General features: G+C 38.8%; 2 protein-coding genes and 2 pseudogenes across 2 annotated transcripts; 3 read left to right on the top strand and 1 right to left on the bottom strand.

The window, feature by feature from the left end:
• The first annotated feature begins 2,501 nt into the window (after positions 1-2,501).
• On the top strand, positions 2,502-18,996 carry LOC130831911 (DLA class II histocompatibility antigen, DR-1 beta chain-like; annotated as a pseudogene).
• LOC130831910 (BTB/POZ domain-containing protein KCTD3-like) lies at positions 8,607-12,222 on the bottom strand. The gene has a single exon (XM_057700376.1). The coding sequence runs from the start codon at positions 12,114-12,116 to the stop codon at positions 9,663-9,665; it is 2,454 nt and encodes an 817-aa protein (XP_057556359.1). The 5' UTR covers positions 12,117-12,222; the 3' UTR covers positions 8,607-9,662.
• A 6,766-nt stretch (positions 18,997-25,762) lies between the features above and the next one.
• LOC130831815 (DLA class II histocompatibility antigen, DR-1 beta chain-like) lies at positions 25,763-36,597 on the top strand. Its single transcript, XM_057700220.1, has 7 exons — positions 25,763-25,785; positions 27,852-27,922; positions 31,977-32,246; positions 33,802-34,083; positions 35,541-35,651; positions 36,216-36,239; positions 36,534-36,597. The coding sequence occupies exons 2-7, from the start codon at positions 27,856-27,858 to the stop codon at positions 36,545-36,547; spliced, it is 768 nt and encodes a 255-aa protein (XP_057556203.1). The 5' UTR covers positions 25,763-25,785; positions 27,852-27,855; the 3' UTR covers positions 36,548-36,597.
• Positions 36,598-49,903: 13,306 nt separating this feature from the next.
• LOC130831851 (HLA class II histocompatibility antigen, DR beta 3 chain-like) overlaps positions 49,904-54,050 on the top strand; it is an 8,661-nt pseudogene continuing 4,514 nt past the window's right edge.

The raw sequence follows: 54,050 nt of genomic DNA, 5'->3' as shown, positions 1-54,050 counted from the left end.
TTTTTAAAGGTTATACTCAATTTGTAGTTGTTATAAAATATTGGCTCTATTCCCTCTGTTGTACAATATATCTTTGTAGCTTATTTATTTTATATATAATAGTTTGTACTTCTTAACTCCCTTCCTCTATTTTGCCCCTCCACATTTCCCTCACCCCACTGGTAACCACCAGTTTGTTCTCTATATCTGTGAGTCTGTTTCTTTTTTGTTATATTTATTAGTTTGTTTAATTTTTTAGATTCTCCATATAAGAGATATCACACAGTATTTGTCTTTTTCTCCCTAACTTCAGTTAGCATAAAACCCTCCAAGTCCATCCATATTGTTGCAAATGGAAACATTTTATTATTTTTTATGGCTGAGTAGTATTCCATTGGATATATATACCACATCTTTTTTATCCATTCACCTGTTGATGGACACTTAACTAGACTCTATATCTTGGCAATTGTACATAATGCTGCTATGAACATTGGGGTACATGAATCTTTAGTATTTTCTTTTCTTTCTTTTCTTTTACTTTTTTAAATATATACCCAGGATTGGAGTTACTGGGTTATATGGTAGTTCTATTTTTAGTTTTTTGAGAAATCTCCATGCTGTTTCCACAGTAGCTGCACCAACTTACATTCCCACCAACAGTGTATTCCCTTTTCTCCACATCCTCTTCAACATTTGTTACTTGTGTTCTTTTTGATGATAGCCATTCCTACAGGTGTGGGGTGATATCTCATTGTGGTCTTAATTTGCATTTCTAATGATCAGTGTGATGTTGACCATCTTTTCAAGTGCCTGCTGGCCATCTGTTTGGAAAAATGTCTATTCAGATTTTGTGTCCATTTTTAAATTGGGTTGTTTGGGTTTTCTTTTTTGTTGCTGTTATTTTGTTTTGTTAGATATTGAGTTGTATGAGCCATTTAATATTTTTTGGATATTAATTCCTTGTCAGCTATGTTATCTGCAAATATTTTCTCCTGTTCAGTCTTTTCATTTTTGTTAATGGTTTCCTTTACTATGCAAAAGCTTTTATATTAAATTAGGTCCAATTTGTTTATTTTTACTTTTATTTCCTTTGCTTTAGGAGACGGATCCAAAAAATACTGCTACAATTTATGTCAAAGAGTGTTCTGCCTATATTTTCTTCTAGGACTGATACATGTTTCCAGTCTTACATTTGGGTCTTAATCCATTTTGAGTTTATTTCTGTATATGGTGTTAGAGAATGTTCTAATTTCATTCTTTTACATGTAGCTGCCCAGTTTTTCTAGCACCACTTATTGAAGAGATTGTCTTTTCTCCAATGTACAGTCTTGCCTCCTTTCATAGTGTTCTTTCTTGAACACTCCATAACAAATTTAATAGCAATGTCTTCTTATATCTTTCCTTAGGATAAAGCAAGAGAAGGAGCTATATTAAGGGGACATATTCCCAATAAAATGAGGAAATCATAATGAGAACTGGGAGTAAAAGATTGAACGCATTTTCACACAAAATATTAATTATTCTAAAGCAAAGGTCAGTTGTGCCAAAGACTGACTTTCAGTCCTTTATCCATCTCTCGGCCCCCTGCGTATTTTGACTTGGACAGTTGGCCTTCCCACAGTGTTAGATTAAGTGCTCTACAAGGGTACCTTCAAGACCCTCCATTCCACACAAATTGTCTCATCTAAGCCCCTTTCTCTTGGTGTTTTCGGGAGATGCCACTAAAGTCAGTGACAGCATCAGGAGACATATCTGAAAAAACCTTTTCACTCACAATAAATTATTGACTAACTTTAAGTTTTCTTTAGTTTATTGAGACCTCTCACGTTGTCACAGGGTACAAACTACTCTCCAATCAACAGCTATGATTCTGTCACATCATCAGTTACCAGGGGATGCTGTTCCTTGAGGAGTCCACAGAATCACAGTATTTTTCAGTATTGAAATACCTGAAAGATCCTGGTGCCTTCATTTCAACTGTCGAGGTTAAGTAATTTTCCCGAGTCTACAAAGCTAAGTTATGGTGCAATAAGATCAGGTTAAAGGTCTCCTAACTTGCAATCATTTTCTATCCACCACCGCAACTTCTAAACACACTCACACATACATTTGTCAAAATAGCTTTTTCTCCAAATGGAGAGAAATAATCCTAAAAAGCTCAAACTTGTGTATACTTCAACTGACTGGCATGGAGCTGGCTCACAATAGGGGCCCAATTACAATGTTTCATATGTAACTGGATCAAACCTCTAAAGCACTAAATTAAAACAGTCCTTTTAGTGGAGGAAATTCTTAAGTTTCAGAAGAAGACCTTCATATTGAATCTCTGGTCAGCAACTGATGATGCTTCCCATCGCTGATGCTGATTGGTTTTCCAACACTGAGATCACCCAATCCAGGAACAAAGAAATGTGCCCTTGGTTGGTATCACTGGGGATGTGGATGGAGGAGGGTTCAAGTCTTCACTGAGTGAGACTTGCCTGCCCCCCCTCACACCCTGTCCTTTCCTGTCCCCCTGCATGATGTGTCTGGGGTTCCCCAGAGGCTCCTGGATGGCAGCTCTGACAGTGATACTGATGGTGCTGAGCCCTCCCCTGGCTTGGGCCAAGGAGACCCAATGTAAGTGCACACGTTGGATGGTGAGCTACCGTGGGGTGGGGGAAGGAAGGGAGCTAGCTTTGTCACTGTATTCAGACTAGTCCCTTAAAAACTGTGACATATTCTTCAGTGACCACCTATCTTTGTCATATGGATCCCCATTGATTTTTTACACAACAAAGGAGCCTGGATGCTTGCCCTCTCTGTAAGAACAGTGTAAAATGCCTCCCTATATAAAAGTCTTTACTTCTCAACCCTCCTCCAAGAAAACCTCTCCAGCCTTTTATTCCAATACCTCAGGATAGTGAAAGGGTTAAAAAAAATAATTCCCCATCAATCAGCTCCCTTTATTGTGTTGAGTTATTCCAGAAAAATGGAAGGTTTCTCTGAAAAATTTATGTGGGGCCAAAAGGAATTAAAAAGATTTCTTCTAGAAAATCCTGTATTATGTCCTCAACAAGATCTGTGTTGTTGGTGCCTCTCAGTATAATATGAGGATGTATTAACAGGTCTTCCACTATCTCCTTTTCCCTGGAACCCCAATGTTTATAAAGCCTGTATCCCTGTACTGGAAGTTCTCTGACTGAATTTGGGGTTAGTCTTCTCTCTTTCTCCTATGGAAAGCATCCTGGAGCTGAAGCAGAGATCCTTGTACCTTGAATGACTCTGTAATTAAGAGGCATATATGGGTGTCCTTTGGTGCTTTAAAGAACTTAAGGCATCTTCTGAAAAGCTGGCACAGGTTAGTGATTGCTTTGAATCTATTTTGAATCTTTCTATATGATTAGTTTCTGCTATATCTCCCCATTCTCTGGCCAGAGCACATGAGAAAGGATTCATTTAGTATATAATAAATTATATAAAATTATGTTTTTGTAGGTCACAAATAGAACATATCAGCAGTTTCATATGGTTTAAACTATATACCCTGAGCAGGGTTACAGAGAGAGAGTGTGAATTGTCATATCTTATATGTCTGAAAGCCAATAAACAAATCAAGGGAAATCATTGGTCTACTGAGATGGTCCCAAATTTCCTAAATTCATTCAGCTTGCCCTCTGTTTTCCTTAATTAGCCATGCCTGGTAATCTCTAATTCTTGTTCCTTCCTATTCTTTCCCCAGATATGTCATCATCATCACTGAAAATCCCCAAAGACCTCAGCAGTAAGAGATCGGCCAGAACAGATTAAACACAATAACATTTTTTTGGTTTATTAAAATCAACTTTTCCTTACCTGTGATATTTTTTCAAACTAGTGGAAGAAGAAGGAGAAAGTTTGTCTGAATTTTTCACAGGCAGCAAAGGGATGTAATATGTTATCAGAATAAAAGAGTGCTAGAGCTGGAACCCCTTCTTGACTTACAGAATCCCCAAAATAATGAAGTCCCAGAGCCTGGTTTATTCATCTAGACCACAACTATTTTTTAGAGCAACTATTAAGCACTGGGTTCTGTTCTAGGCTCAGAGAATTCAATTTGAGTAAGGTAGAAGTCCCTACTCTCATGGAATTTACCTAATGACGTTAACAAAGAGGAAAATTTCAGAGGGCAATAAGTCCTCCGATTAAATATATATATATATACACACACACACAGGGTGATAGGACAGAGAGAACTGAACTCACCCAACTTCAGTTCAAGTGCCAAGGGAGTTCTCCTAAAAAAGTTGCAAGCATGATGAGAAGAATCCAGGGAGTGGGAACAGGGGAAAGGCTCAAGTACAGGAAGATATTTGCTATGTTTAAGTGACAGAAAGTAGGCTAAAGTGGCTGGAGTGTAAGTGAGCAAGCGGGAGAGTAACATGACTTTCGAGAGGAAGTCACGAGCCAAATTGTAGAAGGCCCTGATGGCCATGGGCAGAAATTTAAACTTTACTTAAAGAGATGTGTAAAGCCACTGAGGTTACAAGGAGAGTTAATTTATATTTCTTTGTAAAAATTATTCCATCTGCTATGTGGAGATTGGGTTGCAGAGGTTCACAGCTGGGGTCAGGGACACCATTTAGGAGCATGGTAGCAAAATTCTCCAGGGAAGACACACTTGTGGCTCCTGTTAGTGTGGTAGTGACGAAGATGGTGGGAAAGATAAAGTGAACAGATTTGAGATTTTTGAATGACTCATTAATAAAATGTGCGGGGGAAGATAGTAGACAATCAACCTTATTTCTAAGAATTTTGTCTAGAATAACTATGTAGACAGTGGTGCTTTTTCTTGAGATAAAAAAAAACGCAGGAGGAAATGGTTAGAAGTGGGTGGTTAGAAATAAAATATTTTGTTTAAATTTGAGATAATTTTTTGACAATCATTTGGAGTTGTCAAGAGTTCAGTTGAATATGCAAGGCTGGAGTTCAGAGCTGAAGGTATATATACTAGTCTTACTGACACATGCACTGTGTTAAAGCAAAGAAAAGTAGAAGAGTTTACATAAGGATAGAGATAGCGTGTAGAAGAAAGGAAGAAGGCCAGGCCCAAGCTCAAAGGGCCAAGGGTCAATGAGTCAGCAAAGGGGACTAAGAAGAGGTGGCAGAGGTTTTCAGGAAAACCAAGAGAATGCAATGAATAAAAGCAAGGAGAGTAGATTTTTCTCCAAGAAAGAGGTTGTGGCAGTTGTGGTGAGTGCCACTAAGAGATGGATGAAGTGAGAACATGACAGAGAAAGGATCACTGGGTTTGGTGGACTTGACACTTGCAGATTCAGTCAAACATCCAGGATAGAAACTGGATGGACCCTTTGAAGAGAGAATGGGAGCTGAAAAAGTGAAGATGGACTGCAGATGACTCTTTGGGCGGCGGGCCTCAGGAAAGGATTGGAGAGTTAGATAATCACAGAGTATAAGAATAAAAGAGACTGAAGAGAAGCTGGGAGGCCTTGAGAATCAGAGGTGTGCAGCCAATTGTCAGGAGGCACTAGTGTGCCCTCCTTTGCAGAGGTCACTAGTTGTGCACAAAGGCACTAACTCACTCAGTCAATGTTTATTAGTGAACTAAAATCACCTGTCATTGCCCTAAGTGATGAGAATGGAGTGGTGAACGAAATAAATCTATTCCCTGCTAGCGTGGAGCATCGTAACAGGTTGCAGTTACTATGTACCAGACCTATGATTTCAATAGGTAATTCCCACAGCTATTCTGTCACAGCTGGAGCATTTTTAACTTACATAGTTATGTAATCTAAAACGTCAAGGGTTTAAGTAACTTCCAGTGTCACACAGTTAGTGCTACAAGCCAGACGGCAGTCTAAATCTGAGTATATCCAAGGTCCTCTCCTCTATGTCAGTATACTTCTTTTGGTTAGATTCATGAATATTATATCCATTCCATGATTCTAAAGAAACCAATGTTTCTGCTCTTATGTGTTCAAAACAGGATTTAGTGATAAAATTAATAGCATACAATTGCCAAAATCAAGATGAAGATATTATTTGGTTTAAGAATGTAAGGAATAGAAAGCTCTTTTGACTTTATATTCATAGGGGTTATAAAAATTAAAATGATGGTATATTTATCACTTATTATGTGATTAGTACTATAAGTCATTATTTACTTTCATACTTGTAACAACCCTGTGAGGAATATGCTACTATTAACTCCATTTTAGAGAGAAAGAAAAATGATTCTTGGAAGTTAAAAGCTGACCCAAAGTAAAAAAGCTTATTTTCAAATGAATTTCAGATAAACAACAAATACTTTATCTGAAGTCTTAATTTAACTGGGCATCCTGTATTTTTATTTGCTAAATAGCTCATAGCCACAGAACTTGAGTGTGGACTAACAGCACCAACCATAACCATGTAGCTTGATACATACAAGTTACAGTGAACAGCAACCTCACACATTTTATTTTTCAACTTTTTCATCTGTTAAGAAGGTATTCAGAGAATTTGTAAATAGTAAGATAGAGCCGATCTGATCTAGGGTCCTCTCCTCCCTAAAATCATACTTAAATGTCAAAGGGAGCTTTGTGAAGGTCTCCTTTTTTTTTTTGTAAACTGTCTAAATGAGAATGTAGTCTTTTTCTTAGTTTCTCCCCTTCTGAGAGGACTTGATGATGGAAATAAGAGATCTCATTCTGGCCAACGCTGGTAATTTGATGCCTATTAGTATTACTGGGAGTAGGGGACTGAAAGTTAGAAAATGAGTTAGTTTGGACCATTGAACTGAAATGAAATTGCAATGGCTGAAATTTACTACTAAATATAAGCGGCCCAGTGGCATGGAAATCAAGAAGGACGATGATGTGAAGAACAAATTAATGTGACAGTGACTGGTTGACAAGGCAAAGAAATCAGTATGCCTTGGTCCTGAACAAACTCAGGAACACATTTGCTGGAAAAATGGCTTTGCATTGGGACCAGATTTCTAAGAAAACATGAGCAGGATCAATGTTTTTAACAGGTATAATATTGGCAGATTTTTAAATGTAATCCTCAACATTCCACCACTAATAGTGGCTTTTTCACCACAGATTTTCCAGCTGGTTTACACCAGTAGTTCTCACCCAGAGACAATTCACCCCGCTCCCACCCTGCTACCTTTGCCCCAGGAGCATTTGGCAATATCTGGAGCCATTTTTTGTTGTCACAACTGGGGGTTTCTTCCGATATTTAGTCGGTAGAAATCAGGGATACAAGTAGACAGCCTAAAATGTACATAACAGCACACCCACAACAAATAATTACCCGGGCCAAAATGTCAACAGTGTGGAGGCTAAAAACATTGGATCGCCCTGGGTAACTTCTAAAACATCTGGACTCGCACGTTATACATGCACTCACCTTCCAATTCAGTTCCTTGTTGTTTATTTTAACATGTTTAATTAACAAAAACCTAGACAGTTGCATAAATTCACCAGTTTCTTGGACTCATTCAATCAATGCAAGTTCAAGGGCTCCATTTTAATTTTTTTTACCTTGTTCAGTATTTGTCAATATTTCATGAGTTCTGGGTCATCAGCATTGGTTAACTTTCAACAGCTTAGCTTTGTAAGGCATAGGTAGTGCAGTCATAAGACTGCACAAATATTTTTCAGTAAAATGCCTCAAACTTCTGTAGTAATTGTATATTCTGTACGATTGAATTGTCAGATGTTTCCATTTATTCACCTCTCTTTAATTACAGGGTCATTCTGTTTATTTTTTTTTAAATTTTTTATTTTTGGCCATGCCCCATGGCTTGTGGGATCATAGTTCTGTGACCAGGGACTGAACTCTTGTCATCTGCAGTGGAAGTGTGGAGTCTTAACCACTGGACCGCCAGGGAAGTACCAATCATAGGGTTATTGCTTAATTCTTTTGGACATTTTCACAGTTCAATTAAACATAAAGACAAAAATGTCAAAACCATACACATATATGATGTATATATGTATATATATACATACATGTATGTATGTATGTTTATAAATACTAAAACTATAGAAGCACATGTGATGATAAGACAGTGAGACACATCAGACCCCTTACCTTCTCAGGTCAGATATACCAAATGTGTTTTTTGCCAAATTTTTTAAATTTCTGATCTTCTGAACTTTCTGGATTTGGAAATGCAGAAAAGGGATTATGGACCTGTATTGTAATCATAGTTTTAATCTCCTTAAAACTCTTCAGTAGTTTCCCATATCATTTAGTATAAGTCAAGATCTTGACACCCACAGGTTAATACCAGATTCCACGTGATTCCTCCATTCTCATCTTCACTCTCCTTCCTCTCATTCTCTGTGCTTCAGTTGAACTGTTTTCTTGTAGTATCTGGAAGAAATTAATCAATTCTTTAAAATTTTTCCAAATTATATTATTTTATCTGAAATTTTCTTCCCTTTCCACACAAACATATAAACACACCCACTTTTCGTAAGGTTCATATCACTTTAACCTTTCATGTCACACCTTAAATGTCTCTCTTTAGAGGTTAGTTCTCTGGCACCCTAATGTAATTTAGGTCATCCTATAATTCGGTTATAGAATTGTTTTGAAATTTTTCACTCTTGTATACATTCTTTTTTTTTTTTTAATAGTAAACTTTAAAGAATTTATTTTGACTTGATCCACTTATATTTCTCAGAAGGGGAATATATACATTATTCACCAATAAATGCTTAATGCTTTAAATTTACAATTACCTCATTTGCAGAAACTTGGAAATCATTCCAATCAAATGGAGAAAAAATACAAAAATTATTTTGTTCTTATAATTCAAAATATATTTAAAATAAATTTCTACAGCAGCCAAAACCTTTAACCAAAAATTCAGAACTGCAGTCTCTTAAGCTTAACAAAATGGCCACATTCCAACTTAATTATCTTCATTAAAACAGGAAAAAAATACGGTGACTCCTAAAAGGAGGCAGACTAACAACTGGGTCAGTTTTCCTTTCTGGTCACTCAAAGCTGTCTTTATTTTTATTTCATCTGTTCAAACACAGACAATTGCTCCAACTTTAAAGAAAGTTTAAATTGACTTTCAACATTTAATACTGGTGATGCTTGCTAAGATTTCATGAGAATCAGAAAATGATCATAATTAAAATTATCCTAAAGGACTACACAGAGTAATCTGGTATTCAATAGTGTTTTTGAATTACATATTTTTTCACAAACATAGCACCTCATTAAATACCTGGTAAACCACTTTGCAATCACAATAAGCATTGGGAGATTAAGTTCCAAAGAGAATTATGTGATTCACTTAAGATAACATTGCAAGACAAATCTCAGGCATAATCAACATCAGGAATGCAGTCTGTTGGTTCCTATACTCCTAAGGAGATGCTCATCTATAACGGCACCATCTTACACTAAGACATGGTACTATGCTTCCAAAATCCATAGAGTAGATAAACATTGAAATGGACTCCTGTTTTACAAATGATCTATTAAATGTGCCTGTAAAGCTAAAAAAATTTTCCAAAAGATCAGAAAGAGATATGGTTATCTCCTTACCCCACATAATTCTGTCAAAAAGATACTAAATGAAGTCCAATCTTAATTTGTAAAATTTTTGGTGTAAAAGCTAATGTAATGAAATCCAGTAAAGTTTAACTCCCATCTAAATTAATGAAACAACTACTCACTTTGCTGAGTTTTCACAAGCTGTACTCCTGACCTGAAGAATCACTCTTTTTGTGCCGAGGAGAAGGAGTAGTCTTCGTAGGAGATGGGGACGCAGTACCAGGTGAGTCAGTTCCTCCATCAGAGGTACTTGGTGATGATGCCAGGTGGGGGACTTTCTTTCTTCCAAGGAATCCTCCTCCTTCAAATCCTCCTTTCTTCCATAACTCCACTTTATTTTCATTTTCATCTTCTGATGACCTTTTCTTGGATTCTAGAAAACCTTCAGCTATTTTATGCACCTCCACTCCACTATCTGATTCTCTCAAACTTTTAACTTCTGTTCCAGGAGACTTTCTCTCAGATAGATTACATTCCCCTGTTGCGCGCTTTACTTCAGCTTGTATTGGACCCAAGTTACCATTTTCAGGGACAGCTCTTTCTATGTTTCTGTTCAAGTTCACAGTCTGGAAGTCCCTGTAACTGTGAAAGCTCTCAGTCCTCCTTGCTCTTGCTAACAAAGGACTTTCTCTGTAAGGCCTCATGGAACCGTAAGTAGCTGCTTCATGGATGGTTTCATGGTGCTGGAGCTGAAGACTAGAATTTGATTTGCGAAGACGGCTATGCTGAACGACAGAAGTTGTTGGACTGATATTAGGAGTAGCAGAGCGAGATGTGCTCAGATCACACTGATCCAGTAATTTGAGTAGCTCTTCTTCAGTCGGACCACCTACATCCTTATCCTCACTTTTGTTAACCATGTCCATGGCAGTGGTCAGATCCCACATCTGAATGCTGCCGTTTGTGTGGCCTGTGAACAAGTAGCGCCTTGGCCTTGAGCCCATCCTACTGGAGCCCTCACATTCTCTCACTGTAAATGAGGATATTGTAGTACAGTCAACAGCTTGGATCTCACAGATTCTTTTCCCAGTAGATGAAAGTCTTACAAACAGTTTGTTAGTGATGGGTACAACTTTCTGGATGAAGACCTGCTGATCATCTCGCTCTCCAAAAGGCCCTATGTCATTTCCTGAGGAATAGCTTCCATGGCTTTCTGTCTCCTCCAGAGACAGTATCTTGAACCATGCTAGAGGAGTAGAACCCGGCTGAGTAGAGATCATTCCTCTGAATCGTGTTACCGTCCATGTCCGGACATGATTATTATCTGCACAGACTGATACAAGATGCTTCTCTGACAGCATGATTTTTGTGACGGGACTTCGGTGAACTGTGAAGGTCTGAAAAAGCTGAGGGCCTGACCCAACAGTCTCTGGGTGCTGTACAATTACTCGTACTGCTCCAGAGCTCGTACCATAGGCAATCTCAATCCAGTTACCACTGACACTTGTTTTGGGTGTGAGGTAAACACTCAGAGCAGTAATAGCATCATTTGAAGGATCATGATAAAGTTCAGTTACAAGAAGATCATTATCCTTCATTCGCAAAGGGAACTTCTGCATATCTATGTAATATATTGATCCATTGTTACAACCCAGTAGAAGGAACGACCCAGCAGTGTCATAACTAGTTATAGGAACAACGTCTTGAACCTGCCAGTGCTGGGTGACAGCATTCCACACTCCCACTTTCCCTGTATGACTCGTGGCCACCAACTGGTTACCGATAAAGAAGAGAGCATCTACAGGTACACCAAGGCTGAACACTCCAATTTCACTTCCACTTCCTCCATCTTGGACACTCCATAATATGATGCTGCTCTCTGACGCAACAGCAACCATTTTATCTTTGTCTCCATGTGGACCTCCAACCACTTTTGCATTTAAAGCTACTCGTTCAATAGTCCAATCCAAATAGGGGCTTGTAAACACTTGTTGCCATCCTGAAGATTCTTTGATTCTGTAACACACAGCAAAATGGGCATATGCAGCTACAATCCAGTTGTGATGGCCAGCTACTATTAGCACCTTTCGTGGATCCACAGGAATTCCTAGCCTAACCGTCTCTTCTCCAGTTCCAGAGAGAACAGGCTGGGTACCATTTCCTCGAGCTTCACCTTCTGTAAAATTTAGTCCATTTCTAGAATCAGCAGAGGATCTAGTAGTGTTGTTTATTTTACGACTAGGAATACCTGGTGGAGGCAAGTAACCATGAAAAAGGACACTGCCACAAGATGAACGCTCCAATTCTTCACATAAGAGAAGCCTTCTTACTAACGGAGTGATTCCATAAAATTCTGCTTCATGCCGAAGAACATTAATACTCACGCCCCTTAAGTCTAGTTCTTTTGTCTGAAGAAAATTTAAAATGGGTGCAAATGCTGCTGGATCTCTGTCAATAAATATAGCACCAGTTTCATCTGGAAGTGTTGAAATTCTTCCACTCAGCAAACTGGAAAAAAAAGAATCTGGAATCCACATGAGTGTTTGTCTTGAGGTACTAAACCTGGTCCCCCCCACGTTCAGCGGCACAATCTCGCCGCTGCCGGCCGCCGCCGCCGCGGCGAAGCTGCCGCAGTGCCCTCCCGCCATGTCCGGCGGCTCCCGCCGCCCTCCCTCCCCCGCCGGGGCCGCCGAGCCCGCAGCGGGAGCCCGAGGCGGCGGCGGCGGCAGGGCCAGCAGGGCGGCGGAGGCCGGGGGGCTGGCGGCGCGCGGAGCCTCCCCCACCTTCTCGGCGGCCTGGCGGGGTTCGCGGACGTCCGCCTCTTCGCCTCCGCTCCCGCGCCGCGGGAAGGCGGCCGGGTCCCCACCTCTCGCGGCCTCCAGGCCGCCGGGCCGGGGCCTGCCGTCCGCGCTCCGCTGCCCGCACTCTTGTATACATTCTTGTGTGGTTGGGTTTAGTACATCACTGTCACTTAATTTTAAGCTCCCTGGGTGAGAGATGGTCTGTTTTCACTTCTTTAGATTCACTGCAGGGGGATGGGGGGGTGGGGGGAGGTGGCACAGGCCATACACAGATACTTAAGGGACAGCTGGGTGGATGATGAGAGGAGCGAGCAGGGAATGTCTTTCTGGTGGAGGCTTTTAGGGGGAAGTCTCAATGGGGCAAATCCTGGTCTATCTCAGGCTTGGAGGTCTCCAGCCAAATACGGAAGCCAAATGAATAGTGAATGACTCTGGATCAGAGGGGTCTCCTCTGTCCTGCATGATCTCCCTTCACTGCCAGCAGATGAAAGATGAACCTGTGGGTGCGGGTAGTTGTGTGTGTCAGGGTGGGGGGGGGTGCCTGCAGAGCCAATGAGGGGTCCTAGTGCCCCCTCCTACGCCTGGGCGGCCCTCACTGGTGGGCCTCGGCGTCAGTTTCTTCCTGGGAGCCCACCCGAGTGACCAAAATAGTTCCTATCCCCACAGCACTTTTCATGGTGCAGGTTAAGTTCCAGTGTCATTTCTCCAACGGGACGGAGAAGGTTCGGTACCTGGCCAAACTCATCTATAACCAGGAGGAGTTAGTGCGTTTCAACAATGAATCGGGGGTGGGGGGGGTGTTCCAGGCAGTGATCGAGCTGGGGAGGACCTTCGCGGAGTAAGGGAACCAGCAGAAGGACTTCCTGGAGCAGATGCGGGCCACGGTGGAGAAGTTCTGCAGACACAACCACAGGATTATTGAAGCTTCGTGGGGCAGCTGCAAGGTGAGCGCGGGGGTGGGGGGCTGGGGAGGAGCACAGGGGGCAGAGTGTGTATGTGTCTTTGAGAGAGAGACAGAGACAGAGACAGAGACAGAGACAGATATACTTGACTCAATCTGAGGTGAGTGTGCAGAACGTGAGTGAGTACAAGTTAAGAGGGTTCCTGTGAGAGCCTGTTGTGGAGGAGACAGTGTGCGAATTTGTCAGTGAGTGACTGTGAGGGGAGAGTGTGTGAGGGGTGCATGGTGAGGCGAGGTGTGACAGAGAGATTGTGTGTAGTGGAGGCAGTGCCCTGGGGTCTGAGAGGACCAGGAGAGAGGGGAGGTGTGGGGGGAAGGGGTGCAGGAAGGAGGCTCCAGGCATCCCTGGTGGTCTCTGTGACCGAGGTGAGGTGGGGGAGGGGAGGGGAGGAATCCCTGACTGGAGTGGGTGGTTAGAGATGCGGGAGGGGACTTCAGCGTGTCTGTGGTTGAGGGGAAGGTTTAGGGGAGGAGAGGTGAGGAATGTAAAAGGATCGGGAGCATGTGAGAAGAGTTACTTCTGAAACCCCTGAAATAAGTGTGCTGGTGTCTGTGCACAATCAATTAATTGAAAATGAAAGTATCAGGATAATTTTTGAGGTGGGCTGTAACCTCTGAGGCACCTCTGATTTTTCTAAGGCTTCTTTGAGGTCGAAATTTCTTTTCTTTTCTTTTCTTTTTTCTTAGTGTATATATGTATATATTTTTTACACAGTTGAAATATTTGTGAAACCAGCTTTTTGGGTTTTTTTTGGAGGGTGGATCTGTCAGGTTCTTTATTTTTTTAATTAATTTTTTTTGAGTATAGTTGATTTACAAAGTTGTGTTAGTTTCTGCTGTACAGCAAAGTGAATCAGCTACACATAAACATACATCCACTCCTTCCTAGAGTCCTTTTCCATATAGGTCACTACAGAGCACTGAGCAGAGTTCACTGTGCTGTACAGTAGGTTCTCATCAATTATCTATTTTGTGTACAGCAGTGTGTATATGTCAGTCCCAATCTCCCAATTTATCCCTCCGCTGCCTCTTTCCCCCTGGTAACCACAAGTCTACATCTGTGACAACATTTCTGTTTTGCAAATAAGTTCATTTGTACCATCCTTTTAGATTCCACATATGAGTGATGTCTTATGATATTTGTCCTTCTCTGTCTTACTTCACTGAGTATGACAATCTCTAGGTCCATCCATATTGCTGCAAATGGCATTATTTCATTCTTTTTTACGGCTAATATTCCATTGTATATATGTACCATATCTTCTTTATCCATTCATCTATTGATGGACACAGGTTGCTTCCATGTCTTAGCTATTGTACATAGTGCTGCAGTGAACATTGGGGTACATGCGCCTTTTTGAATTATGGTTTTCTCTGGATACATGCCCAGTAGTGGGATTGCTGGATCATATGGTAGCTCTATTTTTAGTTTTTTAAGGAAACTCCAAATTGTTTTCCATAGTGGCTGTACCAATTTACATTCCCACCAACAGTGTAGGAGGGTTCCCTTTTCTCCATACCCTCTCCAGCATTTATTATTTGTAGATTTTTTTATAAATTTATTTATTTATTTATTTATTTATTTATTTTTATTTATTAACTGTGTTGGGTCTTCATTGCTGCACGTGGGCTTTCTGTAGTTGTGGAGAGCAGGGGCTACTCTTTGTTGTAGTGCGTGGGCTTCTTATTTCGGTGGCTTCTCTTGTTGTGGAGCATGGGCTCTAGGCTCATGGGTTTCAGTAGTTGTGGCACATGGGCTCATTAGTTGTGGCTTGCGGGCTCTAGAGCGCAGGCTCTGTAGTTGTGGTGCATGGGCTTAGTTGCTCTGTAGCATGTGGGATCTTCCTGGACCAGGGACTGAACCTGTGTCCACTGCATTGGCAGGCAGGTTCTTAACCACTGTGCTACCAGGGAAGCCCTATTTGTAGATTTTTTGATGATGGCCATTCTGACCTGTGTGAGGTGATACCTCGTTGTAATTTAGATTTGCATGTCTCTTATTGGTGATGTTGAGCCTCTTTTCAAGTGCTTTTTGGCCACTTGTGTGTATTCTTTGGAGAATCTATTTAGATCTTCTGCCCATTTTTTCATTGGGTTGTTTTTTTTTTTGATATTGAGCTGCACGAGCAGTTTGTATATTTTGGAGATTAATCCCTTGTCAGTTGCTTCATTTGCAAATATTTTCTCCCATTCTGTGGGTTGTCTTTTCATTTTGTTTATGGTTTCCTTTGCTTTGCAAAAGCTTTTAAGTTTAATTAGGTGCCATTTGTTTATTTTTGTTTTTATTTTCATTACTGTCAGAAGGGGGTCAAAAAAGATCTTGTTGCTACTTATGTCAGAGAGTATTCTGCCTATGTTTTTCTCTAAGAGTTTTATAGTATCCGGTCTTACATTTAGGTCTTTAATCCATTTTGAGTTTATTTTTTTGTATGATGTTAGGGAGTGTTCTAATTTCATTCTTCTACATGTAGCTGTCCAGTTTTCCCAATACCACTTATTGAAGAGATGGTCTTTTCTCCATTGTATATTCTTGCCTCCTTTGTCATAGATTAGGTGACCATAGGTATGTGGGTTTATCTCTGAGCTTTCTACCCTGTTCCTGTTAGGGTTAGGGTTAGGGTTAGGGTTAGTGTTATTAATCTATATTTCTGTTTTTGTGCCAGTGCCATACTGTTTTGATTACTGTAGCATTAGTATAGTCTGAGATCAAGGAGCCTGATTCCTCCAGCTCCATGAAACCGGCTTTTGTTACTTATACTGGTGTTACTATTTTTATAATGCTAATAGTATTTGAGTATTATTATTATCTCTTTCTATAGTGTAATGATTTATCCCACCTTCCCCTTTGTTAGATCTTCTTTTTTCAATATTGCCAAATACTCAGTTGAAAATTTATATGTTTTTAACTTATATTTTTTTAATCTCTAAGGTTCTTGGACTTTTCCACATATTTATTGGCTAAAATTGTCATTACTGCTCTAAGAATTATTTATTGTCTGTTATCTCTGGGGTCCTGGTGTTTTTCTGAGTGATTTTACGGGTTCTTTATGCAGTAAAAATAACACTTTGCTAATATTTGGTTTAGCATTTTCTCTAGGTTGTGGTTTATATTTTGATTTAGTTAATCATTTTCCATGTTGGAAATGTAAATATTTTTATTTAATGAAAAATACTGCAAAACTGTTAGCAATGATTTATCATCAATCTTAAACCTATCATTTTATGATATTGTAAACATGTTTTCCCTTTTCTTCTTCTTCTTTTTAAAAAATTGTATTTGTTGAGGCTGGTAGTGTCAGGGATTGTCTCAGGCACTAAGCACACATGTTAATGAGTCCCAGACCCTGCCTTGAGCTCAAATGTCAGCTTAAAAAGAGAGACAACTGTAAAATGATAGCAATTCCAATAATAGAGATACTTGCTTTGCAAAAGAGAGGGATTGATCAGCTGAATGTAATTGTAAGACGTTTTAAAGATTAATGACCTTCTTTCCATGTTTCTTTCTCTTAAAGGACTCGTGCTTTTCTTGGGATTCAATTTACAAAGTAAGAGTTGTGTCTTTCCTTCTAAAAGCCTGTGTCTTTCCTTCTTCCCATGGTACAATCTTTTCTGAGGTGTTCTGTGATGTGAGTGCCTGGAGAGAGCTTTCCCAGGATTTCATTCTCTATCTCCACACCTACCTCACTGCTGTTCCCCAACTTATCCACACTGCTTTGAATCATGTTTTCTTTCCAAATAAACATGATTATAAATAGCTAACACATATTGAAGGCTAAATTCCAGTTATTGCTTTATATATTTTAGATGCATTAATCCTCACATAACCCTTAGAGTTAAGTTAATATTATTATTATAACCCCCCTTTATAGGTGAGAAAGCTAGGCAAAGAGGAATGTGAATATTTGCCCAGGATTGATCAGTAAGAGGCAGAGCCTGGATTTGAATACAATCGGCCTGGCTTCAGAAATAATACTTTTAATTAATACACTATACAGATGTAGAGAACAAACATATGGACACCAAGTGGGGAAAGTGGGGAAAGTGGGGGGGGGGGGTGGTGGGAGGGAATGAATTGGGAGATTGGGATTGTCATGTATACATTACTAATGAGAAAAAAAATCAAATTGTACACTTTAAATATATGCAGTGTATTGTATGTCAATTGTATCTCAATAAAAGTTCCAAAAAAAAATACACTATATGCCTTGCAAAAATTTGTGAACACTTCAACAATAAATAACTATTTTACACTACGGGAAAAAAAAACCCATAAATTTCCTCAATATTTCTCAAATGTAATGGGCCCATGTGGTAAGGTTTAAAGTCAAGGCTCTTGGCACAAACTCCTGTGGAGGCCTGCCTAGAACTGCAGTCTGGGACAGGGAGACTGGATGCAGAAAGGCAGCCAACCGAGGAGACTTACCCTACCTACCTTACTTATTCCCTCTACCTTTTCTCTCCTAGTCGAGCCTACAGTGACTGTGTATCCTGCAAAGACCCAGCCCTTGCAGCACCACAACCTCCTGGTCTGCTCTGTGAATGGTTTCTATCCAGGCCATGCTGAAGTCAAGTGGTTTCAGAATGGTCAGGAAGAGGAGGCTGGGGTGGTCTCCACAGGCCTGATCCCTAATGGAGACTGGACCTTCCAGACCATGGTGATACTTGAAACAGTCCCTCAGAGTGGAGAGGTCTGCACCTGCCAAGTGGAGCACCCCAGCCGGACAAGCCCTATCACAGTAGAATAGAGTGAGAAGCTTTCTGACTTCACAAATTCATCACCCACCAAATAGAGGATTTGCTTACCTATGAGTATCAGATTTCTCTCTCCACACCTTATTTTCATTTTCTCCTCTCCTTCAGCGTAGGTTATTAGGGTAGCTTGTGGTATCCTGTGACAAAAATCCTCCGATAATTTATGGATATCCTATGATATCTATAAGTACCTATACCCCCTGGTATGCCTGACAAGCAGAAAAGAGGTATCCCTGTTTGAGCCTCCATGATATCTCAGGTTATGGTCAACGCTTTGGCCCTGGGTGTCAGTCCCCTCTCTTGGGCTTGTGCTTCTGATGCTGTTGCTCTGAGTCATTGTGATATGAGAAGAGGGCATGTGTGAAGAAGGCCCTCTACAATGTAGGGGCCTTCCAGACATGAGCAGAGTCCAATCTCAGCTTTGCCTTTTATTAGCTTTGTCACCCTAGAGAAAATACTTAACGTCGTTGAGTCCTTGGCTTTTCATCCAACAGACGTTTAAGTCATGTGGCTTTATATCAGGGATGTTATATTTAACTGAGTTTAATATTTGAACCTTGTAGCTCAGTGTGATTTTCAATCTCTTTTCCATAAGTTGTCAACTTTAGTTCTTCCAGGGCAGCCTTCTTCTCCCATTCTCAAAGCTCTCAATCATAGAGACTCAATGAGCGAAGTTGGATTTGAGATTAAAAGAATCACTAAAACTAGCTTCTTTTCTCAGGGGCATGGTCTGAATCTGCTCACAGCAAGATGATGAGTGGAATCGGGGGCTTTGTTCTGGGTCTGCTCTTCCTTGGGGTGGGGCTGTTCACCTACTTCAGGAATCAGAAAGATAAGGAGCCTGTTGGCAGCTGAGATTTCCCACAGAATTTTTAGAGGAAGAAATATGACTTTGCTCAAGTTAGTTCTCTCTATATCAGTGACCTTGTAAAAAGGCTTTATTTCCCCTATTAATCTCAAATTTCCTGGAAATCCAGAAATCAAAGTCCATGGTTGCTTATGGTTGAAACATAAGAGGTGATGGCCTGTAGATATAAGAAGGATAACATGCATGATTTTGGGTGGAGCTCCCAGTGCAAATGCAGAAAGAGACACAAGGCTGATTAAATGACCCTGGATTTGTGTGACAGAAGCTTTGCAGGTCACAAGCTCTCAGTTTCTGCCCTTCTATCTATCTTGATATCTTGTGGTATAAGAAATCTTAGCAGCAACATATAAAAGAATGAAATTAGAACACTTCCTAACACCATACACAAAAATAAACTCAAAATGGATCAAAGACCTAAATGTAAGGCCAGACACTATAAAACTCCTAGAGGAAAAAATAGGCAGAACACTCTATGACATACAACAAAGCAAGATCCTTTTTGACCCACCTCCTAGAATCATGGAAATAAAATCAAGAATAAACAAATGGGACCTCATGAAACTTAAAAGCTTTTGCACAGCAAAAGAAACCATAAACAAGACAAGAAGACAACCCTCAGAATGGGAGAAAATACTTGCCAATGAAGAAACTGACAAAGGATTAATCTCCAAAATTTACAAGCAGCTCATGCAGCTTAATACCTAAAAAGCAAATAACCCAATCCACAAATGGGCAGAAGACCTAAATAGACATTTCTCCAAAGAAGACATGCAGATGACTAACAAATACATGAAAAGATGCTCAACATCACTAATCATTGGAGAAATGCAAGTCAAAGTCACAATGAGGTATCACCTCACACCAGTTAGGATGGACATCATCAGAAAATCTACAATCAGTAAATGTTGGAGAGGGTGTAAAGAGAAGGGAACTCTCCTGCACTGTTGGTGGGAATGTAAGTTGGTACAGCCACTATGGAAAACAGGATGGAGGGTCCTTAAAAAACTAAAAATAGAACTACCATATGACCCAGTAATCCCACTACTGGGCATATACCCAGAGAAAACCATAATCCTAAAAGAAACATGTACCATCATGTTTATTGCAACACTATTTACAATAGCCGGGACATGGAAGTAACCTAAATGCCCATCAACAGATGAATGGCTAAAGAAGATGTGGCACATATATACAATGGAATATTACTCAGCCATAAATAGGAATGAAATTGAGCTATATGTAATGAGGTGGATAGACCTAGAGCCTGTCCTACAGTGAAGTAAGCCAGAAAGAGAAAAACAAATATCGTATACTAACTCATATATATGGAATCTAAAAAAATGGTACTGATGAACCCAGTGACAGGGCAAGAATAAGGATGCAGATGCAGAGAATGGACTGGAAGACATGGGTTTGGAGGGGGGATGAAGGGGAAGTGGGGACGAAGTGAGAGAGTAGCATAGACATATATACACTACCAACTGAAAAATAAATAGCTAGCGGGAAGTTGCTATATAACAAAGGGAGATCCACTCGATGATGGGTGATGCCTTAGAGGACCAGGATAGGGAGGGTGGGAGGGAGTCGTGGGAAGGAGGGGATATGGGGATATGTGTATAAATACAGCTGATTCACTTTGCTGTACCTCAAAAACTGGTACGAGAGTGTAAAGCAAATATATTCCAATAAAGAGCTTAAAAACAAAAACCAAAAACAACCCTTAGTGAATTTACCTAACAGTGGTCAGCCGGATCCATGCTTACAGTTGAAAAATACACTTGAAGTCTAACACCAGATAGGGGAACTCACCATCTGTGGGGTGTTAGCAAATGGAAAATAGCTAACACTCAGCAAAACGAAAAAAAAAAAAAATTAAATAGATCTCAGTAACAAAAAAATCTAACATGTTATTGGAGTTCCAAGAGAGAACAATGATGGAACCAATAAATGTACTCAATGAAATATTGGCTGAAAATTTCCCACATTTGTCAAATGACCTAAACCTACAGATTCAAGAAGTTGAGAAAAACCTAGCAAAATACACACAGATATATAATGATCAAACTGTTAAGTAAAGACAAAAAAAAAAAAAAAATCTTGAAAGCAACCAAAGGGAAATGACACTGTATCTCTAAAGGAAAAACAGCTCAAATGACAGCATATTTCTCATCAGAAAACATGGAGTACAGAAGGAAGTGGCACAACATATTTCAAGTGCTAAAAAACTGTCTAACCAGAACTCAACATCCAGAGAAAATATTGTTCAGAAATGAAGGGGAAATCAAGACATTTTCAGATGAAGGAAAGCTAGGAGAATTTGTCAACAGTACACCTACCCTAAAAGAATGGCTAAAGAAACTTCTCGAAATGGAAAGGAAATGATAAAAGAAAGAATCTTGATAGTCAGAAAAAAGAAAAAATAATAAACGGAGAAAAACTTGGGTAAACATGAAAGAAGTTCCTTCTTTTCTTGAGTTTTTTAGGTTGTATGTGACAGTTGCAAAAATCAAAACATTGATATGATTTTCAAACTTTATGAAGTGTATATTTAAGAAAACTATGTTGGAAGTGTGGAAGGATAAAGGCCTTAAAGGGGGATGCGCTGTCTGTTCTTCAGTAAAATTGGTGATATGCTGACATCAGTAGACTGTAATAAGTAAGAAATGTAAAACATAATGCTTAGAGCAGGCAATTAAAAAAATTATACAGATATCCCCGTATTCCCTCCCTCCCTCGACTCTCCCCCACCCTCCCTGTCCCAGTCCTCCAAGGCATCATCCATCCTCGAGTTGAACTCCCTCTGTCATACAGCAACTTCCCACAGGCTATCTATTTCACAGTTAGTAGTATATGTATGTCCATGCTACTCTTTCACTTCATCCTGGGGACATGTGTATAAATACAGATGATTGAACTTGGTGTACCTCAAAAAAAATAACAAATAAATAAATAAAATGAAAAAAAATTATACAGAGATACTCAAGAGCACTATAAATAAATGTATTCTAAAAATCATTCAAGGAATTCACAGGAGGCAGAAAAAAGGAAAAAATAGATATAAAATATAGAAGGAATAAGTAGAAAACAAAAATAAGATGGCAGATTTAAACCTCAACATAACGATAATTATATTAAGTATAAATGTTTAACACAGTAGACATGGTCTCTGACTTATGATGGTTCAATTTATGATTTTTTGACTTTTTACAATGGTGCAAAAGTGATATACATTCATAGAAATTGTACATTGAATTTTGAATTTTGATCTTTTTCTGGATTAGCAATATGCAGTTTGATACTTTCAAGATGCTGGGCAGTGGCAGTGAGCCCCAGCTCCCAGTCAGCCACACTATCTTGAGGGTAAACAACCAATACATTTATAACCATTCTGCACCCATACAACCATTCTGTTTCCCACATTCAGTACAGTGCTCAATATGTTATAAGAAATATTCAACATTTATTATAAAATAGGCTGTGTTAGATGATTTTGCCCAACTGTGGGCAAAAAATATAAGTGTTCTGAACATATTTAAATTAGGCTAGGGTAAACTATGGTGTTCGGTAGTTTAGGTGTATTAAATGTGTTTTTGATGTACAATATTTTCAACTTATAATGGGTTTATCAGTACATAACCCCATCATAAGTCAACGAAGATCTGTAATTAAACTGCTGGATGGATAAGATAATGACCCACTATTTAATGTCTATGAGAAATTCACTTCAATTACAGCAATAAAGGTAGGTTGAATATAGAAAAAAGAAAAAGCATAACATGCAAATATTAGTCAAAAGAAAGCAGAATAGTCTATATTAATATCAGATAAAGTAGATTTCAGAGAAAAGAAAATTACCAGGAACAGAGGAGGAACAGTGCATAATGATAAAAATGTTCTCCACCAAGAAGACAATGCAATCCTAAATGTGTTGCACCCAACAATGGAGCAGCAAAATAGGTGAAGCAAAAACCAACAGAACTGAAATGTGAAATAGACATATGCACATTTACAGCTGGAGATTTCACCATCCCTCTCACAACAACAGCTAGACAGAAAATCAAGAAGGATACAAAAAAACTCACCAACACTGTAAACAAACAGGATCTAATAAATATTTAGAGAACAATATCTATAGATTGATACTTATAAATAATCTATGGATCTAAGCAGAGGTTTCTATATATATATAGATACAGATATATCTAAATGTATCTATCTATATATACCTCCTGAATAAAAATGTAAATACAACATATCAAAATTTGAGGGATGCAGCTAAGACAGTGCTTAGAAAGAAATTTATAGCACTAAATGTTGACTGTAGAAAAGATGACAAATCTCATACTAATAAACTAAGCTTCCACCTAAAGGAACTAGAAAAAGGAAAGCAAAAAATCCAAAGCAGGCAGGAGGAAGGGATTAATACAGATATAAACAGAAGTTAATGAAATTGAAAACGGAAAAATAACAGAAATCAATGAAACAAAAACTGACTCTTTGAAAAGATTAATAAAAATGACAAGTCTTTAGCAAGACTGATAAAGAAAATAATATTTACAAATATCAGTAATAAAACAGTAGATACCAACACAGAACCTACAGACACCAAAAGATAATAAGGTAATACTACAAACAACTTTACACACACAAATTTGAAAACTTCTGTAAAATGGGCTGATTCTTCAAGAAGTATATATATATAAATTCTCACAAGCTGAACTGGATAATCTGAACACCTCTATAACTATTTAAAAAGTTTAATTCTTCATATATAAACTCAAGAAAAAGAAATCTCCAGGCCCAGGTGGTTTCATGTGATAATTCCATAAAATGTTTAAAGACATAAAAAGAATTCCTAAAATAATAACTGAGTTTAGCAGGTTCACAGGATGCAATATAAACATACATGATTCTATTTCTATATACTTGCAGTGAACACATGGAAGTAAAATTTAATAGTAAAATACTATGACCAATCATTCAAAAAGGAGATAAATACATACAAACCTAACAAACATGTACATGACTTGTATGCTGAAAATTTGTTAAATGCTTATTAAATAATCAAAAAAGTTGTAAATATTTGGAGACACATACTATGTCCATGTACTGGAAGAGTCAGCATAGTAAACATGTTAATTCTCCACCCCACAAAATGATATGTAGGTTTAATGCAATTTGTATACGTTTGTTTGACAACATTAGGAAGAGATGTTAAGACAAGGGGAGTAGATCCTTCTCTTACTTGGCGAGAATAACAACTAGCAAGTTTACTTCTTGAGGGTAGAATCTTGTTTATCTATAAGGATGAACTAATAGCAAAGGATATGCTAAAATATTTTATTATTTATTTTGAATTAGACAACATTCCAGACATATACCTGGAATCACTGAGCAGTTGCTGGTGGAAAACCAAGGTGGAATTTTGAAAAATAATCTGGCCAGTATTTGTACCGGATGAAGACGTGGAAACTTTGCCACAGCACAATAAACACAAGATCTAGATCAAAGAGAAAAAGAAAACTAAAACTCTTCCTACATACGATATAAATGGATGGGCCTATGAGAATTCTAGTTGACTTCTCTGTGACTACTTAATGGCAAACATTCTGGTTCTAAAAAATGTACTGTGTTAAAATATTATAAAAGATAGGTAAGTTGAGTCAAAGAATGATGTTTGGAAGTTGAAGAAGCCCTGTCAACTGACTTAGATACACCATGGCATAAATAATAGCTCCATCCAAAGTTCTTAATGGAGGACATCAATGAGATCTCACTGGAAGTGGATTTACCAAGCCTACTGAGGGCTAACATGGCCTGTAAATGGCAGTCGTCTGCCCAGGATACATGTCTTTCATGGTAAGAAAAAATTGGATGTGTTTATCCATTTCTTATTAATAATACTTTTCCCTCAGATAAGGTACTATGAGTTCCTTCTCACTAAATTCCAGATTAGTGGTGATATCTGTGAAACTACAAAAAATATTCTGAGACTACTTGGACAAGAGACAGATGTTCTATGCTAACTGGCTTGCTGATAACTAAAAGTCTGTTTTTCTCAATTTATGGCAAACTTTAAAGCTTCCTACAAGTGAGTCCTTTTCTGTGACGATTGATAAGACTTAAGACATTCTGTAAGCCTGTAAATTTCAATCTGCCTCTTGTTCAAAAGAAAAGTGTGTACCTCATGTCACTTTCTTGTTCCCAAGAATGTTGTGATTTATTTTCCATAAAAACAAACCTGTGGTTTTATGTATCAAGAGCAAAGACTAGAACTTCCTTACTGATAACCACTTTCTTCAGGAAATCAAATTAACTGCCTTTTCCTCAGGAAGTAAGCCCTTCTTTGACACTCCTCTTACACAGCAGGGGTTGAGCAGGATTGCTTCTCCTCTTGCTCTCAGTGAAGAAGCTCAGCCTGGGGATCACCTGTAAGAGTGATGGTTTGGTGACAGTTGCTGCATTGTCACCTGAGTTTTCCTTATACTAAATTAGTACCAAAGAAAAGTTGAAGAAAAGCAGCACATTTGTTTTTTTTACTCATAAATTTGTACAACATAACAGAATTTAGGTCACAGTCATTGGCTAATTCTTTTCAAAAAGAAATTTGTAAAATTTGTAAGTTGTATGTCACCTTTATAAGAACAAGTTTTGACAGTGTCCTCTTTATTTCAGTGTATTCTTAATATAGAATTACTTTTTTTTTTTTGGCCATTCCTTTTAGTCTATTATCTAAGGTGAAATTTAGTGTAGCTTTTCCAGATTATCACATGTCACAACTAGTTAATTGTACAACTTTCAATAGTACTGAATTATCGTGGTGGTCTAGGGACATAGATTTTTCTCAGATCCAGGGACAATAGTGGCTTCAACCCAACCATTCCAAGAAATTCTGCAACTTCCATATTAATAGAAATAAATTTTTCCAAAGGAAGTGATACTATTTCTATTCTCTTCCAAAATGTTCAAACTTGCACTTTGTTATGCTAAGAAGTCTGTATTAATAATTGAGAACAAGATTGAATACAGAAATTTGGAGGCCACTGTTATTTTCAATGGAAGGAGAATGGTGAGGAACAATAGGTGTAATTACATAAGATAAATGCAAGTTTTGTCATTTCCAGCGGACAGTAAGGATGCTGGTGATGAGAATCTTTTGAAGAAACTAGAATTGCTACACAGTACTGTCTCAATCTATATAGAATGTTGTCATTAATTAAAAGAAGTAGCCTTATGGGTATGTATATCTATGAATTAAAGTGATGAGAGTAGTTTCAATCTAAGGGACTCTTCTCTTCAAAAATCGACAGTGTTGTAGTGTGATGCAGTGTTTGAGCTTATGTGGTTTGGAGTCTTATATATCTTGGTTCAATCTGGAGTGTACCATTTTCTAGCCCTGTATCCTTGCAAAGGTTGTTTAACTCCCACCCATAATTTTATTTTCTCCATTTGTAGGATTAGAAAGAATACTAAAATCACTGAAATGATGTGAGAATTATAGTTCAAAATGATGTACGAGTATAAAGAGCTCCTTGTATAATTCTGGGTACAAAGTGAAAAGCACAAAAGTTGCTCAATTAATTCTTGTTATTTTTATTGCAGCATGGTGAGTACTATCACCAGAACTATTAATGCACATAAAGAATGAATGCTTATCAGAACTGGGGTGGGATGTGAATTAATGCTGAACTTTAGACAGAGAGTTGACCTCTCAAGTCCATTATAAATCTGAGATATTACATTTATACGAATATAATGTATGATAGTTATTTAATGAAGATTTACATATTTAAAACTATATGATTATATCAAAAGATATAATTCATAGTTTTTCCATAGTGTTCTATTTCCTGAACATTCTGTAATGTATTCATTAGCAAAGTCTTCTTATATCTTTTCCTAGGATAAAGCAAGAGAAGTTGAATAATAAGGGAACATATCCCCAAGAAAATGAGGAAATCCTAATGGGAAACAGCGATAAGGAATTGAACACTTTTTTACATAAAATATTACATTCTGAAGCTGAGTTATTGTGTCAAAGGCTGACTTTGAGTCCTTTATTCATGTCTCAGCTCCCTGCATCCCATGATTTGGGTAGTTGGCTTTGTTGCACTGTAAGGTTTAAAACCTTCCATTCCATGTAGTTTGTCTCCTCTAAGCCCCTTCCTCTCTGTGTTTTCTGGAGGTACCACTAAACTCAGTCATAACACCAGGAGACAAACCTGAAAAACATTTCACTTAGGTTAAATTATTGACTAACTTTCAATTTCCTCTGGTATATTGGAGACATTCTTATCTGTAAGGCGATATAGACCAAACTCTCCATACAACAGTTATAATTCTGTTACATCATCAGTTACCAGGGATGCTGTTCTTTCAGTTGTCCACAGAATCACAGCATTTTTCAGTATTGAAGAACTTGAAAAATTGAAGTGCCTTGTTTTCAACTGTGCAAGTTAAGTGATTTTCCCAAATCTATAACACTAAATTATGTTGCAAAAAGGACTGGACTAAAGGTCTCCTAAAGTGAAATAATTTTCTCTCCACTTCCTCAATTGCTCACACACTCACACATACATTTTGAAAAATATCTCTGTCTTCAAGTAAGAGGAATGATGTTCCTAAAAGGCTCAAACGTGTGACACACCCCTGACCAGCACAGAACTGGCTCACAATAGGGGCCCAATTAAAATGTTTCAGATACAACTGGATCAAATCTTTAAAGTACTAAATTAAAGCAATCCTTTCAGTGGAGGACATTCTAAGTTTCAGAAGAGGACCTTCATATTGAATCTCTGACCAGCAAATGATGATGCTTCTCATCTGTGATGCTGATTGGTTTTTCTAACACTGAGACCACCCAATCCAGGAACAAAGAGTTCATTGGTTGGTATTGCTTGGCATGTGGGTTGTGGAGCGTCCTAGGCCTCATGAGTGACACTCACCTGCTCCCTCACACCCTGTCTTCCCCTGTTCCCCTGCATGATGTGTCTGTGGTTCACTGGATGGCAGCTCTGACAGTGATACTGATGGTGCTGAGCCCTCCCCTGGCTTGGGCCAGGGAGACCCCACGTAAGTGCACACCTTGTGGGGATGAGCTATAGTGGGTGGGGGAAGAAAGGGAGTTACCTTTGTTTCTGTGTCCAGACCAGGTCCCTTAAAAAACTGTGACATTTTCTTCAGTCATTACCTATCTTTATCACATGGATCCTCCATTCCTTCCCCAACAAAAGGGCCCTGGGTGCTTGTCTTCTGGGTGCTGTTTAAGGGGCCCCCATAATATGTGGGATATTTCTTCTCAACTCTCTTCCAGTAAAATGTTTCCTGTCTTACATCCCATTCCCTTGGGATTAAGAGGATTTAGAAGTAAGGATGTCAGAATAATTCCAAGTGAAGCAATTCCCTTTATTATGTTGAATTATGTCAGAAAAAGGAAAAGTTTCTCTGAAAATTTTATAGGGAATCTCAAGGAATTAGAAAGATCTCTCCTAGAAGATCCTACGTTATATCCTTAACAGGATCTATGATGTTGCTGTCTCTCCCTAATATGTGAGAATGTATCAAAGGGCCTCCCTCATTATATCTTTTCCTATCTTCCTGAACCACAATGCCTGTATCCCTGCCCTGGAGGTTCTCTGACAGAAGCTGGGGTTAACTTTCTATTTCTCCTGGGAAAAGTACCCTGGAGCTGAACCAGGGATTCTTAGTACTTGGAACGACCCTGTAGATAAGGAGCATCTATGGAGTATTCTTTGATGCCTTGAAGAACTTAAGGCATCTTTTGAAAACCTGACACAGTTTAGTGTTCTTTGCAAATCTATTTTGAATCTTTCTACATTACTGGTTTCTCCTACCTCTCCCCATTCTCTGGCCAGAGCACATGAGGAGAGATTCGATTAGCAGAGGATACATTATAGGAAATTCTTGTTTTTGTAAGTTAAAAGTAGTCAGATATCAGCATTTTCATATGATGAACCATAAACCCTGAGCAGGGTCCTGAGAGTGTGAAGGTTACTTCCATCCCATCGGGCTGAAAGCCCATAAGCGAGTCAAGGGAACGCATTGGCTTATGGGGTCTTGGCTCCAAATTTTATAGGTTCATTAATAATGCCTTTTTATTTCTTTAATTAGTCAGTCTGGTTCTTCCCTATTCTTTCCTCAGCTATGTCATCACTATTACTGAAAATCCCCAAAGTTGCATAGACCCTCCCTCAGTACTACAACAGATCCATTGGACGAGATGAAACTTAGTGAAATTTTCCCTGAATCTTAAAATCACCTTTTCCTTTCCTTTCATTCTTCCAACTGGTAGGAGGATCAAAAGGAAGCTTGCCTGAATTTCTCACAGGAAATGGAAAGAATATCATGTGTCATCAGAATAAAAGAGTTTTGGAGCTGAGCCCTATCTTGCTTTCCAGGATTCCCACAAAGATCCATTTCCAGAACACTGGATTTATTCATCTTGACCATAAATGCTTTTTCTTTTTCCTGAGCAACTGTTATATACTGGGCTCTGTTCTTGGCTCAGAGAATTCTATCTGAGTAACATAGGAAAGTCCCCTACTGTCATGAACTTACCTAATGACAACCCAATAAACATTTAACAAGGAAAAACATTTGAGAGCAATAGTACTCTGAAAAAATATATCAGGGTTATAGAACAGAGGGAATTGTATTCACCTGACTTCAATTCAAGCATCTAGGGAGCTCTCCATGAGAAGGTGACATTCAATTGAGACATAAATGATGAGAAGCCAGACATGTGAGGGATCCAAGGGACAAGTGCTCCAGGGAGTAGGAGCAGGGGAAAGGCTGAAGTGTGGGAAGATCTTTGCTGTGTTTAAGGGACAGAATGAAGGTTAGAGTGACAGAAGCAGAGCAAGCAGTTTGGGGAATGGAATAAGATGAGGCTGGAGTGGAAAGCAGGAGCCAAATCATGTTAGGCTCTGATGGCCATGGTGAGAACTTTGAGTTTTATTTATAGAGATACGTGAAGCTACTGAGAGATGATAAGGACAGTCAGTTTGCTTATTTTCTAAAATAATCCTAGCTACCATGTGGAGACTGGATTCCAAAGGATTACAGGTAGAGTCAGGGACACCATTTAGGGACATCTGTAGGGCAGAGGTGCTGTGGCTTCATTTAGTGTGGTCATGACAAAGACAATAGTGAAGGTGAAGTGAACAGATTTGGGGTAGATTGTTGTGTGGGTTGTTATTTTTTAACTTTGTCATGTGACAAGAAGGTATTAGAGAATTCCTGAATAGTAAGTAGACCTGGTCCCACCCAGAGTGCACTCCTCTCTGCCTTCATTTCTAAGTGAAGGTCTCTACTCAAAGTCTGGGGTCTTGTTCTTTTTTTGTAAACTGTCTATATGAGAATGCCATTTTTTCTAACTTCCTCCTTTCTGAAGGTACTTGACTACAGAAATGAGAGTTCTACACCTGGTTAAGGCTGGTAATTTGATGCCTGTTGGTATTATTGTGTATAGGAGAGAAAGTTAGAAAATGAATTAGCTTTGAATAGGAACAAAATGTCTGTGGCTGTAGTTTACTACTATAGATAAGTAGTGGACTAGTGGAGGAGAAATTAAGATGGAAGATGATGTGAAGAAAACATATGTCTTTTTAATTGGCTGGCAAGGCAAAGAAATAAGTAAGCCATATTCAAATTTATTCTGCTGAAAAAATAACTCTCCACTGGGGCTGGATTCTTGAAAAATAGAAATTTCATATAGGAACAAGATTTTCAACAGATATAATATTGGCAAAACTTTTAATGTAATTCTCAGGGCTCCCTAATTAACGGTGGCTTTTGACCATAGATTTTTTGGATGGTTTATGCTAGTGGAGCTCACCCAGTGATATAGATCACCACTCCTTCCCCCTATTCCTTGACTTCCGAATATCTGGAGTAATTTTTGGTTGTTACACTGAAGGTTTCTTCTGACCTCAAGTGGGTAGAGGCCAGGGATGCTGGTAGACAGCCTGCAATGTACAGAACACACCCCCTCAGCTCCAGAGACATATTTGATCTCTTACCTCATCAGGTCAGATTTGCCAAGTGAGTTATGGCACCAAATTAAAAAAAAATTGATTTTCTGAACTATCTGGGTTTGGAAGTGCAGAAAAGGAAAAGTAGAAGTGTATTGGGATCGTGGTTTTATTCTTAAAACTCGTCAAAAATTTCCTATTACATTTAAGATAAATTCAAAACCCTAACATAACCTATAAGTCTTTTATGTACCCAGCTCCTGTGATTTTTCCAGTGGAATTTTTTAAACTCCTCCGTCCTTCCTCACTCTCTGTGCTTAGTGAAATGTTTTCTTCTGATTTCTTGCAGAAATTCATCTTTCTCTTTTAAACTTTTACAGCTGCTACTACCTTTACCTGAAATATGCCTCCTTTTTCTCCCAAACATACACACACAAACCCCTTCTTTCCCTCAACCCACATCAACTTAAGCTTTCATATCAAATCTTTCTTTAAAACTGAAGTATAGTTGATTTACAATGTTGTGTCATGTCACATCTTAAATGTCATTCTTCAGAGACTACTTCTCTGACACCCTAATGTAATTACTCTCTGTTCGAGAACTCCACACTTTTCTTCTGACATTTCTGACTCCTATATAATTAATTGTTGTGTGGTTGTGTTTTGTCCATCACTTTCACTAAATTTTATGCTCCTAGAAGGTAGGGAAGATGTTTGTTTTTCTTTCTTTGGATTCCCAGGGGGCAGCACAGGCCTGGCACAAGGTCAGCTCTAGGTAAGGAAGTGTTTCAGGGTTGTGGGATGAGAGGAGGGAGCAGTGGGTGTTTTTCAGGTGGAGGCATTGGGGAGGAGGTGGTGATGGGGCCCATCCTGGTCCAGCTCAGGCTTGGAGGTCTCCAGCCAAGTACAGAGCTGACTGCATCCTGAATGCCTTAGGATCAGAGGGGTTTCCTCTGCCCACCATGGCCTTGCCTGACCCTGCAGGTGAAAGGTGAACGCCTGGGGTGCTGGTAGTTGGGGGTGCCAGTGGAGCTAATGAAGGAGGTCCTAGTGTTCCCATTGGCGCTTGAGTGCTCGGTGGGCATCGCAGTCCAGGAGTCCGTCCAGTGACCAGATCTTTCATGTCGTCACAGCACTTTTCATGCATCAGTTTAAGGCCGAGTGTCATTTCTCCAACGGGATGGAGCAGGTGCGGTTCTTGGCCAGATACATCTACAACACGCAGGAGGATGTGCACTTCGACAGCGACGTGGGGGAGTTCACGGCGGTGACTGAGCTGGGGCGGCCAGACGCTGAGTACTGGAACAACCAGAAGGACTTCATGGAGCAGATGCGGGCCAAGGTGCACACACTGTGCAGAATCAACTACTGGGGTATTGGCAGCTTCATGCGGCAGCAGCGAGGTGAGCGAGGCGGGTGGGTGGCCAGGGGGAGGGTGTGTGTGTGTGTGCATGTGTGTGTGTGTGTGTGTGTGTGTGTGAGATAGAGAGAGAAAGAGAGAGAGAGACAGAGAGACAGAGACTGAGCCTGCGTGAGTGTTGGATTGTGAGCAAGTACAGGTTACTAAAGTTACTGTGAGAGGGTGAGGCAGGGAGTGAGTCTCACAGGCTTTCGGGAAACAGTGTGTGATTTTGTCAGTGTGTGACTGTGAGAGGGGAGAGAGCATGTGGTGGGGGGGAAGGGCCTGGGGTCTGGGAGGACCGGGAGGGAGGGGAAGTGTGGGGGGAGTGGAGCAGGAAGGATGGTTTGGGGCATGCTGAGCAATGCTGTGGGAGAGGTGAGGTGGGAGAAAGGGGGAGGTGAGATGGAGGAATACTAACTGGGGTGGATGGTCAGAGAGGAGGGAAGGGGATTTAAGGTTGAGCTACCCAGCAAAGGGCTTTGGAACTTGGACATTTATGGTAAAGTGTGGTAAAGGGGCTTCAGCACCTGATCTTCCTGGACGGTGGACCCTTTGCTTCAGGTCTGAGTCCATTGGTTCTATGATCAGGGAGAAACTTTGGGTGTTTGGCTCTGGGTCAAAATTTTCTCCTCTGCTCATGCTTCGGCTGCATGACTCATGGTTTGTTCTGTGGTCTCTGAAAAACAACTCAGCATCTTGTTAGAAACAGAATAGGGCCGGTTTGGAGCTGGTTCTGGGGTTACACAATTATAAGAATTATTTTTTTAATTATTTTTTTAAATTCCTTCCAGCTTTCCCTCTCCTTCAGGACTCAAGTTTTTCTTGGGATTCAACTCATAGAGTTAGGTAATCAGCTCTTTCCTGCTTCCCAGGGCAGAACCATTTCTGAGGTGTTCTAAGGTGGGAGAGCACGGAGACAGCTTTCCCAGGATTTCATCCTCTATCTCCACACACACCCCACTGCTCTTCTCTAATTTATCCACATGGCTTTGAATCATATTTTCTCTTCAGTTAAACAAGGATAATAATAGCTAACATATATTGAAAGCTCAATATCCGTTATTGTTTTACATACCTTAGGTGCCTTAATCCTCACATAATGCTAAGAGGTAAGTTAAGTAAAATTATCCCCCTTTATAGGTGAGAAAGCTGAGGCACATAGGAATATAAAAATTCTCCCAGGATCAATCACTAAGAGGGAGATCCTGGATTTGAACCCAGGCCGTCTGGCTTCAGAAATCATGCTTTTAATTAATACACTATATGCCTTGCAAAGATTTTTAAACACTTCAGTTTAACAATGAATTACTATTCACACTATGAAACACACACACACACACACACACACATTTTCTCGACATCTCTCAAATCTAACGGGCCCGTGCTGTAAGGATTAAAGTCAAGGTTCATGGCACTAATTCCTAAAGTTGGGCCACATGGCCAGCCTTTCCTGCCTGAGAGTACAGTGTGATCTGGCGACTGGTGGTAGAAAGGTAGCCAACCAAGGAGATTTACTCTGTCTTCTTCACTTATCCCCTCTCCCTTTTCTTTCCTAGTCGAGCCTACAGTGACTGTGTATCCTGCAAAGACCCAGCCCCTGCAGCACCACAACCTCCTGGTCTGCTCTGTGAATGGTTTCTATCCAGGCCACGTTGAAGTCAGGTGGTTCCGGAATGGCCAGGAAGAGGAGGCTGGGGTGGTCTCCACAGGCCTGATCCCTAATGGAGACTGGACCTTCCAGACCATGGTGATGCTTGAGACAGTCCCTCAGAGTGGAGAGGTCTACACCTGCCAAGTGGAGCACCCCAGCCAGACCAGCCCTATCGCAGTGGAATGGAGTGAGAAGCTCTCTGACCTCATAAATTCCTCACCTACCAGGTTTCTCCTCTCCCCACAGCATGTGTTCATTTGTTCCATGTTCTCCTGTCCTTCAGCTGAGGTTATTGGGGGAGCCCTGTGATATCCTGTGATAGAAAGCCTCTGATAGTTTATACACATCCTGGGATAATTTCTCCAAATACCTATACCCCCTAGGGTGGCAATTTTGCTTAACAAGCAGAAAAGAGATGTCCGTGTTCTGAGCCTCCAGGAAATCTCAGATCGTGGTCACTACATGGCCCTGGGCACCAGTCCCCTGCCTCAGGCTGGGCTTGTGCTTCTGACACTGTTGCTCTGAGTTGTTCATTGTGATCTGAGAAGAGGAACATCCTCTACAATGTAGGAACTTTCCTGACATGAGTGGAGTCCAATCTCAGCTCTGCTTTTATTAGCTCTGTCACCCTAGAGAAGATACTTAACTTCATTCAGTCCCTGGCTCCTCATCTATCAGATACTGAAGTCATGTGGCCTTATGTTAGGACTGTAATATTTATTTAATTATTTTTTAATGCAATATTTTATTTTATTTCATTTAATTTTATTTTTTAAGCTCTTTATTGGAATATAATTGCTTTACACTGTTGTGCCAGTTTTTTTCTGTACACCAAAGTGAATCAGCTGTCACTATACATATCCCCATATCCCCTCCCTCCCACAACTCCCTTCCACCCTCCCTATCCTAGCCCTCTAAGTCATCACCCGTCATTGAGTTGATCTCCCTATGTTATGCGGCAACTTCCCACTGGCTATCTATTTTACACTTGGTAGTGTATATATGTCAATACTACTCTCTCACTTCGTCCCAGCTTCCCCTTCGACTCCCCCGCCCACCCCGTGTCCTCAAGTCCGTTCTCTGCATCTCCATCTTTATTCTTGCTCTGTCGCTGGGTTTATCAGAAGCATTTTTTTTAGATTCCATATATATGCGTTAGCATACGGTATTTGTTTTTCTCTTTCTGGCTTACTTCACTCTGTATGATAGTCTTTAGGTCAGGGCTGTAATATTTACATGAATTCAGTGCCTTAACCTTGAAGCTACTAGGTGTGATTAAAAAAATTTTTTTTTTCTACAAATTGCCAGTTATTCTAGCTCTTCCTGGGCATCCTGCTTTCCCCATTCTCAAAACTCTCCATCTTTTGATTGGTGATGACCTAGAGGGGTGGGATAGGGAGGGTGGAAGGGAGGCTCAAGAGGGAGGGCATATGGGGACATGTGTATAAATACAGCTGATTCACTTCGTTGTACAGCGGAAACTGGCACAACAGAGTAAAGCAATTATACTCCAATAAAGATGTGAAAATATATATGCATTATCAAAAAAAAAAAACTAAAAATCAAAAACCTCTCCATCTTAAACATCGAAATAGAGAAGCTGGATTTGGGATAAAAATCACTAAAGCTAGCTTCTTTTCTCAGGGGCCCGGTCTGAATCTGCTCAGAGCAAGATGATGAGTGGAGTTGGAGGCTTTGTTCTGGGGCTGCTCTTCCTTGGGGTGGGGCTGTTCCTCTACTTCAGGAATCTGAAAGGTAAGAAGCCTGTTGTCAGCTGAGCCTCCCCACAGGCTTTTGGGGGAAGAAATATGACTTTGTTCGGTTAGTTCTCTATATCGATGACTCTGTTAATCTTTCTTTAGCTAGCTGACCTCAGAAATTGACAGTCCATGGTTAACAGTGGTTGAAACATAAAAGGTGATGGCCTGTAGAGACAGAGGCCACATGAGATTCTTGGGTTGAGATGCCAGGGCAAATGCAGGAAGAGACACTAAGGCTGATGAAATTACACTTGATTTGTGTGACAGAAGCTTGATCCTCTTAGTGTCTGTTTTCCTCTCTCCCTGGCATCTTGTGATGTAGGTTATGGTGTTAAAGAAGTCTTAAGAGAGTGGTCCAGGACCAGGAACATTGTGTTTGGGGACAGATTTACCTCCATATCTTTTTTATACTTAAAATTTTTTATTAATTATCTATTTTATACATATTAGTGTATATATGTCAACCCCAATCTCATCTCCCAATTCATTCCCCCCCCACCTGTTTTCCCCCCTTTACCTCCATATCTTTTAAGTATTTATTTTCCCTTCTCTTTTCCAGAAGACCCTGCACTTCAGCCAACAGGTAATACTCTTTAACTCTCTTTTAGAATCATATTTAGTCGTCCTAGAATAGATGGTAGAAGTGACAAAATGGGAGACAGAAATAATGAGAAAGACTTTGGATCTGACTTCTGATCAAGCAGTTTCCACTAAAGCTTCTTCTTTTCACTAAGTAGAAGGCTTTGGCTCAAGGAGACTTAAGACTTTTTCTCCTTCTTACTGCAGTGCTTTAACATGAAGCCCTGAGAGAAAGACAGGGGAAAAAGCTGCTTGTAAAGTTAAGACAGGAAACAACACTGTCCTCTGTCTCCTGCAGGACTCCTGAGCTGAAATGAAGATGGTGGCACACAAGGAAGAACCTGTCCCAGTTTCTTCATGGCTTGAAAAGGTCCCCTGCTTCACTCTTATTCCTTCTCAACAAGAGTGCCTCTCAGGATCTGGTTTGCTCCTGGTTAAGTGACCCTGCAGAAAATGTCCTTCTTGCTGGTTTCCTCAGCTCTGGCATTTGACCTGGATGTTCCCAATATTAAATGCAACACCTTATCTTCATTCTTTCCTGGTTCCCTTTGTTTTCAGCCTTTACTGCCTCCTGTGCATCTGATCTCATCTTCTGTCCATATTATTATATAATGTTTTTCTCAAATAAATACGGAGTGACAATCGTCTGCTTCATGCAGTTTCAAGGAAAGAAGTAGAAAAGAGAAAGGGAGGGTTTCACTACAAAACAATAATGGTTATCATTTATGTTCCTGGATTTTGGTCACTTGAGGATCTGGAGATTTCCTTGCTTCCTTCCCTGTTTTTTCCTTGAGTTTTCCGCATTCTGTCATCAGGCATGTTTTCCTGAGCTAGAAGAAAGCCCTTAATTCACCCTATCATGGTGGTTTCCTACATCTTTACAATCTCAAAGATAAACACACTTTATAAAAATCTGTTATTATTTAAAAATTACAAAATTTATAATCATGCTCTTTTTCTCTTTTTCCATGATTTTTAAAGAAAATAAGTAATCCTGGGTTAGTTCACTGCTTGAACTCTTCTTTAATTAGGCTAATGGTGGGCTTCAACATTTAAGTCTTTTTCTCTCTCAGATAAACATCAGTGACATGCTGACTCTTTGGTTGCGGGTGCATTCTCCTCTATAAATAAGTCTCAGAAGACCATAAGGACAAAGCCACAACCCTAGTGGAAAAGAGGCATTTCTGAGCTCCTCCAGATTATGTGACAAACTTACTGTCTGTTATAGGAAAAATCCTGTATGGATCTTATCTTAGCAGAAGTCAGAGACAATGCTGAGAAACAAAGGAAAATTTATAAATACAGGGATGTTCATTCAAACAACGAGATATACTGCAGCTGGAAGAAAAATGAGAATCCCTGTTATGGAATAATCCCCAAAATGCGCTTTCAGTAGGTGTAGATTTGTGCAATACACAACATTAAAAAAAAAAAAGATAGAGGAGGAGAATAAGAATACAGAGCTAAACCCATTCATTCTATCTATCTATCATCTATCTACTATCATCTGTCATCTATCTCTATCATCTATCTATCTATCTAACATCTACTAACATTTGTAAATAGAAACAGTGGAAGGACTTTAAAAAAAATGATTGCCTTTAGGGCCAAGTGAGAGAATAGTTGAAAGGGACAGATATGAAAGCTGGACTTTTAAGAAAATATCTTATTTAATAGTTTTAACTTGAGGAACATTCAAATATTTTATGTAATAATATTTTAAAATCAAAGTTTAACAAGCATTACATAAAAACTAAAAACAAACTGGAATGATTGAAACAAACGACAAAAAGTATATGATGGGAAACAAGCTAGAAAAGTAAATGAAACTTTTTTTTAACTCTTGCGTAAAAGATTGTGGAACTATAATTGTAAATAAGTATATAGTTCTAAATTCCAGAGACTTTAATAATATAAAGGAGTTGGATAGTTTCAGAGAAAGGTAATAAAGTTGGTTAAGAAGATGGTGGGTTCTGCTGTTGTATTCCATCTGAAGAGTCAGTTTCAAATGTAAATCAAATCTAAACCGTAGGTAATAGATTCAGAAGTTTATTTCAAAGTAATAGTTGAAGTCTCCACAGTCAGACACAACTATTATTTTATTTTCAAGCAAATTCAAAGCTTATTTTTGCATATGTTAATTATACTATATGTTTATTTATGTGAAACAGGTTATCATCCTGTAGGAACTTGATAAACCAGTAGTCACGTTTACAATGTGCATACGGTTGGGAGAAGTTCTGTTTGATCCCAGGGTTGCAACTTTACTGTTATTTTGTTCTCTGAGATGAACGAATAAGTTGTCTCATTTTATGTGAGACCCGTGGTGTGAAATTATAAGGTAGAATTAAAGTCTATGGTATGAATATGTCTATGAAGATACTTTCTGCTAGTAGTAGCAGATATTCAATCCAATTGGCTTTACTTTTCTTTAACTTATTTATCTCACATAACAGATAGACCCAAGGTAGGGAATCTACAGAACTGGTCAATGCATCAGGCTAATGGCATCACCAATGATCTTAGAGTCAGGAAAAGAGAACTGTTTCTTCTCATGTGGTTTTATAAGAAGCAACCAAATTTTTCCAGAGTTTTCCCAGTAGACTTACTTCCCTATATATTAGGAGGACCATGGATCACAATGGTAGGCTCAGACAAACCATGATTCACCCTTTGTGACACGGGTCTGCCTTCCCTGATGCACACTGGAAAAAAAGGTTTAAAATCAACTTTTTTTTTAGAGAGAGAAAGAAATGGTCCATGGGGTAAGGAGGATGATTCTAGGGTATGGAAATATAGTATCTGGTATTATTAGATTGTATTTTTAGTAATTTTCTAATGAAGGATGATAAGTATTTAATGGACAGCATCATTTCCAGGATTTTTTTAGCATTGAAAATCAAATAGCCATAAGCCGCTTCTTTCCCCACCAAAAGCAAGCAGGCAGGAAGATTATTTGTTTGATTTAAGAACATATGTTGACTCTTAATTTTGTGAGGAAAAATATGCTTTCCAGGGAAATTTTTTTAAAAGACCCATAATGAGGAATTACTTTTTAAAATGCTAAAACCTATTATACATCGAGTTTATTAAGCAATTTTTTTGCTTTGATTCACTATTTGTTATATGCACCAGTAAAACAGAGTCCAGGGTTAGATCCCTGGACATTTGAAGTGTAGGTTAATACAGAGAGTTTCAAGTTGTTTATCAGGTATATCCCAAACTCATTCCGTTAAACAAAATGGATACTTCACAAACACATACGAGTATGTGCAAATGTTCATAGCAAAATTAGTCATTATAACACAAAACTGGAAACAACCCTAGTATCCATCAGTTAGTGAATGGAAAAACTTAATGCACTATATTTATACAGGGGGAAACTATCTAGCAATAAAAAAGAACAAGTGAAACCCATTTAAAGGAATTGATGATACATACTGCAAAATGGATGAACTTCAAAAATATACTAAGTAAAATAAGCCAGACACAAAAGACTACTTGTCATATGATTCCACTTATGCAAAATATCTAGAAAAGTCAAATTTATAGACAAAACAAATCAGTGGGTGTCTAGGGCTTGGGGTGGGAGTGGGAATTAACTGTAAACAGGAAACTTTTTTGGGGTGATAGAAATGTTCTAAAACTGGATTGTGGTGATAGTTGCACATATCTATAAAATTACTGGAAATTTCCCAGTTGTGTATGATGTAAACTGTGGGTTTGCCATATATAGCCTTTATTATGCGCAGCTCTGTTCCTTCTAGATTCATTTTATTAAGAGCTTTAATCATAAATGGGTGTTGAATCTTGTGTTTTCATGCATTTATTTAAATAATCATGTAAGTATTATCTTTTAGTTTTTAATGTGGTGTACCATGTTGATTGATCTGCAGATGTTGAAACATCCTTGCATCCCTGAAATAAATCCCACATCATGGTGTAGGGTCCTTTTAATGCATTGTTCATTTGGTTTGTTAATATTTTGTGGAGGATTTTTACATGTATGTTCATCACAGAAATTGGCCTGCAATTTTGTATGTGTGTGTGTGTGTTGTTGTAACTGGTTTTGCTATCAGGGTAATGTTGGATCATAAAATGAGATAAGAAGCATTCCCTCCTCTTTAGTTTTTTGGAATAATTTGAGAATAGGTACTAAATCATTGAATGTTTGGTAGAATTCGCCTGTGAAGCCATCTGGTCTTGGATTTTTGTTTTTTTGATTTCTTGATTACTCTTTCAATCTCTGTACTAGTGGTTGGTTGGTCTATCAGATTTTCTGTTTCTTCATGAATCCATCTTGGAAGGTTGGATGATTCTAGGAATATGTTTATTCTTCTAGGTTGCCTGATTTGTTTGCATAGAGTGTTCATAATATTCTATTATAGTCCTTTGTATTTCTGTGGTATCCGTTGTTATTTCACCTCTTTCATTTTGGATTTTATTTATCAGATCCTTTTCTCTTTTTTTCGTAAGGAGTCTAGGTAAAGATTTGTCAATTAAGAAAAAGAAGATTTGTCAATTTTGTTTATATTTTCAATGAACCAGCTCTTAGTTTCATTGATCCTTTCTGTTGCCTTTTTAGTCTCTATTTCATTTATTTCCACTTAGATCTTTAATATTTTCTTCCTACTGTCTTTGGGACTCATTTATTCTTCTTTTTCTAGTTCCTTTAGTTGTAAAGTTAGATTGTTTACTTGAGATTTTTCTTGTTGATTGAGGTAGGCCTATACTGCTATAAATGTTCCCCTTAGTATTTATTTTGCTGTATTCAAAGGGTTTGGTATTTCATATTTTTACTTTCACTTATCTTTAAGTATCGTTTACATTTCTCTTTGATTTCCTCATTGACCTAATGGTTATTCATAGCATATGTTCAGTCTCTGTGTATTGGTAAGATTTTTCCAGGTTTCTTCTTGTAGCTGATTTCTATTTTCATACCATTGTGATCAGCAAAGATGCTTGCTATGATTTGAATCTTCATAAATTTATTGAGACTTGTTTTCTGTCTCAGCATACAGTCTATTCTTGAGAATGTTCCATGTGCACTTGAGAAGAATGTGTATTCTGCTGCATTTGGATGGAATGTCTTTACAAATATTTAAAATCTGTCTAGCCTAATGTTTTGTTAAACGCCACTGTTTCTTTGTTGACTTTCTGCCTATATGGTCTATCCATTGATACAAGTGGGGTGTTAAAGTCACCTACCATTTTTCTGTTGCTATAAATCTCTCCCTTTACATAGGTTAATATTTGGTTTATATATTTTGGTGCTCCTATGTTATGTACATGTACACTAGTAACTGTTATGTCTTAATGAATTATTCCCCTTATCATTATAAAATGTCCATCTTTGTCTCATTTTCTATTTTGGTTTGAAGTCTATTTTGTCAGATATGAGTATGGCTATACCCACTTTCTTCTGGCTGACATTTCCTTGGAGTATCATCTTCCATCCCTTCACTTGGAGCCCATGCTTGTCTTTAGAGCTGATGTGAGTCTCCTAGAGGCAGATTATAGTTGGTCTGGTTTGTTAATCCATCCAGCCACTGTGTGTCTTTGATTGGTGAATTCAACTCACTTACATTTAGAGTGAATATTGATAAAGGAAGACTTAGTACTAACATTTTATCTTTTCTTTTCTGCTTGCTCTATATCTCCATTATTTCCTTTCCTGATGTTTCTGTCTGCCATTTTAGTTTGGTGGTTTGCATAAGATTTTTCTCAGTTTCCTCTTTTTTGTTTTGTGTCTCTGATCTAAATTTACATCTTATGGTTACCATGAGGTTTGTATAAAATGTCTCATAGATAAAATAGTCCCTATTTCTGCTGATAGCATCATATCTTCACTTGCCCATACAGGTTCCATCCTTCTCCTTCTCTTCTCTTATGTTTCTGTTGTCTCAAATTATTCCCTCTCATGCTGTGAGCTTGTTACCAAATTGAGGCAGCAATAGCTATTTTTACTTCTTTTTATCTCCCTTCCCCCTTCCTGCTATAATGAAGTGCTTAAAAATATGTTGTGGCATGCAATTTTCTGATTCTGTCTGTTAATATATCACCTTACTTAAAGTTTTGGACACTTTTGCCTTTTTGTCTCAGGTAGAAGGGCACTTTCAATGTTTCTTGTAAGACAGGTAAGGAGGTTGATAACCTCCTGCAGTTTTTTTTTTTTTTTATCTGGGAAAGCCTTTATTTCTCCTTCTTATCTGAATGATAATTTTCCTGGACAGAATATTGTTGGCTGACAGTTTTTACCTTTCAGAATTTTGAGTTTGTCATTTTACCTTTCTGTCGAGTTTCTGCTGAGAAATCTGCTGATAGCCTAATGAGGGTTCCTCTGGAGTATACAATCCTTTTCCCTTCCTTGCCTTTAAAATTCTTTCTTTGTCATTAGTTTTTGAGAGGTTTAATAGAATGTCTCTTGGAGAGGTCTTTTTGCATTGAGATAATTAGGTTTGCTCTTAGCTTTGTGGACTTGCATATCCAGTTACTCTTCCCAGGTTTAGGAATTCAGCTATTATTTCTTTGAGTAAACTCTCTGTTCCCTTCTCCCTCTTTTCTTTCTTTCTTTCTTTCTTTCTTTCTTTCTTTCTTTCTTTCTTTCTTTCTTTCTTTCTTTCTTTCTTTCTTTCTTTCTTTTTTTCTTCTTTCTTTCTTTCTGATACCCATTATCCTCATTTTCCCTTCATAAAAGAGTTTAGAATTTTATAGAATTTCCTTATTTGTTTTTAGATCTTGATTCTCTTTCCTCTTCTACTTGTATCATTTCTAGATTTCTATCTTCAAACTCACTAATTCCCTCTTCCATATCGTCTGCTCTATTTCCAATGCTTTTAATGCATTCTTCATCTCATGCACTGATTTCTTCAGCTCTAGAATTTCTGTTTGTTTCTTTTTTAGAGTTTCTACCTCTTTTGTAAATACCCCTTCTGTTCATTAATTTTATTCCTCAGCTCACTGAACTGCCTTTCTGCGTTTTCTTGTAGCTCGTTATTTTGAATTATCCATCAGATCACAATAGCCCATGACTTTGTTTGGTTTCTGGAGAATTGTCATTTTGTCATTTTCTCTTTGTGGTACCATGTAACAATGGTTCTTCTTGGTGGTTGATGAGTTGTTTCTCTGCTGGTGCATTTGAAGCAGTGAACACCTTTCTTCTTTAGGTAAAGCTTTAGAAATTTTTTTTTATTGTTTTTTGGGGGGTACACCAAGTTCAATCATCTGTTTTTATACACATATGCCCATATTCCCTCCCTCCCTAGACTTCCCCCCCCACCCTCCCCGTCCCAGTCCTCTAAGGCATCTTCCATCCTCGAGTTGAACTCCCTTTGTTATACAGCAACTTCCCACTGGCTATCTATTTTACAGTTGGTAGTATATATATGTCTGTGCTACTCTCTAACTTTGTCTCAGCTTCCCCTTCACCCCCCGCACCCCCCAAACCTCGAGTTCTCCAGTCCATTCTCTGCATCTGCGTCCTTCTTCTTGTCTTGTCACTGAGTTCATCAGTACCATTTTTAGATTCCGTATATGTGAGTTAGCATACAATATTTGTCCTTCTCTTTCTGACTTATTTCACTGTGTATGACAGACTGTAGTTCTATCCACCTCATTACATATAGCTCCATCTCATCCCTTTTTATAGCTGAGTAATATTCCATTGTATATATATGCCACATCTTCTTTATCCATTCATTTGTTGATGGGCATTTAGGTTGCTTCCATGTCCTGGCTATTGTAAATAGTGCTGCAATAAACATTATGGTACATGTTTCTTTTGGGTTATGGTTTTCTTTGGGTATATGCCCAGTAGTGGGATTACTGGATCATATGGTAGTTCTATTTGTAGTTTTTGAAGGAACCTCCAAATTGTTTTCCATAGTGGCTGTACCAACTTACAGTCCCACCAACAGTGCAGGAGAGTTCCCTTTTCTCCACACCCTCTCCCACATTTGTTGTTTCCAGATTTTGTGATAATGGCTATTCTGATCAGTGTGAGGTGATACCTCATTGTGGCTTTGACTTGCATTTCTCTGATGATGAGTGATGTTGAGCATCTTTTCATGTGTGTGTTGGCCATCTGTATGTCTTCTTTGGAGAAGTGTCTATTTAGGTCTTCCGCCCATTTGTGGATTGGGTTATTTGCTTTTTTGGTATTAAGCTGCATGAGCTGCTTGTATATTTTGGAGGTTAATCCTTTGTCCGTTGTATCGTAGGCAACTATTTTTTCCCACTCTGAGGGTTGCCTTCTAGTCTTATTTATGATTTCTTTTGCTGTGCAAAAGCTTTTAAGTTTCATGAGGTCCCATTTGTTTATTCTTGATTTTATTTCCATGATTCTAGGAGGTGGGTCAAAAAGGATCTTGCTTTGTTGTATGTCATAGAGTGTTCTGCCTATGTTTTCCTCTAGGAGTTTTATAGTGTCTGGCCTTACATGTAGGTCTTTGATCCATTTGGAGTTTATTTTTGTGTATGGTGTTAGGAAGTGTTCTAATTTCATTCTTTTACATGTTGCTGTCCAATTTCCCCAGCACCACTTATTGAAAAGGCTGTCTTTTTTCCATTGTATATTCATGCCTCCTTTCTTCTTTAGGTAAAGCTTTAAAAAATTTTTTAAAACCTTAATTCTAATGATTCAACTCTTTAGAAATTAGAGTTCTTTCTGCATTTTCCAGTAGGTGGTGCTATAGCACAGGTTTTTGGTTTCTCTTACCTGAGCTGCCTCTAGTTATATTTGAGAGTTGGCAATTTCCACCTTTCACTGCCTCTGTCGGAGGTGTTGGCCACCTAGTGTCCTCATTGCCACTGCTTGTACCTCATAGGTCATTGGTGCCTTGCTGGGGCAATGGGATGATGGGTGCTTCTGGATGAAGCATGGGGGTCTCCTGAGTAACGGGCTCTGCAGCTGTGGGGAGGGGAAGAAGAGGGTGGGGGGATGGGAGGATCAGTGTTGAGGGCTTTTCTTCTCTGTCCTGAGTTGTCAGTCACCCTGACACCATCACTGTGGACAGAAGCCAGGGAGCTTGGAGTTGTGTCTTCCTCTGTTGTGGAAGGACAGGATTGTAAGCCCCCCTGCTGCTGCCGCCGCCTGGTCCCCTGTGGCTGTGGGCACTGTTGTAGCCAGGAGGCTGGAGTCCCGTGCTCCACCTCCCCTGTGGCTGCTGGGTTCTCTAGGGCTGCAAGCTCAGCTGCTTGGGCTGGGGGCTCAGCATTGCAGGCACCACCTCCACTGTTCTCCCGCTTGGCCTCCTCTGTGTGTTCCAGTCCACCCACCTTTAGATATACACATGTGTGGAATTCTCCGGCATCCTAGTGTGTCAGGCAGAGCCATCTTTGCTGAGTTCTGGATGTTTCAGTGGTTGCAGATTGAGGGGGAGAGACAAAGAAGACATCTCACTCCACCATGAGGCTGATGATGTTATTCTCATCATTTCTTATTAATAATATTTTTTCCTTAAGTGAAGGGACCACTGACCTGCTTCTCACTAAGTTCCAGGTTAGTGGTGATAGCTTCTGAAAAGTACAGAGAATATTCTCAGACTATTTGGACAAAACTCAGTTATTCTATGCTAACTGGCTTGCTGACAGCTAAGACCCCATTTCCCCCAATGTAACCTTTCAGGGTTACTGCAAGTGAGTCCTCGTCTGTGACAGTTAGTAGGACTCAAGGCATTCTGTAGTGATACAAATTTCAGTCTTCCTGTTGTTCAACAAGTCTGTGCTTCTGATGCTACTTGTTTGTTTGTAAGAGTGTTGCAATTTACTTTCCATAAAAACAAACCTGTGGTCTCACACATCAAGAGCGGAGACTGTAGAACTTCTGTACTGACAACCATGCTCTTCCAGAAACCAATATATCTGCCTTTTCTTCAGGAAATAAGCCCTTCTTTTGGACACTCCTGTTACACAGCAAGAGTTGAACAAGATTGATTCTCCTCTTGCTTTCGGTGAAGAAGCTCAGCCGCAGGATCACCTGTAGGGTTCAATGATTTGGTGACAGCTGCTGCATTGTTTTATCTGAGCTATCCTGCTACTGAATTAATATTGCAGAAAAGTTGAAATATATAATATTTAGAGCAGTACCTTTTTATTATTCATAAATGTATACAACATAAAGAATTTAGGTCAGAGTCACTGGCTCATTCTCTCTCTCTTTTTTTTTTTTTTTTGGATTCTTATTTTTTTTAATATAATTTATCTTGCTGAGACAGCAAGTCAAGTTTATAAAGAAGATGCATTTAGGAATAATCCTAAAAGATAAAGCAGGTTTACAACACTGCACCGTGCAGAAACCCTATTTAGAGGCTTTTTTTTTTTTTAAATACACATTTGTATCTTGACCTTTTCACTTGTTTTTCTCCGATATTTCATTTCTGGGCCCCATCCATTACAGGCTCATTCTCTTTTAAAATAAATTTGTAAGATTTGTAAATTATATGTGAATTTTATATGAACAAATTTTGGTAGTGATCTCTTTAACTATGTTTCAGTATATATTACACAATTAGCAAACTGCATATCAAATTTATATGAATAACACTATGGAAAACAGTTTGGAGGTTCCTTCAAAAACTACAAATAGAACTACCATATGATCCAGTAATCCCACTACTGGGCATATACCCAAAGAAAACCATAACCCAAAAGAAACATGTACCGTAATGTTTATTGCAGCACTATTTACAATAGCCAGGACATGGAAGCGACTTAAATGCCCATCAACAAATGAATGGATACAGAAGATGTGGCATATATATACAATGGAATATTACTCAGCTATAAAAAGGGGTGAGATGGAGCTATATGTAATGAGGTGGATAGACCTAGAGTCTATCATACAGAGTGAAGTAAGTCAGAAAAAGAAAGACAAATATTGTATGCTAACTCACATATACGGAATCTAAAAATGGTACTGATGAACTCAGTGACAAGACAAGAAGAAGGACGCAGATACAGAGAATGGACTGGAGAACTCGAGGTTTTGGAGGGGGTGGGGGGTGAAAGGGAAGCTGAGACGAAGTGAGAGAGTAGCATAGACATATATATAGTACCAACTGTAAAATAGATAGCCAGTGGGAAGTTGCTGTATAACAGGGAGTTCAACTTGAGGATGGATGATGCCTTAGAGGACTGGGACGGGGAGGGTGGAGGGGAGTCGAGGGAGGGAGGGAATATGGGGATATGTGTATAAAAACAGATGATTGAACTTGGTGTACCCTCCCAAAAAAATAACAAATAAATAAAAAAAAAGGAAAAAAAAATATATGAACAAATTCTGATACTGTTCTCTTTAACTCTATTTCAGTATATTCTTGATATAGAATTACTTTTCTTTGCCATTCTTTGTATCCTATAATCTAATCTTAGTTTGACTTTCTCAGATTTTCACATGTCACAACTAGTTAATTCTGAGTAAATTATGATTTTCTCTTTGTCACATTAAGCATGATATTCTCATGGTTGCAACTGCACAATATCCAATAGTACTGAGCTATCACTGGAGTCCAAGGGACATAAATTGTTCTCCGATCCAGGGACCATAGTGACTTCTACCAAACCTCTGCAAGAAATTTTGAATTTTTCACATTAATAGGAATATATTATTCCATGCTAAGCGAGATACTATTTCTATTCTATTCCAAAATGCTCAAATTAACACTACTTTATGCTGAGGAATCTAAAATAATGATTGAGAACTCAGATTAGATTTAGGAATTTGGAGGCTACTGTGACCTCAATAAGCAGGAGGCGTGTGGGGAGCTATGGGCATCACAACATAAGACAAAGGCAAACTCTCATTTCTCAAGAAAGGTTGCAATGCTGATGAAGGGAAATTTTAAACAACTCTAACTGCTGCATTGAAGCTGCTTCAATTTATGTGATGCTGTCAGTCATTAAAAGTAGTTTTATTGATAAGCATATCCATGAATTAAAGTAATAAAAATAGTTTAAATGTAAGGGACATTATTTTCTTCAGAAATTAAATCTGAGGTGGTATGATGTAATGGCTGAGCTTGCATTGTTTGAAACCACATATAACTTGGCTCAGTCTGGAGTGTACCATTCACTAGTCTTGTATCCTTGCGAAGATTATCTAACCTCCATCCATTATTTTATTTTCTCCATTTGTAGGATTAAAAAGGGTACTTGAGTCCCTGAGATGATGTGAGAATTAAATTTTAAAAAGAAATACAGAAAGCCCGTGTGCAATTCTGGGTACCAAGTAAAACACTCAAAGTTTTCTCAAGAAACTTCAGTCATTTTAATGCAGCGTGATGAATACTGTCACTAGAAATATTAAGGCACATAAAGAATGGCTGGGGCACAGTGTGAATTAATGCAGAACTTTAAATAGATAGTTTTCCTTTAAAATCTTTTCTAAATCTGAGATATTATATTTATGTCAACATAATGTGTCATAATGATCTAAAACAATTATACATTTAAAATTATGTGACTACATCAAAAGATATTACTCATAGTTTCTTCATAGGGTTCTGTTTACTGAACACTCTATAAAGGACTGGTTAGCCACATCTTCTTATATATTTTCTTGGGATAAAGCAAGAGAAGGTGAATAATAAGGGGAAATGCTCCCACTAAAATGAGAAAATCCTAATGGGAGCCAGGAATAAGGAATTGAACACATTTTTTTTTTTACATAAAATATTAATTACTCTAGAGCAAGAGTGTTGTGCCAAAGGCTGACTGTGACTTTTAGCGATCTTTCAGCCATCTGCAAACTTTCATCAGGACAGTTGGCCTCATCACATTAGATGTGATGCCTCATCACATTGATTGAATGCTACAAAGATACCGTCAAGACCCTCCATTCCACACAGATCACCTGCTCTAAGCCCCTGTCTCTATGAATATTCTGGAGGTGCCACTAAACTCAGACAGCATCAGGAGACAAACCTGAAAAGTTTTTCATTCAGGTTAAGTTATTGACTTAAATTCCATTCCCTTTAGTTTATCAGAGACACCCCTACCTGTCAGGAAGCACAGACTATACTCCAAACAATAGCTTTAATTCTGTCACATCATCAGTTACCAGGGTATGGTGTTCCTTAAAGCGTCCACAGAATCATAGCATTTTTTAGTATTGAAATGCCTGAAAGATCAGAGTGCCTTTATTTCAGTTGTAGAGGTTAAATAATTTCCCCAAATCTACAACAAATACAAAAAGGACCAGATTAAATGCCTCCTAAATTGCAGTCTTCTTCTATCTACCACCTCAACTCCTAAAAACACTCACACATACATTTGTCAAAATAGCTATGTCTTCAAGCAAGAGAAATGAACGCTCTTTAGGCTCAAACTTAATGACACATCCTTGACCAGCACAGAGCTGGCTCACAATAGGAGCCCAAGTAAAATATGTCAGCTACAACTGGATCAAACATTTAAAGCGCTAAATTAAAACAATCTCTTTAATGGAGGAAATTCTAAGTTTCAGAAAAGGACATTCACACGGAATCTCCGACCAGTAACTGATGATGTAATTCATCTCTGATGCTGATTGGTTCTCAATACTGAGACCACCCAATCCAGGAACAAAGAAATGAGTTTCTTGACTGGTATAACTTGGGATATGTGTGGGGGAGGGTTCTTGTCCTCACTAAGTGACACTTCCTGCTCTCTGCACCCTGTCCCCTCCTGTTCTCCAGGATGGTGTGTCTATGTTTCTCTGGAGACTCCTGGATGGCAGCTCTGACAGTGATACTGATGGTGCTGAGCCCAGCTCTGGCTTGGGCCAGGGAGACCCAACGTAAGTGCACACGTTGTGGGGTGAGCTAGTGTAGGTGGGAGAAGAAAGAGAGTTACCTTTGTCTCTGTGTCCAGACTGGGTCCCTTAAAAAACTGTGACTTTTAAAAAGTGACTATCTGTCTTTATCACATGGATCTCCAATCCACAACCAAACATGCCTGGATACTTGCCCCCTCTATGAGACTGGTATACATAACCTCCATATTTTTGGCTATTTCTTCTCAACTCTCCTCCAATGAAACTTCTCCAGTCTTGCATCCCACCCCTTTAAGTGTTTGAGAAGATTTAGAAACAATAGTGTTAAAATAGTTTTTCATTCAATAGTTCTCTTCATTATGTTGAATTGTACAAGAAAAAGGGAAAGTTTCCTTGAAGATTTTATGGTGAATCTAAAGAATTAGAAAGATCTCTCCTAAAAGATGCTGTGTTATGTCCTCAGGAAGATCTGTGATGCTGCTACTCTCTCTAATATGTGAGGATGTATCAAGGGACCTCCCTCATTATCTTCTTTCCTTTTTCCCTGAACCCCAATGTTTATAAGGCTTGAATCCCTGTAGTAGAAGTTCTTTGCCAGAGTTGGGATTAGTTTTCTCTTTATTTCTCCTTTATTTGTTTATTTCTTCTTTATTTCTTATTTCAGCACTCTGGAGTTGAAACAGGGATTCTTGTACTTGGAATAATCCTGTAGATAAAGAGCATCTATGGGGTATTCTTTGATGCCTTAATGAACTTAAGGCATCTGATGAAAACCCAACACAGGTCAGTGACCATTATGAATCGATTTTGAGCTTTTCTATACTATCAGTTTCCCTTACATCTCCCCTTTCTCTGGCCTGAGCATACAAGTAATTCAACTAATATAGAATAAATTATATGAAATTCTGATTTTGTAGGTCACAGATAGTCAAATATCAGCCATTTCACATGACAAACCATATACCCTGAATGGGATACAGAGAGTGTGAGGGTTGTTTCCATCCCATTGGGCTCAAAGCCAATAAGCAAAGCCAGGGAACCCGTTGGCCTCTTGGAGTCTTGGACCCAAATTTCATAAGATCATACATCATGTCATCTGTTTCCCTTAACCAGTTATGTTTGCTTACATCGACTTTTAGTTCCTCCCTATTCTTCTCCCAGCTATGTCATCACCAGACCTGAAAATCCCCAAAGTTTGCATGGATCCTCAGCACTATAACAGACTCATTGCATGATTTCAAACATAATGAACAGTTTCCTCTTTCTTAAAATCACCGTATCCTACCTGTGAATGTTTCTTCCAACTAACAGGAGGAGACGGAAGAAATCTGAATTTCTCATAGGAAGTAGAAGGAATATAATGTGTCATCAGAATAAAAGAGTGCTGGTGTTGAGCCTTTTCTTGCTTTCCAGGATTCCTGCAAAGATCAATTCCTAGAACTCTGGGTTTATTTATTTTGACCAAAAATATTTTTCTAAGCAGCAACTATACACTGGGCTCTGTTCTAGGCTCAGACAATTCTATTGAATAAGATATGAAAATCCCCTATTATCATGACACTTACCTAATGACAGGAGAGAAAGACAACAATCCAATAAACATTTAACAAAAAGCAAATACAAAAACATTTCAGTGAGCATTTGTGCTCTGAAAAAAGCCAAGTGGAAGAGCTCATGTTCTGAATTAGATTTTCTAATTCTACAGCTTGGGCTTCTAACAATCATTAGTAAATAGTGGCTTGATTAGGTCTGAATTACTGATAAAATTTCTGATGTTCATATGTATCAGTGCGTGAGGGGAGCATGCAACGGATGCTAGTTCCAATATATACATTCATTTTGCATATATTTGAAAAATTCTATTGGGGTTCATGCTATGTGGAGACTGTCCTGGGCATGTGTTGAAGAACACAGATATTAAATACGCTCCTTTTGAGATTTTATTAGTAAGTTGGGCTAGGGTTGACAAAATACAGGCTGCCCAGCTGAATTTCAGCTAAATTACAGTGGGTTTATCTGCGATGCAAATTTCATATGCCATTCTGTATTTTTATTTGTTAAATCTGGCAACCTTAAGTTGGACACATGAGCTGGACTAACAGTGCTAACCATACCAGCTACAGTCAACAGAAAAGAAAATTTGACTTTCTTGTCTGTCAAGAAGGTACTTAGAGAATTTCTGAGTAGCGAAATATGCCTGTTCTGATCCAGAGTGCAACCTTCTCTGCCATCAGTTCTAAGTGAAGGTCTCAGGGTCTGGAGACCTGCTTTTTTTTTTTTTTTTTTTTTTTTGTAAACCATCTAAATGAGAATGTCATCTTCTTCTTAGTTTCTCCCCTTCTAAGGGGACTTGACTACAGAGAGTTCTACACCTGTCAGAGGCTGGTAATTTGATACTTACTTGCATTATTGGGAGTAGGAGACAAAATTAGAAAAATAATTAGTTGGGACATTGAACAGGAATAAAGTGTTGTAGCTATAACAATTTACTACTGTGGATAAGTAGTGGACCAGTGGCAGAGACATTAAGAGAGAATATGATGTGAAGGATAAAGGATATGACGGTGTTTGGTTGGCGATGCAAAGAAATTGGTAAACCTTGGTCCTGAACAAATTTTTTTTTTTTCTGAACAAATTTATTTTGTGGCAAAAATAGCTTTCCACCAGGATAGGATTCCTTAAAAAATATAAATTTCAAGTAGGACCAAGATTTTCAACAGATAAAGTATTGTCAGACTTTTAAATGTAATTCTCAGCTGAACCATAATTAAGAGTAGATTTTTTTTTTTAAGCCACAGATTTTTCAGGTTGGTTTATTTACACCAGTTGTGGTCACTGGGCTTTCCTCCCTCCCTTCCCCCACTCCTTCCCTTCCCTCTTTGCCAGAACATTTGGCATTACCTGGATCTGTTTTTGGTTGTCACACTGGGCATTTCTTCTGACATCTAGTAGGTAGAGACCAGGGATTATGGTGGACAGCCTACAATGTGTAGAACAGCCCTCACTCCCACAACCACAGATAATTATCTGGTCCAAATGTCAATAGTGTGAAGACTGTAAACGCGCTTTACTTACGCTGTGCTGCTTCTAAAAATTTTTGACTCACACTTTATATGCACACTCACCTTTTAGTACAGTTATTTATGGTTTATTTTTGTTTCATTACCCCAAAACAAAACACAATAAAACAAAACTAGACAGTTGCATCAGTTCACCACTTTCCTGTTGAATCCATTCAATCCATTCAAGTTCAAGATCTGCATTTTCGTCTTTTGCCTAATGCAATGTTTTTCAAAATTCCTGAGTATGCGGTCATCACAAATTCTTCACTTTCAACAACTTGCCTTTATAAGTCATAAATAGTGGTGACTGCCACAAATATTTTTCAATAAAATATGTGAAATTTCTTCAGTAATTCTGCTTTCCATTCCATTGATGCTATCAGATGCCTCCATTTAGTTATCTCACTTTTAACCAGAGTTGTTCTTTAACTCTTTTTGACATTTTCACAGGTCTATTAAACATAAGGACAAAACATCAAAAAAAAATATGTCTGACCTCGACAATATATGCATATATGATATATGTGTATATATTTATATGTATATGTATGTTTGTATATATTAAAACTACAGAAGCACTCTGAGACATATTTGACCTCTTACCCCAGCAGGTCAGATTTGCTAAATGAGTTTTGGCACAAAATTTTTTTCAGAAAAATCCGGTTTTCTGAGCTTTCTGGATTTGGAAATTCAGAAAAGGAATAGTAGAAGTGTATTGGGATCGTGGTTTCAGTCTCCTCAAAATTCTTCAAAATTTTCCCATTACATTTAGTATAAATTCACAATTCTAACATCACCTACAAGGTTTTAAGTACCCGGCTGCTCTGATTTCTCCAGTGGAATCTTTCACCCTCTTTCTTCACTCTCTGTGTTTCAGTGAACTGTTTTATTCTGACTTCTTGCAGAAGTTCAACAATTCTATCAAGCTTCTGCATATGCTATTACCTTTACCTGAAATGTGCCTCTCTTTTCCCCCCAAATATACACACATACCCTCTCTTCC

The sequence above is a fragment of the Hippopotamus amphibius genome, chromosome 11 (assembly GCF_030028045.1).
Source record: "Hippopotamus amphibius kiboko isolate mHipAmp2 chromosome 11, mHipAmp2.hap2, whole genome shotgun sequence".
Taxonomy (NCBI): domain Eukaryota; kingdom Metazoa; phylum Chordata; class Mammalia; order Artiodactyla; family Hippopotamidae; genus Hippopotamus; species Hippopotamus amphibius.
This window is presented reverse-complemented; position numbering and strand designations above follow the sequence as displayed.

Excerpts from the sequence above, each read along its gene's own strand:
- LOC130831910 (XM_057700376.1), bottom strand. The coding sequence starts at position 12,116 with ATGGCGGGAGGGCACTGCGGCAGCTTCGCCGCGGCGGCGGCGGCCGGC.
- LOC130831815 (XM_057700220.1), top strand. The coding sequence starts at position 27,856 with ATGGCAGCTCTGACAGTGATACTGATGGTGCTGAGCCCTCCCCTGGCT. Across the intron at positions 27,923-31,976 it reads TTGGGCCAGGGAGACCCCAC|CACTTTTCATGCATCAGTTT; the intron begins GTAAGTGCACAC and ends ATGTCGTCACAG. Across the intron at positions 34,084-35,540 it reads CCCTATCGCAGTGGAATGGA|GGGCCCGGTCTGAATCTGCT; the intron begins GTGAGAAGCTCT and ends TTCTTTTCTCAG.